The following is a 72,089-nucleotide window of genomic DNA, read 5'->3' as shown; positions in this document are numbered from 1 at the left end:
CTGTTCTTCTTTCAGTTGATCCACAGCTTCTTGCAACTTGGTGACTGATGCTTCTAGGCGCTCCCAGTATTCAATTTGAGGGATTTCTGGGAGGAACTCCTGTGCTCTCCTCTTGATGGGGTCGTCCTGCACTTGTTGTCCTTCTATAGACTTTTTGGTAATTGGTTGCTCAACTGAGATATACTCATCTACTCCCATTTTTACCCCAGCATCTTTACATAACAGAGAGACCAAGCTTGGATAAGCCAATATGGCATCTTTAGAGTTCTTGTTTGCAATTTTGTAGATTTCACAAGCAATCAGCTGATGAACTTCCACTTCTTTTTCCAGCATAATGCAATGAATCATCACTGCTCTTCTGATGGTGACCTCAGAGCGGTTGCTAGTGGGCAGTATAGAGCGCCCAATGAAGTCCAGCCAGCCTCTGGCGACTGGTTTGAGATCTCCTATTTTGAGTTGGTTTGGGGAACCCTTTGTGTTGGTTGTCCATTTGGCTCCAGGGAGGCATATGTCCTCTAGGATTTTGTCCAAGCTCAGGTTTGATCTCATCATTCTCCTATTAAAGGAGTTTGGGTCATCTTGCAGTTGAGGCAGCTTGAAGATCTCCCTTATTTTGTCAGGGTGGGAGTGAACAATCTTCCCTCTGACCAGAGTTCTATAGTCATAGAATGCGGTTCTAGCTATTCTTTGCCTGTCCGTCTGCCACAGATTTGCATAGAATTCCCGAACCATGTTTCTTCCCACCTTTGTTTCAGGATTAGCTAGGACTTCCCAGCTCCTGTTTCGAATTTGCTCTTGGATTTTTGGATATTCGTCTTTTTTTAGATCGAATTTAACTTCCGGGATCACTGACCTTAGACCCATTATTTTGTAGTAATGGTCTGAATGTTCTTTGGTTAAGAACTTCCCTTCATTCCAAAGTGGTTTTAGAATATTCTCTTTCTTGCCTCTTGAGTTGGTTTGTTTTCCCTTAGGAGCCATGATCTTAGTGGATATTGGCTTACTGATCACGGATAGACACACCAAACTTAGAGGTTTGCTTGTCCTCAAGCAAAAGAAAGGAAAGAAGTGGGATATGAGGAGAGCCAAGTCCGAATTGTGAAGGTAGGGGGAGGCCGAACTAGGATTTAAAGGGAAGGGGGTGGGTTTTGGAAAATTTTGAAGAAGATATGATAAAAGATATGATTTGTAAAAGATAAGTATGATAGGAAAAGGATGCACTTTAAAATTTAAAAGATATGAATAATATGAAAGATAATTGAAAAAGATAGCTTTGTTTTGAAAAAGATATTTTGAAGATTTGAAGAAGATATTGATGAGTTGAAAAGATTTTAGAAGGAAAAGAGATAGATTTGTTTTGAAAAAGATTTGAAAAGAAGTTGAAGAGGATTAAAAAAGTTTATGTTTAGAATTAAGATACATTTGATATCTTTTTGAAAAAGGATTTGAAAAATTAGGATTTGTAACATGTTTATGCAAGAAATCATGAATTCAAACATGAAAAATGGAAAAAATTTGAATTGAAAACGAAATTACCTACTCCCCACAATCCTGGCATTAAACGCCCAACTGCTGCATGTTTTGGGCGTTTAACGCCCAACTGGTGCTTGGTCTGGGCGTTTAACGCCCAGCTGTTGCTTCTAGCTGGCGTTAAACGCCAGAAACTCCTTTGTCACTGGGCATTTTTCTGAACACCCAGGATGCTGTAAATCTGGCGTTTAACGCCCAGATGGCTATCTCTACTGGCGTTAAACGCCTAGTAAATACTCCTTTTGGGCGTTTAACGTCCAAAACAGCTCTTACTGGCTTTTTCGCACCAGTGAGCTTCTTTTTGCTGTTTTGTGCTCTGAATCCTTCTGTAACCCTGTGAACTTATGCAATTGATTCTTTACCTTGAAGATTATTAATATTGAACTTACATAATTTAAAAATAAATAAAATAAAAAATAGAATAAAATAAAATAAAATAACAGAAAGAGTTTTGCTAATGGCTGGGTTGCCTCCCAGCAAGCGCTTCTTTATTGTCTTTAGCTGGACCTTGCTGAGCTTTTAATCTAGCTTCAGCCTTGAGCACTCTTGCTCAACATTGCCTTCAAGATAATGCTTGATTCGCTGTCCATTAATAATGAACTTCTTATTAGAATCAATGTCTTGAAGCTCCACATAGCCATATGGTGACACACTTGTAATCACATATGGTCCCCTCCACCGGGATTTCAGTTTCCCGGGGAATAGCCGGAGTCTAGAGTTAAACAGAAGGACCTTCTATCCTGGTTCAAAGACCCTTGATGACAGCTTTCTGTCATGCCACCTTTTTGCTTTCTCTTTGTAAAACTTGGCATTTTCAAAAGCAGTGAGTCTAAATTCCTCTAGCTCATTCAGCTGGAGCAATCTTTTTTCTCCAGCTAATTTGCCATCAAAGTTCAGGAATCTGGTTGCCCAGTAGGCTTTGTGCTCCAGTTCCACGGGCAGATGACAGGCCTTACCATACATAAGCTGGTATGGAGAGGTCCCTATAGGAGTCTTGAATGCTGTTCTGTAAGCCTACAGAGCATCATCCAAGCTTCTTGCCCAATCCTTTCTACGGGTACTTACAGTCCGTTCCAAGATTCTTTTTAGTTCTCTGTTAGAGACTTCAGCTTGTCCATTTGTCTGTGGATGATATAGAGTTGCCACCTTGTGGCTAATTCCATACCGGACCATGGCAGAGTAAAGTTGTTTGTTGCAGAAGTGGGTGCCCCCATCACTGATTAGTACTCTAGGGACACCAAACCTGCTGAAGATATGTTTCTGGAGGAACTTCAGCACTGTCTTAGTATCATTAGTGGGTGTGGCATTGGCCTCTACCCATTTGGATACATAGTCCACTGCAACCAGAATATAAGTGTTTGAGTATGATGGTGGAAAAGGCCCCATGAAGTCAATACCCCATACATCAAACAACTCAATCTCCAAGATTCCTTGTTGAGGCATGGCGTAACCATGAGGCAGATTACCAGCTCTCTGACAACTATCACAGTTATGTACAAACTCTCGGGACTCTCTATAAAGGGTAGGCCAGTAGAAGCCATATTGGAGGACCTTGGTGGCTGTTCGCTCACCTCCGAAGTGGCCTCCATATTGTGACCCATGGCAATGCCATAAGATCTTCTGTGCTTCTTCTCTAGGCACACACCTTCGGATTATTCCGTCTGCACATCTCTTAAAGAGATAGGGTTCATCCCACAAGTAGTACTTTGCATCAGTAATTAATTTTTTTTTTTTGGTTGCCTGCTGTACTCCTTGGCTATGAACCTTGCAGCTTTATAGTTTGCAATGTCTGCAAACCATGGTGTTTCCTGAATGGCGAACAAATGCTCATCCGGAAAGGTTTCAGAGATCTCAATAGAGGGAAAGGACACCCCTTCCACTGGCTCTATCCGGGACAGATGATCAGCCACTTGGTTTTTCGTCCCTTTTCTGTCTCTTATTTCTATATCAAACTCTTGCAGAAGCAATACCCATCTTATGAGCCTGTGTTTTGAATCCTGCTTTGTAAGTAGATATTTAAGAGCAGCATGGTCAGTGTACACAATCACTTTTGATCCTACCAAGTATGATCTAAACTTGTCAATGGCATAAACCACTGCAAGTAATTTTTTCTCTGTGGTTGTGTAATTTTTCTGGGCATCATTTAAAACACGGCTAGCATAATAAATGACATGCAGAAGCTTGTCATGCCTCTGCCCCAATACTGCACCAATGGCATGGTCACTGGCATTACACATTAGTTCGAATGGTAATGTCCAGTCTGGTGTAGAAATGACTGGTGCTGTGACCAGCTTAGCTTTCAGAGTTTCAAACGCCTGTAGACATTCTGTGTCAAAGACAAATGGCGTGTCAGCAGCTAGCAGGTTGCTTAGAGGTTTTGTAATTTTTGAAAAATCCTTTATAAACCTCCTATAGAATTCTGCATGCCCCAGAAAGCTTCTAATTGCCTTAACATTAGCAGGTGGAGGTAATTTTTCAATTACCTCTACCTTAGCTTGATCCACCTCTATTCCCTAGTTCGAAATCTTGTGCCCAAGGACAATCCCTTCAGTCACCATAAAGTGACATTTTTCCCAGTTTAAAACCAGGTTAGTCTCTTGGCATCTTTTCAGAACCAGTGTTAGGTGATCAAGGCAGGAGCTGAATGAGTCCCCATATACTGAGAAGTCATCCATGAAGACTTCCAGAAATTTTTCCACCATATCAGAGAAAATAGAGAGCATGCATCTTTGAAAGGTTGTAGGTGCATTGCACAGCCCAAATGGCATCCTTCTGTAGGCAAATACTCCAGATGGACATGTGAATGCTGTTTTCTCTTGATCCTGGAGATCTACTGCAATTTGGTTATAGCCTGAATAGTCATCCAAAAAGCAGTAATAATCATGACCTGCTAGTCTTTCTAGCATCTGGTCTATGAATGGTAAAGGAAAATGATCCTTTCTGGTGGCTGTATTGAGCCTTCTATAGTCAATACACGTGCGCCACCCTGTAACTGTTCTTGTAGGAACCAGTTTATTTTTTTCATTATGAACCACTGTCATGCCTCCCTTTTTAGGGACAACTTGGACAGGACTCACCCAAGGGCTATCAGAAATAGGATAAATAATCCCAGCCTCCAGTAATTTGGTGACCTCTTTCTGCACCACTTCCTTCATGACTGGATTTAACCACCTCTGTGGTTGAACCACTGGCTTAGCATCATCCTCCAATAGGATCTTGTGCATGCATCTAGCTGGGCTTATGCCCTTAAGGTCACTTATGGACCACCCAAGAGCTGTCTTGTGTGTCCTAAGCACTTGAAGTAGTGCTTCCTCTTCCTGTGAATTTAAAGTAGAGCTTATGATCACTGGAAAAGTGTCACCTTCTCCCAGAAATGCATATTTCAGGGATGGTGGTAATGGTTTGAGCTCGGGTTTAGAAGGTTTTTCCTCTTCCTGAGAATTTCCAGAGGCTCTTTCAATTCCTCTGAATCCTCCAGATCAGGCTGAACATCTTTAAAGATGTCTTCCAACTCTGATTTGAGACTCTCAGCCATGTTGATCTCCTCTACCAAAGAGTCAATAAGATCAACTTTCATGCAGTCTTTTGGTGTGTCTGGATGCTGCATGGCTTTGACAGCATTCAACTTAAACTCATCCTCATTGACTCTCAGGGTTACTTCCCCCTTTTGGACATCAATGAGAGTTCGTCCAGTTGCTAGGAAAGGTCTTCCTAGAATGAGAGTAGCACTCTTGTGCTCCTCTATTTCCAACACTACAAAGTCAGTGGGAAAGGCAAATGGCCCAACCCTGACAATCATGTCTTCAATCACGTCTGATGGGTATTTAATGGAGCCATCAGCAAGTTGGAGACATATCCGGGTTGGTTTGACTTCTTCAGTTAAACCAAGCTTCCTGATAGTGGATGCAGGTATTAGGTTGATGCTTTCCCCAAGATCACATAAAGCTGTCTTGGTGCAATCACCCTCTAATATGCATGGTATCATAAAGCTCCCGGGATCTTTAAGCTTTTCTGGGAAGCTTTTCAGAATGACTGCACTGCATTCCTCAGTGAGGAGAACTCTTTCAGTTTCTCTCCAATCCTTCTTATGACTCAAGATCTCTTTCATGAACTTGGCATAAGAGGGTATTTGCTCAAGTGCCTCTGCAAACAGAATCTTTATTTCAAGAGTCCTGAGGTAGTCTGCAAAGCGAGCAAATTGCTTATCCTGCTCCGCTTGGCAGAGTTTTTAAGGATAAGGCATCTTGGCTTTGTATTCCTCAACCTTGGTTGCTGCAGGTTTATTTCCTACAGAAGTGGTTGGAGAAGTCTTTTTAGAGGGGTTGCTATCAGCACTTGTGTGTGCCTGATCCCTCATTGGCGTTTGAATGCTAGGGTTGGAAGTTTGATTGGCGTTGGACGCCAACTTCCTACCTGTTTCTGGCGTTTGAACGCCAGAACTGAGCTTCCATTGGGCGTTTGACGCCAGCTCCTTGCCTGTTCCTGGCGTTTGAAGGCCAGAACTGTGCGTGGGTTGGGCGTTTAACGCCAACCTTGCATCCTTTTCTGGTATTTGAACGCCAGAGTTGTTCCTCTCTGGGCCCTTACTGTCCTCAGAGGGATTTTGGATAATTTTTTGCTCATCCTCTGTCAGTTATTCTTTTCTTGGCTTTCTGCTGCTCTGAAGTGAGGTATTTAATGTTTTCCCACTTCTTAATTGAACTGCCTGGCACTCCTCTGTTATCTGCTTTGATAATTGTTGTTTTGTCTGATTCAATTGTGCCTCCATATTTTTATTAGCATTTTTAGTGTCTTGTAGCATCTCCTTGAATTCTGCTAGCTGTTTTGTTAGAAAACACAATTGTTGATTGAGTTCAGCAACTTGTTCTGGAGGACCAAGTTCAGTAGACACTGCTTTGGCTTCTTCTTTTATGGAGGATTCACTGCTTATGTACAGATGCTGATTTCTGGCAACTATATCAATAAGCTCTTGAGCCTCTTCAATAGTTTTTCTCATGTGTATAGATCCACCAGCTGAGTGGTCTAAGGACATCTGAGCTCCTTCTGTAAGCCCATAGTAAAAGATGTCTAATTGCATCCACTCTGAAAATATTTCAGAGGGGCATTTCCTTAGCATCCCTCTGTACCTCTCCCAGGCATTATAAAGGGATTCGTCATCCTCTTGTTTAAAGCCTTGGATGTCCAGCCTTATCTGTGTCATCCTTTTTGGAGGGAAATATTGATTCAAGAATTTGTCTGATAACTGTTTCCATGTCCTTATGCTTGCTGTGGGTTGGTTATTTAACCACCTTTTAGCTTGATCTTTTACAGCAAACGGAAACAGTAACAGTCTATATACATCCTGATCTAGCTCCTTGTCATGTACTGTGTCAGCAATTTGCAAGAATTGTGCCAGAAACTCAGTAGGTTCTTCCTGTGGAAGACCGGAATACTGGCAGTTTTGCTGCACCATGACAATGAGCTGAGGATTTAGCTCAAAACTGCCTGCCTTGATGGGGGTATACAGATACTACTCCCATATGCAGCAGTAGTGGGATTAGCATATGATCCCAGAGTCCTTTTGGACTGTTCATTTCCACTTAGATCCAAGATGGATAAAATGAAATTGATGTGAATTGCAAAGAAGATATATTTTTGTTTTTATTTTATTGAAGTAGAACAAACCAAATTATTAAGATAATAAAAATAATAAGATAAAATAAAATAAAATAATTAGAAAATTAAAATGTAAATTTCGAAAACCAAGGGGAAAATAAATTTGAAAATAAGAATAATTGCTTAATTGAGAAGATTTGAAAAACTCTGTATATGATTTTTGAAAAAGGTTTTGAATTTTGAAAGGATTTGGTTTTAAAATAAAAATCTGAATTTTTAAAAATAATTTTTGAAAATTAAATTTAAAATAAAGAGAAAAGATATTTTTGAATTTAATAAGGAAAGAGAAAAACAATAAAATGACACAAGACTTAAAATTCTTAGATCTAATGCTCCTTATTTTCGAAAATTTGAAAGAGAAACACCAAGGAATACCAAACTTAAAAATTTTAAGATCAAAACACAAGAAAAACTCAAGAACACCTTGAAGATTCACAAGAACACGAAGAACAAAAAGTCAAAGACTCAAAGGACTCAAGAACATAAAAAAAAAAAGAACACCAAACTTAAAATTTTTAGAAAACCAAAAATTAATTTTCGAAAACTAAAGAAAAGTTAACAAGAGAACACCAAACTTAAAGTTTGGCACAAGATTTATTCAAAGAAAAATTATTTCTGAAAAAGTTTTAAAAAGAAGATAGCCAATTACCAAGAACATAAGCACAACGCTCTAGCCAATTGAGCTATAGATTTAACGTGTTTTAATAAGGTATTTAATAAATAAATTTTTTTTATTTTTTTTGGATACTAATAATTCGAAAATGCACAAGAAAAACAAGAAAAATCACAAAACAAGAAAAACTAAAGATCAAACAAGGAAAATAAACAAGAACAACTTGAAGATTAAGAAAGAACAATGAACACAAATTCAAAAATTTAAAAGAAAATAAAAACATGCAATTGACACCAAACTTAAAATATGAAACTAAACTCAAACAGAAAAACTCAATTATCAGTTTATAAAATTTTCAAAAAATTTAAAAAAAGAAAATAAGGATTTTAAAAAAAATTCAATCAAAAACAATAATAGAAGACTCTAAACCAAAAAGAAAAATTTTTCCTAATCTAAGCAACAAAATAAACCGTCAGTTGTCCAAACTCGAAAAATCCCCGGCAACTGCACCAAAAACTTGGTGCACAAAATTGTAAATCACACCTTGTACCACTAACCAGCAAGTGCACTGGGTCGTCCAAGTAATACCTTACGTGAGTAAGGGTCGATCCCACGGAGATTGTCGGCTTGAAGCAAGCTATGGTTATTTTGTAATTCTTAGTCAGGAAATCAATGATAAGAGTGATTATATTTATGAAGAGTAAAAAGCATAAATTAAATAGTACTTGTTATGCAGTAATGGAGAATATGTTGGAGTTTTGGAGATGCTTTGTCTTCTGAATCTCTGCTTTCCCCCTGTCTTCTTCTTCACGCACGCAAGGTTCCTCCTATGGCAAGCTGTGTGTTGGTGGATCACCGTCGTCAATGGCTACCATCCGTCCTCTCAGTGAAAATGGTCCAGGTGCGCTGTCATCGCACGGCTAATCATCTGTCGGTTCTCACTCATGCTGGAATAGGATCCAGTGATCCTTTTGCGTCTGTCACTACGCCCAACCCTTGTGAGTTTGAAGCTCGTCACAGTCATTCAATCCCTGAATCCTACTCGGAATACCACAGACAAGGTTTAGACTTTCCGGATTCTCAAGAATGCTGCCAATGGATTCTAGCTTATACCACAAAGATTCTAATTAAGGAATCCAAGAGATACTCATTCAATCGAAGGTAGAACGGAAGTGGTTGTCAGGCACGCGTTCATAGGTTGAGAATGGTGATGAGTGTCACGGATCATCACATCCATCATATTGAAGTGCGAATGAACATCTTAGATAGAAACAAGCGTGTTTGAATAGAAAACAGAAATAATTGCATTAATTCATCGAGACACAGCAGAGCTCCTCACCCCCAAAAATGGAGTTTAGAGACTCATGCCGTCAAAGAGTACAAAGTTCAGATCTAAAAATGTCATGAGATACAAAATAAATCTCTAAAAGTTGTTTAAATACTAAACTAGTAACCTAGGTTTACAGAAAATGAATAAGCTATGATAGATAGTGCAGAAATCCACTTCTGGGGCCCACTTGGTGTGTGCTGGGGCTGAGACTTGAGCTTTACACGTGCCTAGGCTGTTTCTGGAGTTAAACACCAGGTTGTAACCTGTTTTGGGCGTTTAACTCCAACTTGTAACCTGTTTCTGGCGTTTAACGCCAGAATGCAACATGAAACTGGCGTTGAACGCCAGTTTATGTCATTTATTTTTTAGAAAAGTATGGACTATTATATATTTCTCGAAAGCCCTGGATGTCTAATTTCCAACGTAATTGAGAGCACGCCATTTGGACTCCTGTAGCTCCAAAAAATTCAGTTCGAGTGCAGGGAGGTCAGAATCCAACAGCATCTGCAGTCCTTTTTTAGCCTGAATCACATTTTTGCTCAGCTCCCTCAATTTCAGCCAGAAAATATCTGAAATCACAGAAAAACACACAAACTCATAGTAAAGTCCAGAAATATGAATTTTGCCTAGAAACTAATAAAAATATACTAAAAACTAACTAAAACATACTAAAAACTACATGAAATTAACCCCAAAAAGCGTATAAAATATCCACTCATCATGCAGCTCCCAGGGAAGCGTTCAGTTAACTAAACCAACTGAGCGCTCAAGGTCTTGGCCAGATTTGCTTTGTGTATGGCTCCAGGGTAGCGTTCAGTTATATTACTTAATTGAGCGCTACACATGCTTCCTTGGCCTTCCAATGTTGCGTGACAAAGCCCATTCTTCCTTGTAGCATTGGCCTTGCATAGCGCTAAGTTAACAAAGTTAACTGAGCACCCCATTTGCTTGCCTAAGGCTCCAACTTCGAGCCTTCTAAGGCCACCTTGGCTCCTTAATTGATGAAACTAGCGCTCAGTTGAAGGAGTTAACTCAGCGCCTCATGCCTTGAGGACAAGCTCCTAATTCGAACCCTGGCTGATGCAATTAGGTGCCAATTTTCCTTGGCAAAGTGGTAGCGCTTCCTCATAGCTTCCTGGGTGCTTGGTTCGAGCCTTGAAGGTTGCATTTTGGCAATTTTCTTTGTGAAGAGTGGCGCTTCCCTTATGCCTCATGTGCAAGGTTCGATCCTTGGCTCCCCCATTTCGCTTGCTTGTGCTTTGATTTCTTTCATGGGGGGGGGGGCACGAAAAAAGTGGAAAAGTTAACTGAGCACTAGTGCTTTCTTCAATTCTCTTGGGCGTTCAGTTATGTGTTTCAACTTGGCGCTAGTGCTTCCTTGGCCTTGTTTGGTTTGATGTTGGGCTATGGCCTTGCTTCCTTGGTCATGCTTCCACTGGCTCTCAGTTAGGTAATTGAACTGAGCGCCCTTGCCCCCTTTGGTGCGCCACACTTTTGTACCTTGGGTCACGCTTTCCAAAGCATGGCCAAAGGTCCAAAGCGTGCTTTAACTTCAAAAGCGTGCTAAAAATTCCTTTTTTCACCATTTCTTCACCTACAGGTAATCAAAACAACTAATCAAAGTATCACCAGATTCACAAGGTTTATAATTCATTCAAAATTTAATTAATTCTAGCTTAAACCTTATGATTTAGTTTCAAATAAAGGATGGTTGATTGATTTAACAAAACCATGCAAAACCACTCCAAATTACTTACTTCTAATGCAAGAAAGTGCATAAAAACTAATGAAACAAGTGAAAATGCTTGAAAAGCTAGCATAAGATGACTTATCATCAATGGGATTTCCAGTTCTTATACCTTGCAATAGTTTTCATGATAATTAATTTACTTTATTGCTAATTTATTTTCCTGTTCCCTATTTTAAAAACCTAAAATTATACCTTTTCCATAACCAATAATAAATCATACTTCCCTGCAATTTCTTGAGAGACGACCCGAGGTTTGAATACTTCGGTTATAAATTTTATTGGGTTTTGTTACTTGTGACAACCAAATTTTTGTACAAAAGGATTCTCTGTTGGTTTAGAAACTATACTTACAACGCGATTATTTTTATAAAATTCTTTACTAGAAAGAATCCAGTTCATCATCCATAAATAGGCAACTGTCATAAGGGAATGCTAAATCTAATATCATATCTTTCATGCTTCTCAACTCTCTCTAACTCTCCAACGAATCAGAGTCAGAGTCATAAACAAGACCATCACCAGTTATTCTGTCTCAGCAATTCTATATCAATACATCATATCCTCACCTGGAGCAAGTGAATTCCATTCACTGCGTCTACCCAGGGAGCTCAAATTATCTCATTCAATAATCATCATCAATTCATCTTATCAAGAACAGCCCTCAGCGTCCACCGACACCAGCATGAGGGACCTCTCAATTGTACAAACACAAGCAATACAGGCAAGTAATACACAATTAAAGTACAAGTAGAACAAGTAGCACATAATCAGGTAACATAGCATATATGATATAGCAATCCAAAACAAATAGGCAAACCCAAACAATTCAAACATATGCAAATGATGAATGCCTGCCCTATGGCTGATGATATCATCTGTCGGTTATCAAGACAACCCGACGTGTCCGGTAGCTAACCCGGGCACAGTCTCTCTGTTGCGTATTAATATCATTAGAGGGAATATGTGCCCTGTCACCATTAGAGGGTATCTGCGTCCTGTCGCCATTAAAGGGTATATGCGCCCTGTCGCCATTAGAGGGTATCTGCGTCCTGTCGCCATTAGAGGGTATATGCACCCTGTCGCCATTAGAGGGTATCTGCGCCCTGTCGCCATTACAACCAGAGAGAAAACACAAGCATACTCACATTCAACATTTTCCATCATTATTAATTTACCACATTCATTCATAATCACTGTTCATTATTACCAATTCTCAAACAATGACCCGGAGCAAGCGGGACAAACCACGACTCTTGCTACTACCCAGGAATTACAATTTCTGACTCGGAGCAAGTGGGACGGACCACAACGCTTGTGTCCACCCGGGGAGCCTCTATACTAACCAACCTGGAGCAAGTGGGGCGCAACCACAACCCTTGCATCTACCCAGGAGGTACGTTCTCTTATGCCCAGGAGGAACCAAGGAGGCGATTCTAACCTCCCACCATCTCGCTGGGGGCGATTTTACAATACCAGGAGGAACAAGGAAGGGGATCCTCACCTTCCCTCATCTCTCTGGGGTCGCACTTTCGAGAAAGAGAGATCAAGATAAAATAATCATTCAAAGTCATATTTTCATTTTCAGCCATGAATCAATATTTATCATAGCCATCCGGCTCATAACATAACCCGTAACCAGCCAATAATCATTATTAAATACAGCCCTTCGGCTCACGGCATACACCGCACTCCCATCATCACCATAAACAACTCATACATTCATCATTACTCATTATTCATCATTGATTCCCACTTTAATTCATCCACAAGTTACCACATGTCCTAGTTTCTTTTCATTATTAGGCATACTATAAGTATTTAGGACAAAAAGGGTGAGAATGGAGCCTTAGAAGTCTGAAATTTGGCTTTAAAAACTCAAAATCAGCTTTGGGGTGAAAACTGGGTCATGCGTGTGTGTCATCCACGCGCACGCGTGGGAGGCAGCAACATACAGCGACGCGTACGCATCCACCACGCCAACGCGTGGGTGGGGAAAAACTAAGAGACGCCTGCGCGTCAGCCACGCGTACGCGTGGGTGCGTTTTGTTCCCCAGGCACAGAACCAGCACAACTCAGGCACAACTCTCGTGAATTTTGGCTGGACAACTGATTTAGCTCATCGACGTGTACGCGTCGGCCAGGCGCACGCGTGGATAGCGAATTTTTAGAAACGACGCATGCGCGTCGGCCACGCATACGTGTGGGTGAGCGTTCTGCCAAAAATTTTACTAAGTTAAAAAGCTGCAGAATTTCATTTTTAAACATCATCTTCCACCACACATAACTTCTTCTACAAAATTCCTTTTTCAACCATTTTTGAACTGTTGGAAAGATCTTTGAATAAGCTTTCATAAAAATCCATTTTTAAAGAATTCCGAACTCCGTGGACCGAGTTACGGACTGCCAAAATTGGTCAAAAATTAGTTTTTACCCCAAAACTAGAAATCACCAATTTTTCTAATGTTCACAAGCCAAATTCATTTTCACTCATCCAAATGACCACAACCCAACTAAATTCACATAATTATACTCAACCAAACCAAACCTACCTCCTCTACACAATTTCATCTAAAACTATTAAACTCCACACCTCAATTCCTCAAACCTTATTATTCAATAACCAAACCAATTATTCACACATTCAATATCTAAATCCATCCAATATCTTATATCATCACATAATATACATATCAACTTATCTTCCTTAACTCTTTCCAGCCTCCTGCCCAAAATTCATGGCCTCCGGCCCAAATTCACAATTTAAATGCATAGTCCACAAACCAATATTCATTATTCAATTTATCAAATTCTCAACACACCATACATACAATTCACACAATTCTCAACCCAATCATTAATTTACATTACATATCAACTATGCATATTAATACCAACCATTCACACAATCCAAACTTAATCCTAGGGGCATCTAGCCTAGGAATTCTCATCACATCACACGGTACTTAAATGAAACTTAAACCGTACCTATTGTAGCCAAAATAATTGAGCTTTTTCTTGAGAGTCTCCACCAACCCTTAGCTCCAAGCCTCACTAAGGCTCCACAAGCAACACCAACCTCCCAATTGTGCACCAAAATCACCAAATACACTAACATAACCAATTTCACATACATACATCAACCTAGGGTTCATAAAATTGATAAATCATAAGGGATTGAGTACTTATTACCTCAGCCCATATGAAATAGGGATAGAACTCACTTAGAATCCTTGTTAGAGTATCCCTAAACAACCAAAATTACAAGATTTTAACACTAACTACCAAAAAATATATAATAGTGGGAAATTTTGAAAACTAGGCAGAGATAAATGGAATACTCACCACAAAACTTAGATAGAATTGTAAAGGATGAGAAGAATGACGCGTGGCCACAAACAGCTCGTCAATCGGAGCTTCGTAGCTCAAGTTATGGTGATTTGAAGTTTGGAAGGGTAGGTTTCCTTCCTCTCTTCTCTCTATCCACCCCACACCCCTTCTTTTAAGATAAATGAGCTGAAATGCTCATAACTAATGTTTATATATGTTGGGTCTTGGGCCCACTTGGGCCCGATTCACTTATTTTTGTTCGTTGGCCCAATTTTGGGCAAAAACCTTTAAGATTAGGGTTTTAAATCGCATTTTAAATATTTCTACCTTTCCTAATTATAAATCCTAATTTCTTAACCTTATTTACTTATAATCACTTTTCTCAGCTGCAGTACTAGACAGATCTTAGCCAGTACTACTGGTCAAATTTCCAGTGCACGTTTTTACGCAGAAAGCTATGTTTTCCGACTCAAAAAAATTTACTGAGTCCAAATATCATATTTAAATTATCAAATTCCGATTGCTAAGTTTTTTAACCATATTCGCTCCTATTTAATTATTTATTTAATTAATTACGGTTTGACCGAGTTTTACAACTTGAGTTATTAATGTTCAAATTGATTGATAATTTAGAAATATTAATTAATCTTGTTTTATTAACCCTAATCTTTTACTAATTTAATTAGTAAGTTAATTAGAACTTGTAGATTAAGATTAATTAAGCCTAATTGATTTTTTTTAATTTGTAGAGATTGACTAATTAGATTTGCTCTTTGTAATTAGTAAGTTCATTGCCTTAATTGTTCTTAGTCTAATTTCTCTTGCCATTTAAATATCACTCGCTCTTAATTTTTTACTATTTAATTCTCATTAATTACAATCAGAACTCCCAATTTTTTCATAGACAATGCTTGAACACTACATTATGATTCTTAAGGAAAATGACCTGGAATTAAAATTTCGATTATTGTTTTAAATTATGATATTTTTAGCTAAATTTTGATAATATTAATTGTCAATTTAAAGCTAAAACAAATCTTGAGCTTTTAACTTGTGAATTTTTGTAAATTAGTACATAGCACTCATCATAACACCAACAGCCTCAGCATGACTCAAATAGCCTTTGCCTCACCAACCTAAACACCTTTAATTTATATAACTTCTTTCTTCCATAATTGTATATTACTTTCATTGTTCAAAAGTCATCAAAACATACCTTTGCATTTCAGAAAATATGATACATATTTAAGAGGGCATTTTTGTCATGTAAAGATAAGGGGTAAAATGGTACTCTTGTCATGTTTAAAGATCTAAATTCTAGAAGAATTATACAATGCTGGTCTTGAATATCAAGGAGATCAAGATTTCGTCTCAAAAATAGTGGTGCTAAAATGGCAACAACACATAAGGTGTATTGGACTAAGTGAGGACAGTAAGAAGCCCAAGAATGGCTTTCAAGTTCATTAGGAAGACATAAATTCAAATTTAATTTGTTAGAATTAAATTTGAATTTTTGTTAGGGTTATCAAAAGATTTGATTTGGTTTTGTTTTATTTAGTAGTAATTTTAGATATTTTAAATTTAAATCAAATCTGATCTAATTCAATAAGATTACATATGATTTAAATTGGTTATCCTACTTTTAAAATTTTAAATTTAAATCTAATCTAATCTAACAAGATCAAATTTGATTTAAATTAGTTATATTATTTTTAAGAGATTTAAATTAAATTATCTTATCTTATCTTTTAAGCTAATCTGTTAGGGGTCTATTTAAATATTTTTGTGAGATAATTTACTCAATTTTTGATGAATAAATTTGGTGGATGATAATATGCACGTTTTTTCATTATGTAATTAAATGAGGTGAGTGATTTGCTTCACTTGTTACTTGAAGAAATTTTAAAGATTCAACCTAAGGTAATTCTTTAGTGTTAAGAACAGGTTATTTGAAGGTCTAGTAGGAAAAACCCTTCCAGTGACCTAGGTTGCTAAGAACAGGTTTCTTAGAGGTTTAGTAGAAAAACTGTTATCTATCTTTTTATGTTTTCGCTGCATCTTTTCTTATCCCTTTTGTATTTTGTCCGTGTCTTTTCTTATCCTTTCGTTCTTTGTTCTAATTTTATTATCAACTGATATCAGTTATAGGTCGTAGGTGAATTCTTATCTACAATTCTTATTTAGTCTGTTTATTTTTTTTCTTCAATTTCTACAAATTTAGTTTAGAGTCCAGAAAAAAAAACTCAAAAATTTTTATTTAATTTTTATTTCTGCAATTACTATATCTTAAAGTTAGAGTTTGCAAAAAAAAAAAGAGTCGCAAAAAAATTGCAAAAAAAAATTATTATACAATTTTCAATATTCTTTTTCAAGGTTTTTTAATAAAGAAAAACATAGATTTTCTTAGCTTTGCTTTAGATTTCCAGAATTACTTTGGATTCTAATTAGGATTCAAATTTTTCTAGTTTTTGTCACCTTAGTATCACTCATTATTTTCTTTCTTTTGTCACATACTTTGGTTATCTTTTTGTCAAATTGAAAGTCTATATCATTCAGATTATCTTAATTTGGTGTCTCTATTCTTTGTTTTCTAAAATGCAACTTGTTAAAGTAATCCAAGAATAAAAAAAGGTAAGAGTAGTGAGCTCAAAAGAGGGTAAAAACCACAAATTAAGTGTAAACACAAGTATCCTAATCCGAGTGATACACGTGAGAAGAGCGTTGTGAAATCTTTTTTTTAATCATTTTTTCATGTTTCTATATCAGAAACAATGAGGATTGAGGATTGTAACAGTAATGATAAAAGAATATCACATGCAAGAAAGTTTTTAAGTTACAAATTCCTACATTTAAAGGGAGGAATGATCTTGAAGCTTATTTCGAATGGAAAAGGAAGGTAAAGTCAATTTTTGCACATTACATTCTTTCAGAGGAAAAGAAGGTCCGACTGGTAGAAGACAAATTTTTTGACGATGCTCGTATATGGTGGAATGAGTTTGGATGATCTAGAAAAAGGTACAGAAAAAGGCCAATATGCAGTTGGGAGGAGATCAAGAAAATTATGAGGAACCGGTTTGTGCCATCATCATACCACAATAAATTTTTGAAAAATTTTGTATGTTTAAACAAGGTTCACAATCAGTAAAAGAGTATCACAAGGAGTTTCTATATTTGATGGATAAGGCTAATATTATAAGGAGTCCTGAGGTTCTTATGGGATGATTTTTTATTGGATTAAATAAAAAAATTACAGATAAGATCGAACTTCACCATTATCCAATAATGGAGGATTTAGTCTATTTGGCCATTGAAGTGGAGAAGCATCATCAATTTATGGCAACTTGATTTTCTTTGGACTCCAATTCTATATGGGGATCTATAGGAGAAAAGTTTGAAGATAAGACAAAATCCAAAGTTCCTAATTTCAAAAAGAATCTTATAAATCGACATAAGAAGAAAAGTTCTTCTAAGCTTATATTTAATTCTTCTTTAAAGCCAATGATAAAAGAATTTGTTGAGTATGTTGTATAAAGAGATATGTACTTAGAGGATCCAAAGGTGCATAATTTCTCAAATGGGTCCTTAGATTGTGAGAAATTTGAAAAATAAGCGAGCAAAAAAACTAAAAAAGAGAGTAAGTATTTGAGTGAAACGAATCAATGTTTGATTAAAAGCGAGAGTTTTGAGAGAAAAGAAGAGAATAGTAAGAGAGAAGAGTCAATGAGAGAAAAAGAAACTAAGAACAATAAACACACTTATAAGAGAAATCTAAAAAGTTTTAGCTTAGACAATAGTGCATTAGTATCATTGAATTCCAAAGAGTATTTAATTTCTCATATATCTAACCATGAAATTTTTAGTATTTTCAACTTGTCAAGGTTTTGCATATTTACTGGTCAATTATGGAGGCATTAATATGGATAAAAAGGAAGAAAGACAACTAATTCCAAACTTTAAATAAGGTAATGAGAATGTGATTGCTAATAAATTATCCATAAGGTATGATTTAATCACAATTCTTACTCCTAAATTCTTAGTATTTGATTATATGAAGTGTTTTCATATAACTAAATCTGATTTTTTGTTCTATATCTATTGCTTGTGGGAATATTGATTTAAAGTGCCATTGTGGAATAAAAAGAATCACTAATATGTTATTTATATATTTTTGTTGGCCTCACAGATGTAGGAGTGTTAATGGAATTTATTCTGATTTTTATTGCATGTAAGAAAGTTGAATCTTGTAAAACCCGGTTAATTAATATATAATTAACCCATAAATTAGAATTTATTCTAGAAAATTATAAAATGAAATTTTATAGTTTCATGTGATAGAGAAAATTAAAACAAAAATTTTGACACTAATTTTAAAGAATTTGGCCCAAGATTGGGCCGAACCGAGCCAACCGGACCCATATTGGGCCCTTGGCTCAACCCAAACTCATTAAACACAAAGAGCTCAGATCCGCAACGGATTAGTCCTTAACCTATCGGGTTGGGGGATACTGTTTGGGTAAACCAAGAAAAAAAAAAAAGAGCTCAGCTCTTCTTCCCCCTTCCCATATGCAAAACACACTGGGAAACATTGAAGGGTGGAGGAAGGAGAGAGCAAACCCTTAGTCAACATTCAAATCATCATAACTTTTGATCCGAAGCTCCGATTGATGAGCCATTTGTGGCCACGCGTCGGGCTTGTCAAGCTCTTCAATTATATTCAAACAAAACTGTAAGTAACTTGTGTTTGCCTAACTCTATTTCTGCTGGTATGCTAAATTCGGGTTTAGGATTTGAGGAACTTAATTCCTTGATGATTTTCATATTTTAGGGGTTCACTAGCCTTGATTCCTTGTGGGTGTTGCTCAAGGATCTGTAGTTTGAGGTAAGGAATCACTAACCCTTGTGATTTACTAGATTACATAAGCCCTAGATTGATGCATGTATGATATTGGTTATGCTAGAGTTGTTGGGTGAGATTTTGGTACTCTTGGAAGCTTGACATTGGTTTGTGAAACTCTTGGTGAAGCTCGGAGCTAGTGCTTGGTAGATAATTTGCAAGGAAGGACCAAATTATTGTGAATACAAGAGGTACGATTTAGGTTTCATTTAAGTACCGTGTGATATGATATGAATTCCTAGGTTAGGTGCCCCTAGGATTAAGCTTGAATGGTATGATTGATTGGTATGGTATGTGAAATGAATAATATTGATATAGGATAAGGATTGTGGAATTTTGCACAGTTGTTGTGTGGTTTGAAATTGATATTAAATAGTGAATTATGTGGTTATGAGTTTATTTGATGAAATATTGGGCCAGAGGCTGTGAATTTGGGCCGGAGGCCGAAAAGAGGTAAGAACGGTAAGTGATGGTTGATGATGCATGTGATTTGTATATGATGATATTGATTTATATCTATGGTAGTGGATGAAATGGAGTATTGTTGGAACTTGAGATATGGAATGATGTTTGACATGGTATGTTGCTTGAAGTTGAATTATAGTATTTCAGATTCATGAAAGTGGGGAAATTGGTGGATTGTGGATTGAATAAGAAATTTGAAAAAATATGAGTTGAGAAGGCTTGATGTTGAATTTGGTAAGTTTTGGGTTGGTTTTAAATGGATTTGGAATTGAAACGTTTTGAAAGTTGAGGTTTGGCAAAATTCTGCATAATTTGATTTTCTGGCAACAGTTTCGGACGTTTTTTGGAAACGATCTAACCATCACAATTGAATGGAATTAAAGTTTCTTGAATCTCTGTGATGTGTAGATAAATCTTGAAAAATTTGGTTAAATTTTAACGGTTGGATTAGGAGATATAAATTTTTGAAGTTTGTTACTTTAAAACTGATTTTCTGCTGCTACATAATCAAACCAGTAACTTTCCAAGCTTATATCTCCCAATCCTGACCATAATTTTGAGTGGGACCAAAACGACATTGAGACTTGGACTATTTTCTTGTTTGTGTACAAATTTTAGACTATTATAAATTTTTTAGAAGGAGTTGTGCTTGTTTTAAAAATAGAGCTCTTAACTATTTTGACAGCAAAACTAGTTTTTGAAAGCAAACTTGTAATCAGTATAACTCTCTCCCGAAAAATGCTTTTTCTATGAGACTTTGACTGATTTAAATATCTATAATTATAGTTTATTTCTGGAAAATTTCAGATACATCAAGTGAAAATATGATTTTTGGTGGATTTTCTAAGAACAGGGTAGCTTGTTGTCTTGGTGCAGAGCTTTCAAACTTGAAATCAGTTTTTGCAAGAGAAAATGCTTTTCTTTTTTATTTTATTCAACTAAAATATTTCAAATGGGTTCGAATCTATAGGATACTTCCATTTTGAGTCTAGAGATGTAGAATTAGGCTTGTAATCTTCTGTGGACAGATTTTTGGATAAAATAAAGTGTGCGAAAATGATGATGAAGTTATGAATGATGACAAAATTGATAATCAATGATTGATGGAGAATGAATGAATGAATGAATGTAGTAAATGAATCATGAATGGAAAATGTTCGATATGAGTATGCTTGTATTTTCTCTTTGGTTGTAAGGGTGACAGGGCACCGATACCCTCTAATGGTGACAGGGCATGGATGCCCTCTAATAGTAACAGGGCACGGATACCCTCTAATGGTGATAGGGCACACATACCCTCTAATGGTGACAGGGCACAGATTCCCTATAATGGTGACAGGCACAGATACCCTCTAATGGTGACAGGGCACATATACCCTCTAATGGTGATAGGGCACGTATTTCTTCTAATGATATTAATGCGCAACAGAGAGACTGTGTCCGGGTTAGCTACTGGACATGTCAGGTTGGCTTGATAACCGACAGATGAGACTCATCAGCCATACGATAGACATACATCATCTGCATATGTTTGAATTGTTTGGGTTTGTTTAATTGCTTTGGTTTGCCTAATTGTACATGTTTCATGATTATTTGCTAATTGACTTACTTGCCTTACTTGTGTATTACTTGTTTGTATTGTTTGTGTTTGATTCGGTTCTTGGGTTAGTCAGATTGGGAAATGATGAAGTATAAAGGGAATTGGATTAGAATAAAATCTCCTATGATAGTTGCCAATTTATGGATTAGTGAGAATTTAGGATGGATATGGCGAGATAAGAAGATTAAGATGCTTAGTGAATTTATATTATAGTGCATTGTATTTATTTGGCACTTTTACCGTACTGGGAACCCATGAGTCGGGGGTTCTCATTCCGTATATATATTCTATTTTTCAGATGCACGTCCTGGTGCTCAGTAGTGAGTTGGATTCATCTGGATGACGGCGAAGTCTATCCTATTCTATTTTGTGCTTTTAGATCTCTTCCCTTATTTTTGTAAAACCAATCATGATGTATGTATGCATTCTTTTAAAACTTGCCTATAAAGGCTTTGATGTATTTTTGGAGAGATAACAATTTTCTGTTATCAACTATTTTAACTCTGTAACCCTAGTCAACCTAAACTTCGCGGTTCGCGACTAGTGGCTAGTATACTTATATTTATGTCTATTCTATTTCTTCCTTATATGCCTTAGCTATTTCATCCGTTAGCCGAACGCATTGAATTTTCTTATGCTTCGATACATGAGTGTTACGACTTCGCGATTTTATTTTACTCCTTTTTCAGGCTTCTCATTTAATATTTTCTTTCAACGTGTATATATATATATATAAAATTACGTATTATAATCCACCTTGAGAGTCGTACCATCTTAATATCATTGACTTATAACTCGAGCATAAAGATCTGAATATTAGGGTGTTACAAATCTCAAGCTTTTTTGAATATGTTGTGCATTCCTTTGCTTATTCCTACTCATAGATGGATTGATATTACTATGAATTTTTTACTTGGTTTTCCTATGGTTAGAAAATGTACGTATATCATTAGTTTTTCAATGGATAGATTTAATATGATGATATTTCTAGTTGCAAGTCAAAATATTAAAGATTCCACACACATTACTAGGTTGTTTCTCAGAGAGTTTGTTTATGTGCTAATTTATGGTAGTTGTTTGGATGAGCATATCTTGCATGTTAAGCCTATTTTGAATAACTCTGTGTGAGACACTGAGCATCCACATAATTCTTATATTTATAACTTTGTTGGGTGTTATCTTTGTAAATCTCTAAATGTTTTTAAGTCTTTGATTATTTTGAAATTATTATTTTTACCATTGAGTAATGGTGTTACTTTAGATGGTGAAAGTATTGTTAAAAAGATTGAACCTACATACATGAGGGACATAGCCACAATTTAGTGGGTAGAGAAGAGCCATCAAACCATGGTATTTGAACCTGAAGATTGGGTTTGGATTCCTTGAAGGGAAGAAGAGCTTCTCATTCAGAGAAAAATAACACTTGTTGTTAGAGAAGATAGTCCATTCCAAGTGTTGAGATTATCAAGGATAATTCCAATAAGAATAATTTTTTTGGTAGGTATTATAGTCCAATTGTGTTTCGTATCTCTGATTTTTTTTTTCTTTTGATATATATGCATATTTGGAACAATGAAACTCTCTCTTAGGAAAATCAACACTTTGGGGCAACCATGGCATTGCAAATTTTAAATGCTTTGATGCAAAAGTTGCATGAAGAATTATATTTTGGAACATGGTTTTGAGTTAAGAACACAAGCTTGTGAGATTTGAGCCTAATAGTGTGGTTACATCTTATAACCACTTATTTTTCCTTCTTGTGTGCAGTATTCTCTCTCTATGATTGTGGCCTTTGATTTGTTTGATTCTTTATGTCCATTATTTGGTGCATTCGTGCATTTATATGATTGAGGCCATCATTTCATTAGCTCACTTACCCAAACGGCCATACCTTCTATCCTCCGTTGTTAGCCAAATTTGAGCCTACGATTAACCCACTTTGTTCTTAATTTAGCACATTACAAGCCTTAAAGCGGAAAACAATGAAAGTCCTTATTTGGATCTTTGATTAGCTTAGGCTAGTGTGTGTGAGTATCATTCAAGTGTGGGGACCTTGGGGCATTAGGTGAATAGAAGGGTATTTTGTATTATTATTGGAATATTGGGAATTGGGTACATACTCATGAATTGATCAAATGTAAAACCTCGTGCATTGACGCTCTTGTATATAAAAATTTGAGAAAAACAAAAGAACAAAAGAAAAAGAAGAACAATATGGAAAAGAAAAAAAAAAGGAAAAAAAATAGAAAAAAAAGAAGAAAAAAAAAAGATAAAGAGAAAAAGAATATATATAATGAATAAGGGACAACATGCCCCAAAGTGAAGCTCAAGAGGAATCAATGCATAAGTATTGTGAAACGAAAAGAAAAATGCATGAGTATGTGGAAAAGTGAGGAATGGGTAGCTAGGGTAGTACCTAATTGTATAGGTCATTATATAGGTTAGGTGGGAAAGTTTAAGTTAATCAAAGATTCAAATCCTAAGTCCACTAGCCATATATGACCCTACCTTGACCCTAACCCCATTACAACCTAAGGAAAGACCCCATGATAAGTGTATGCATGCATTGAATAATTGTTGATTGTTAGATGAAAAACAAATCTTGGAAAGCATGATTAGGGGAGAATTGAGAGAATAAACCCCAAACACCGAGTGATTAGAGTGAAAACACCTCCGGTGAGGGTTCGAAGCTCAATCCTTTGATTCCCGGCTCTCGCGAGCATTCCTCATGCAAGGTTGCGCATATTGCATTTGATGCTTAGAAAGTGGCAAGTCCCATGCTTTGACCACCATCATGCCCCATATGCTCGCATATGTCCTAAGAAGGCTAATTTGTTCCCAACCAAGTGGATAGTAGCACTAGTCATAGTTGCATGCATATAAGTAGGTTGCACTTCATGAGTCCTATACTTTTGTGATCCCTCGGTCTTCCGTGCTTCTTTGCATTTCTCTAAGCATGAGGACATGCTAGAATCTAAGTGTGGGGAGGTTGACAAACCCCAATTCGAGGATCGATCTTGTGATGATTTCAGGGGTTTTATCAATGATTCCACACACTTTCCATATGAAAATACAAGATTTTGCATTCCTTCCCAAGTTTTGCCTCATGAATGAAAACATGCTTGCTTTGCACTAAAATAGATACATTTCTAATCTTCTCTTGATGCCATTCGATGCCGTGACTTGTGTGTTAAGTGGTTCCAGGATATAGAGCAGGAATGGACCGAAAGAGAGAAAGAAGACGGGTACGAAGAAAGGAAGCATGAGGATTAAGCCTTGGGAATTTTCGCATAGGCGCGTGCGCGTAAGTGGTTCCAGGATATAGAGCAGAAATGGACCGAAAGAGAGAAAGAAGACGGGTACGAAGAAAGGAAGCATGAGGATTAAGCCTTGGGAATTTTCGCATAGGCGCGTGCGCGCACCTGGCGCGCCCGCGCGGATACGGCTACGTGGAGCCGAAGCCAAGAGCCGGCTTGAGAAGCGGCTAAGCCAGGATCTTCATGGGCGCGCACGCGTACATCACGCCTCCGCGCACATTGCAAGACGTCTCAACGGCGCGTGCGCGTGCCTTGCGCGTGCGCGCCGATTTGCGAACATGATTTTTTAAAGAAGTCACGTGACTTAGGCGTGGAGGCAGTTGAGGATTCCACTCTTAGAGAAGCACCTTGGCGGGAAAAGCTTAAGAAGACAAAAGGAACAAGGGTTAAGGACACTTTTAGTTCATTTCTTCTAGATCTAGATTTTTTTTCCCTTTTTTTGGAGAGAAGAGAGAGTTAGTTACACTTTTTGGGAGAAGAAGAGGGAGATTCCAAGCTTCACTAGGGTTCATCCTCTTCTAATTTCTGAATTTTCAATGACTTGTTGGTGAGATCTACTACAATTCTCATTCCATTTTGTTCATGACATAGATTTTCTTCTCCAATTTCAAGTAGTAGATGCAATTGATCAATTCTCATAGATCTAGAATTCAACTTTGTAATTTTGGATTTCATCTCTATTTTGGATTTTCATTGCTACTCCTTGAGATATGTTGTTAGATCTTTGTGTTGCAATACTTTCAATTTGACTTTTCTTCTCATTTTACTATGCCTTTCCTTCTTGCTCATCACATGTTCGATAAAATGACAACACTAGCTATGGAGTAGAATTCTCACACTTGGCATAGGGTTTGGTCTTTGGAAGAAGTTGAATAGTGTATCAATAGTTGGTTTGGAATTAGGGATTGCTAGTTGGCTTGGAGTGCACTAAAGCTAGATTCCCATAAGGTGAAGCTAGGACTTGTGACTCAAGTTAATTACTTTCATTTGACCTTCCTCTATACCTAGGGGATAACTAAATGGAGCAAGGCCTAATTGTTGTCAACATTGAATGGACTATAAGGATAGGATTTCCGATAGGATTTCCGACGCCAACCCTAAGCCAAGTCTTTTGATAATTGATTGTTTGTTTCTCATTGCTTTGCTAAAACCTTCAAAGAATTCCAACAAAGATTACCTCCTTTATCAAATAATGATTTAGTAAGCTTTGTTGGAATTCTTTGAAGGTTTTAGCAAAGCAATGAGAAACAAACAATCAATTATCAAAAGACTTGGCTTAGGGTTGGCGTCGGAAATCCTATCCTTATAGTCCATTCAATGTTGACAACAATTAGGCCTTGCTCCATTTAGTTATCCCCTAGGTATAGAGGAAGGTCAAATGAAAGTAATTAACTTGAGTCACAAGTCCTAGCTTCACCTTATGGGAATCTAGCTTTAGTGCACTCCAAGCCAACTAGCAATCCCTAATTCCAAACCAACTATTGATACACTATTCAACTTCTTCCAAAGACCAAACCCTATGCCAAGTGTGAGAATTCTACTCCATAGCTAGTGTTGTCATTTTATCGAACATGTGATGAGCAAGAAGGAAAGGCATAGTAAAATGAGAAGAAAAGTCAAATTGAAAGTATTGCAACACAAAGATCTAACAACATATCTCAAGGAGTAGCAATGAAAATCCAAAATAGAGATGAAATCCAAAATTACAAAGTTGAATTCTAGATCTATGAGAATTGATCAATTGCATCTACTACTTGAAATTGGAGAAGAAAATCTATGTCATGAACAAAATGGAATGAGAATTGTAGTAGATCTCACCAAAAAGTCATTGAAAATTCAGAAATTAGAAGAGGATGAACCCTAGTGAAGCTTGGAATCTCCCTCTTCTTCTCCCAAAAAGTGTAACTAACTCTCTCTTCTCTCCAAAAAAAGGGAAAAAAATCTAGATCTAGAAGAAATGAACTAAAAGTGTCCTTAACCCTTGTTCCTTTTGTCTTCTTAAGCTTTTCCCGCCAAGGTGCTTCTCTAAGAGTGGAATCCTCAACTGCCTCCACGCCTAAGTCACGTGACTTCTTTAAAAAATCATGTTCGCAAATCGGCGCGCACGCGCAAGGCACGCGCACGCGCCGTTGAGACGTCTTGCAATGTGCGCGGAGGCGTGATGTACGCGTGCGCGCCCATGAAGATCCTGGCTTAGCCGCTTCTCAAGCCGGCTCTTGGCTTCGGCTCCACGTAGCCGTATCCGCGCGGGCGCGCCAGGTGCGCGCACGCGCCTATGCGAAAATTCCCAAGGCTTAATCCTCATGCTTCCTTTCTTCGTACCCGTCTTCTTTCTCTCTTTCGGTCCATTCCTGCTCTATATCCTGGAACCACTTAACACATAAGTCACGGCATCGAATGGCATCAAGAGAAGATTAGAAATGTATCTATTTTAGTGCAAAGCAAGCATGTTTTCATTCATGAGGCAAAACTTGGGAAGGAATGCAAAATCTTGTATTTTCATATGGAAAGTGTGTGGAATCATTGATAAAACCCCTGAAATCATCACAAGATCGATCCTCGAATTGGGGTTTGTCAATATTCAAGGGCGAATCTTTTTGAAAAGGAAGAGAATGATACGTGTTCAGAGGACATTTTTATTATTTTAGAGATAAGGGGCTGAATGATAATCTTATCATGTTCAGAATTTGAATTTTAGAAGAATTATATAATGCCGGGATTGGATATCAAGGAGATCAAGAGTTTATCTCAAAAATAATGGTGCAAAAGTGGCAGCAACACATAAGACCTATTAGGCTAAGCAAAGACAGCAAGAAACCCAAGAACAGCCTTCAAATTCATTGGAAAGACATAAATTCGAATTTAGTTTGTTAGAATTAAATTTGAATTGTTGTTTGGGTTATCAAAAGATTTGATTTGGTTTTATTTTATTTAATACTATTTTTAGGTTTTTTAAATTTAAATTAAATTTGATTTAATCCAATAAGATCACATATGATTTAAATTGGTTATCATGTCTTTAAGATTTTACATTTAAATCAAATCTGATCTAATCTAATCCAACAAGATCAAATCTTATTTAAATTAGTTATCTTATATTTAGGAGATTTAAATTAAGTTATCTTATCTTATATTTTAGGGTAATCTATTAGAAGTCTATTTAAATACTTTTTGTGAGATAATTTACACAATTTTTAATAAATAAATTTTATGAATGCTAATATACATGCTATTTTATTCTGTGATTGAGTGAGTGAGTAATTTGTTTTGCTTGTTGTATGAAAAAATTTGAAGAATCCAACTTATAGTAATTTTTTAGTGTTAGTTCTTTTAATTTTCATTCCTCTTATTTAGGTTGTCAAGGTTAGGTTATTTGAAGATCTAGTAAAAAAAAATTCTTCCAATAACCTAAGTTGCTAAGAACATGTTTCTTAAAAGTCTAATAAAAAATTTTTTATCTATCTTTTTATATTTTTATTGCATCTTTTTTTATCTCTTTTGTATTCTATCGTGCGGTGTCTTTTCTTATTCTTTTGTTCTTCCTCTATGTTTTCTTGTGAAATAACTTCATCCACGCCGTAATAAGCACCATCACATGCAGATATGTTAGATTCAATAGAATTTACTTTTTTTTTTCTTTTGTACCGAGAATTTTTATCATTGGCTTAATCATGTCAAAGAAAAAAAAGATAAAAATAAAATAAAATCATAGCAATTAGACCAAACAGAATGCTAAAAAAATAGGCTTTTTTATTTAAATAAATTATTTGGCCTACTATAGTACCTGATTCCCCTAAATGATTTTTTTGAACGTGAATCCCCTAAACTATGTAATATATAAATTGTCCTAGACTCGTGTATTTTAATCAATATATAAATCAATGTACCCTGGGACGATTTATGCATGAATTGCATAGTTGAATAAGGCATAAATCGTCCCAGCCCACTGTGTATTAGAAATAACATGTAAATCGTCCTAGGCTGATATGATTTATGCGTTTCAAGCTAAAACCCTCTACCCTGGCACGATTTACGTGCTTCTTCCTAATCCTCTACCCCTAGCACGATTTACATGCAAATTCCAACCCCACAATACCCTGTCACGATTTATGTGCAAACCTAACCCCCACCAACCCAGCACGATTTACGTGCATATATACACCCCTCAACAGCCTAGAACGATTCATGTGTTAACCCCCAACCTTACTTACCTTTCCACGAGTAATGTCTCATTCGTGAGACCCCATTACCGGTGAGGAGGTTAGTGGAGGGGAGGAGAGCTATGGCCAAAAATTGAAGGAAGGGTGTAGTCGGCGGCGGTGGAGGGTTGGTTAGGCGGTGGAGGGTTGGTTAGGCGGCGAAGGGGTGGGCTCCGGTGGACGGCATTGACGGTGGCCCACGGCGGAGGATTGAGGTGCTAAGGGCGGCGGTTGAAGGTTAGGTTGGTGGCGGTTGAAGGCTGGTTTGGTGGCGTTGGGGGGCGGTGCAAGATGGCGAGGAACGAAGGTGACATGTACCGATTGAACGGCATCACGCACGTGGCAGGTTTTATCGACGAAGAGGTTAGTGGTTAATTTGGTTTACAACTGATATAGTCAATGACGTTGATGTGTTTAGTTATAAGAATGTGATTCTTTTGAAAAAAAATGCTTGTTGTGTTAGAAATTTGTGAAACGTTAAGGTTAACATGCTTAGGATAGGTTAGGTTCATGTTTGGTTTAGGGGTGAGGTTGATTTTTGATACATGTTTTTAGTTGTTGTGCGATGTTGAGTTGTGATTGTGCTTGTTATTCTGTTATCAGCCAACCCGGTGTGTACGGACTATCCGTAGGCAACAAAAGATGATATTGCATGACCGTATTATGCCTTACCTAGATAGCGCTGGGTTGCTGCATGTTGCTAGGCTGAATGATTATTGGTTTAAGCTGGATGAGCCACCGATTAGTGCCTTTGTTGAGCAATGGCATCCAGAGACTCACACTTTCCACATGCCATTTGGGGAGTGCACTGTTACTTTACAGGATATGGCATATCAATTCGGCCTCCCTATTGATGGATTTCCAGTTAGTGGTTGTCTCAGTGACTTTGAGCAATTGATGGAGGATGGAAAGCCTGTGTGGCAGTGGTTTGAAGAGTTGTTCGGTGAACTTCCTCCTGTGGACTGTATCGATGAGTTCACCGTGTCGTATGGCTGGTTCCAAAACAGGTTCAGAGTCATGCCGACTGATGCTACGGAGCCCACGGTACAGGTCTATGCTCGTGGTTACATCATGATGTTGTTGTCCATGATGCTTTTTGGTGACAAGTCTGGGGCCAGAGTTCACTTACGCTGGCTCCCGTATGTTGCGGATCTCGATGAACTCGGAAAGTATAGCTGGGGTTCGGCCACGTTATGTTGGTTATATAGGTGTCTCTGCAGAGTTGCCAATCGGAATGTAAAAAACTTAGCTGGGACACTAGCATTGCTGCAGTCCTGGATATTCTGGAGGTTCCCCACATTTAGGCCGAGAGGGTTTGATGTCATTCTCTGGCCGCTTGCATCAAGGTGAGTATAATGCTTATTATTTAGGTTGATATACTTTAACTCCAAACATAATGTTTATTATTAATGCTTGAATCACTTTTACCGTATGTTTAATGGTGCCGACGTTGAATCTTGCAGGTGGGGTAGATATATGCCGTCATCAGATGAGAAGAGTCCTCGGGTCATTGCTACCCGACACAGATTGGACAGGTTGAGAGTAGATGAAGTAAGTATAACCTCCCATTACTTTTGTTCATGTTTCACGTTTTATATGGTTAAGTGTATTCATCACGTACTGTCTTTTGACATAACGATCCTACATGTTACAGTTTATTTGGATGCCTACTCGGCACTAGAGGTTATTCAAGTTGTCCATCCTGATATCCTTAGACCTGAGCACACGCATTTATGGAAGTCGACAACTGCATTGATTTACTTTTCCTCCATCGAGTGGCACCATGTTGACCGAGTCCTTTCCCAGCTTGGAGGAGTTCAACACGTATCTAAACCAGCCATCAACATTGATTTTTTGTTATCGAAGGATGGTCAAGGACCTACCCACTGGTTTCCTGAGGTCTTTGCCACATGGCATGAGTGTTGGGATCAGAGGCATCAGAGCGTGCTGACGTTTCAGTTGGTACCAGATCCACGACCCTCGGTTGAGTATCTTGATTGGTGGTATAGGGTAGCCTGTAGATTTCTGTCGCATGATCGGGATTTAGTTGACCCTCGCCAGGCTGGGATCCCTGCAGATGCTCCAGTTCGGGGTCATATCGTTGTGCCCGCTAGACAGCAGGGACCAAACTTCGCGTGAGCGGGTTGGCACGCGATATAGCCAGCCTAGGGGCCAGCGAGGCAACGATGCCTTGGAGTTGGATGAGACACAGGGTGGCGATGAAGACCATGGGGGGAGTCAGAATCATCAAGCTGGCTGGGGACACGGCGGGGGGGATCCGGCTGGGGTTGGGGTGGTGGTGGTGGATGGTCTGGTCGAGGGGGTGGTGCATGTGGATCTGGTTGGGGGAGTCATTCTGGAGGCTCTGGTCGGGGTGGTAGAGCGGGGTCTGGTTGCGGGGGTGGTGCTGGAGGGTCTGGCCGGGGAGGTGGTGCAGCTGGATCTGGCTGGGGGAGTTGGGCAGCTGGAGGGTCTAGTCGGGGGGGTGGTGTAGGTGGGTCTGGATGGGGTTGTGGTTCGCTACCTAGTGGGTTTGGAGGTGGGGGTTTCAGAGGGGGTTGAGACCTCAATACTGTTCTCTGACTTCTGCAGTCCGAACCAGATGGAGCAGGTATTTGGTGCGGGGAGTGATTTTTTTGCTGAAATACGGGAGTTTGCTAGCACAGATGGTGATTATAGGCCTCAGTTTGAGGGAGGGGTAGTGGATCTTAACGTTGATCTGAATGAATCGCCGACTACTTATCAGGGAGGTCCGTTTGCCATGGGTGGTACTCTGGCATCTGCCGTCCAGGGACAGACACACACAGCTGCCTGACCAGCCCGATCGTGCTTCTGGGATGAAGGTTCAGCCACCAGAGACATATGTACCGGTCACTTAAAGGAGGAAGCACATCATCAGGCCAGCCAAGTGTAGCACCGGGTCACATATGTGTTAGATAGTGGGGTATTGCTATGTTATTGTTATGGTATTCATCTAGTACTTTTGACTTTTGTTGATGTTATGTTGTTATTTAGTACTGTTGTCGTTTCATTATTGTTATGTTGTTATTTAGCGCTGTTGCCGTTTCGTTATTGTTATGTTATTATCTAGTACTATTGTAATATTAATGGACTATTTTGAAAGATTGGTAGCTATTTTGTTATCATGTTATTCGCATGAGTAGTGTCTGATGTTATTATACGTGTTGCCCAAAATGTGAGGCCATTGAAGTAGATGCATCAAAGTAAACAAAAGTGAAATTTAAACCGACTTAAACGAGGTCATTAACAACAAATGAAGTGAACAATAAAGAACAACATTAAATGCAAATTGTAAAGTATGACATCAAGCAACAAACTAACTATCATAAGGCAAATAACATAACATAAACTATAATGGTACTTGAGGGTCTATGCATTGCTCCCTTCATGAGGACCGGATGCACCTGCGCGAAGGGGACACTGTCTCCTAGTATGACCTGGAACCCTACACATACCACATCTCTTCACAAGTGACCCCACCGGTAAGTTCCGTGTACCCTTCAGGACGGTATTGATATACTCAGATATGTTGGTTGTCATGTGACCGTACCGGCGCCCACCATCCCGATCTTGGGTCCACAGCGCTAACCCAATCCGGTTACACCACTCAACCATAGCCGGGTCTTCGGACCTCAAGATCTCCATGTAATATTCATGCTCCTGTTCAGACTTTGCATAGGCTACATTCACCATAATCTTCCGTGCATCCTTGGATTTAAAGTTAAGCACAAAATTAGCAGCTATGTGCCTAGCACAATATGCACGATAGGCGGCCGGTGGGAGCCACCCACCGTCTTCTGCAACTAACGTGGCCTTGATTGCATTGTGGCAGTCAGATATAACTAGAATGCCCGGCTGCGGCACATGTTGGCAAAGGTGAGTAAGGAAGAACTTCCATGAATCCGTGTTCTCACCCTCGACTAGTCCAAACGCAACTGGGAGTATGTTCGAGTTTCCATCTTGTGCAATCGCCATGAGTAACGTACCGCCATACTTGCCATACAGATGGGTACCATCAATGGATATCAGTGGCTTGCAATACTTGAATGCATCAATGCATGGCGGAAATGTCCAAAACAATCGATGAAAAAACACCCTCGACTCATCAACCGTATTACCAGACCTTACAGGTGAAGTACGCCATACTGCAATACTGCCCGGTATGTACATCTAAACCCCGATTATCCACCTCGGAATTATGTTGTAAGATTCCTCCCAATCACCATAAATATGTGCAATCGCCTTCTGCTTAGCCATCCACACCTTCCGGTAGCTGGGTTTGAAACCATATGTCGTTGAGACCACATTCTGCAGTACTTTCACCGAGATTGTTGCATCCACCCTGACCAATGATAGAATTAATGCACAGATCACATGATAATCAAGCTACCTATGGTCGGTGGACAACTCGGTTGCAAGACATGCGTGAGGCCCATTGTACTTCCGGACTTCCCAGTATCCCTTCCAATGCCATATAGTCACGCGTATCAGCCAATTACACCCATTCTCAAATTGGACGCACTTCTCGTGATACTTCAACTGGTCCGACTTAAACACCATATACTGAACACCACGGCGGATATTATAATTCTTCACCATCGACACTGCCTCCTCCTTACTCTGGAACCGCTGCCCGACCTCAAACTCCTCTGTCCCATGCATATCGTGCTCGTCTCTGTGAATAGTTGACATTTGTCGACCTAAAAATGCTGGTTGATTCATCGCCTCAAGATCCAATGTAGAGAAGTGTGGAGGGTACTGTTGTGTCTGAGAACTTGTTTGGCCTTGCGATCTCCCAACTGGTCTTGTGTCATCCTCACCGTCAGATTCATCACCAATAATGGGTGGTTCCGAATCTGAATCATCATCGCCAATGGCCTCAGCAAGTGGATCCCTATCTCTGATCTCCATGAACATAGTTGCACCATCCAATACCGGTCCCTCTCTGATTGCCGCTGCAAGCTCCCTGAAGGTTCGCACATCACCCAAGCAATCTCCATCTTCAGCATGAACAGCCAGATCGGCTGCAAATGAAGGAGATGAAACGTGGGCGGTGATGTCGTGACAGATTGGAATGGCACTTGAAGCACCATCTACCCCGACGGTGGGCAGATTTGGAGCAGATCCACCGGAGCTACCCTCCACATCAGCCATTTTCGCGAACAACTCCATAGCCCCCAAATCTGGAAATCTCGATTGACTGTGAAATATAACATGAATGTCGTTATAGCCTAGCATCTCATATTTTCCAAACTTCACATAACCTTGCCTGAGTGAGATATGGATCCTAAAGAACATCTGCTTCACAAGCTTTTTACTGCACTTCCCTAACTTCTGTAATATGCTATTTCGTAAATCATCTAAACTCGTTGATGGATTTATGAACACTCCAACCTGTTTCTTGCTACTGAACGTTACACCCTCACTTGTGTTTTCATCAATCTTTCCCCGATGATGAACTAACAAGAACACACTCTCAGCCATCTTTTCGCAACCCTCAGCTGAAATATGGCTCGACACAGATGCTCCTCCTGTATTTATAGGCTCTTCCAACACATAAATCATTTCATGGTATCGGGTATTGTATTTATGCATGTAAATCGTTCCACACTAACGTGTCTTATCATAGTAACACATAACTCGTCCTAAGGTATTGAGGGATAAAATTTTGCACATAAATTGTGATAGGGTATTGCGGGATTGGGATTTGCACGTAAATCGTGCTAGGGGGTAGAAGGTTAGGAAGCAGCACGTAAATCGTGCCAGGGTAGAGGGTTTTAGGTTGAAACGCATAAATCATATCAGCCTAGGACAATTTACATATTATTTCTAATACATAGTGGGTTGGGACGATTTATGCCTTATTCAACTATGAAATTCATGCATAAATTGTCCCAGGATACAATGATTTATATATTGATTAAAACACACGAGCCTAGGATGATTTATATATTATATGGTTTAGGGAATTCACGTTCAAGAAAACCATTTAGGGGAATCAGGTAATATAGTAGGCCAAATAATTTATTTAAATAAAAAAGCCTAAAAAATAAACAATTTATACTTTTAAATAAGCATATTAGAGACCAATTAAGTTAAATCAATTTATGCTTAGAAAAACGAACACATTAGCACTAATAACAAATCAAACCGAATGAAATGGATAAGAGCAAACAGAAAATAATCCCCATAAACAAGAAAGAGCCTTGCTTAATCAGCTTCAGTCCTCCACTAATTCTTTCTTATGCAAACTGTGTTGGATGAACTGTCACATTATCCTTTGAAAGCACCATCTCAGCATCGTCTCGCTCATGAGGCGAGATCTACTTAGCACTAACACATTGCAGCATAACTCTAGTAGAACCCTAATCAAATTATATATATTAAAAAATTTATCAAAACTCAGTTAAATTTGTGATTAGAATGATACAAATAAAAAATCAATTTGATAGTGAAGCATTCAATTGAATTGTACAAACCCAATTGAAATACAATCGAATTGAAATCGAAAAAATTATGAAGTGAAGCGGTGTAATCGGCATGTCGGATAAATCATGAAGCTTTGATTCTAGCATCATGAAGATGAAAATAGGAAGTGAACTAACATATGAAATAAACACAATCAACTAAAATAAAATCCAATCTGATTCTCAAAAAATATACGCCTACAACTAACAAGCATTTAGGTCATAGGTACAAGCCAAGTTGAGTTTGGAAGATCGAAATATGATAAACAATTATTAAGAATTAGTAGCAACACATACCGCAAAAAAAAAAAAGAAGAAGACAAGATGGATCTCCAAAGACGAAGATTGGAATCGAAAAAGAAGTAGCTCACCTTTCGCCAGAGATGGAAGAGAAGAAATGAAGAAATCGGAAGAAAAAGAGTAATCGAGTAAAAAATCAAAAGTTTCAAAAAACCTAAAATATGCCAGCGAATGGTTCACGTTTACTAGAAAGCGGCGACGGCGAGCAACAAGCAAGTGGCAACGGCGAGCGACAAGCAAGCAGCGACAAGATTGAAGACAACAGAGAGAGTGTGTGACTATGTTTATGAAAAAGCTACAGGGTGGTGTATGTGATACTGGTTCTAGAAACAATGGAGTTTAGGGTAGAAACAGAGACTTTGGGAGAAGAAGAGGAAGAAATAGCGACCGATTTAACGACCGATTAATTTATAATATTATGATTTAATGATCAATTAAGTTTGTCCAAATATTTTGTTCGTCATTAAATCGGTCACTAATCAATAAAAATAGCAACCGATTTAGTAACTAACTACTTTAAACCTGGATTTTATAGTTGATTGCTAAATCGGTCGCTATATTAATTCTTAGCAACTAATTTTGCGATCAATTTCCTAGCGACCAGTTTAGTGACCGACTATTTTTTAGACTATTTTCATGTTGGTAGCAAAACCGATCACTAAATTAAAATATCAACCAACGGCCCCAATGCCTAAGTATTTTGTTTTGGTTGCTATGTAAAAAAGTAGCGACCGATTTTAGCAACCAACTAGGACGACTTTGTTATCGGTTGCTAAATCGGTCACTAATTTTTTTTTAGCGACTGATTTAGTGACCAATAATGGGTGGTCGTTGAATTTCATTTAGCGACCAATTTTTTTTGTCCTAAAAAATTTTGATTGGTTATAAAATTGGTTACTAATAGTAATCAATTTTGTAGATCACTAAAATAAGTCACTATTTTAAAACTTTCTTGAAGTATACCAAAAGTATGTTAAGATATATAAAAGTTGGAAGCTTGGAGTATGGAGGCAACTATGACTGTGTAAGGTACTAGAGAGACGAAGATGCTTAAAGCAAGAAAAGGGTGAGTCCGTTAGAGAAGATGAAGTGTAGAAATACAAAAAGTGTAAGGAAAGTGGATGCTTGGGCTTTTATAAGCGTAACTTAGAAGATGGAACATGAGAGATAGAGGGAGCACAAAGAGATTGATTAGACATGGGGAACGTGCACGCATTTAATAGGGTAGTGATAATAATGATAGTTATTTACTCAAGGAGTGAGAGAAATATAAATTTATTTCGCCTACGTCAAAGGATCGATCATACTTCTTTGAGAAAAATCTCAACAATAACAATGATCTTAGGGGGTGGGGGGCAATTTTTCGGTCAACATTAATTGTGTCGAGGACAGAGAATCGATTAAGGGAGTTCAATGGTTAGCATCGACAAGAAGTAAGTCGATCGAAAAGGTTGAGAACGAAGCTTGCAAAATGGTTATTAAGTTTGTGATCGGTAGGAACAGTTACTATCCAGAGTATATGAAGGTCGACACATGATAAGATTTGATTGGTTGAAGATGTCTATAAATATAGTGACAAATGATGGACAAAAAGTTGAAAATTTCACTCAAAAACCACACTTATTATTGTCTCACATATCTCAGTAACTTTCTGCAATTTTATCTAATCTAGTTTTCTGTGTAGGTTTCCTTCCACATGTTCTTTATATTCATTATAATTATGTGTTCTTTATTTTCTGCAAAGTCATCTTTTTTAGTTTTGTTTTATCAAATTCTTCTTTGTTGTAACTTGTAATCTTTATTCTGAATTTTTGTAGAATTTTTCTGTATTTGTAAATACTTTGAAATTTTGTAAAGTGTTTTTAACTTTATTTTATTAAGTAAAATTCGTTTATTCTCTTATGCATATTTTTTATTTTACAAAACTTCTTTTTCATTGACAAAATAAAGATTTAATACACGTAAAACTGATACTTATAAAAGGAGTAGATTTTGTTCTTATAATATAAATTTCAAACCATCTTAAATATTTGTAATGATCAAATGTGTCTTATAAATTTCGATTACTAAATATCTGGATAACATATATATATATGAATGAACTATTATTTTTACTTATGAATGTTTAAAACAATAATAAATTTATCCAAGAAAAAAAAGAAATTAACTTTATTGACATATGTAAAAATGCACAAATAATTAAATCTAATGACGGTAATTCATTAGCAAAAAATAAGTTTCCAAAGAAAAGAAAAAGACATCATATTTTCATCCAAAAATTTTTAAAGAATAATGTTAAAAAGTTAGTATATTTTGTGATTTGTAATTATTAATTAATTATTATTAATATTTTTAAAATTATATTTAATAATATAAAATTACATATTTTTTTAATAATTAAATATTAGACTAAATTTTATTAAAAATGTTGGCTGTCAGACATTCTCTTATTCAAATGTAAGGCATAAGTCACCAAAAAAAAAATGTAAGGCATCATAATCTCTCTCTTTCTTGCATCGATCTTTCTCTCTCATTCGTGTCTGTCCATTGTGCTCTTCATCCTGAAATCAAAGACTTTTAAATCTCACACAATTAAACACGAGAAACACACCTTTAATTTCTCGCCTCCGTAGCTCTCTCTCCCGTGTCCAACGCCAAACTGCACGTCGTAAACGCAACTTAGACACACGATAACAAAACAGAGAAAAAAGGAAAAAATTAAAAGGAAAAAGACAAAAAAAAAAAAAGAAAAGAAGAAGAAAGAAAGACGCATTAATAAATAAACAAAACGAAACATTGTTTGCGCTTTCGTTGCTTCGCTTCATTTGCTACGATTTTTGGATTTTTTTAATTATTTATTTGTGGAGAATTATGGGTCTTGGGATGAAATATGACGAAGAAAGCAAGGTGGTTGACGATGGAGGAGAGGGTGGCGGTGGTGGAGCTAATTCGTTTGATTCTGTCTCATGTTCAATTTGCCTTGACGCTGTTATCGATAATGGGGATCGATCGTTGGCTAAGCTTAAATGTGGCCATCAATTTCATCTTGGTGAGTTAATTCATTTCTAAATGTATGCATATGGTTTCAATTCACCATTTGGAATGATATATATATATATATATATATATATATATATATATATATATATATATATATATATATATATTGCATTAGAATAATGGAGCTTGTATTTCATTTCCTCATGGCATGGTTTTGAATTTGAAGGGATTTTTTGGAGTTTTAGCTAGAAAAATTGAGATCTAAAATTATAGATATAATGCAATTTTGATGTAGAAGAAGAAATATCAACTATGCCTATGCATGACTTTGATTATTAATGATACGCTCGTAGGAGCTAGTCGCTATCCTTTTAAAACTCAGGTGTAATTCTTATATACACATTAAGGAACGGAGTAATGCTGCCTCTATATTAATTTATTACTAAAATATAGTTAAAGAAAAAAAAAAGATATAATTTGAAAAAAAAAATGATAAAAAGTAAAATTACTGGTTGTCAAAAAATTAAAATAAAAAGTAAATAATGTGTACTTTAGAAGGATTAAAATCTCTCTGAAGTGAGATGATTTTTTAGGTTGTAGGACCCTCTTACCTTTTGCTGTGGATGTGTTTTGATTATATGATCATGGCTAGGCTAAACAACACAACTTTTCTATAAATGTCTTTCTCTTTCGAAGCATTAAATACAATTGGATATTTTCGTTCAGATTTGTTAGACTTAATGTTTAATGGGATGAATTCTTGCATGTGTGTTGTCACTAGGCTGGTTTGTTTTTAAGAATAGAATAAGACAAAATATTGAGAATAAGATAAAAAGAGCAGAAATATAAAATTTTGTGTTCTTGTATTCTGTTTAGTGATAAACAAAAATAAATTATAAAAATTTAATTTATTTTTATTTTTTCATCAAAAAAATTTGAGAAAAAAATATAATAATAAAAGATATAATTATGAAAAATTAACAAGAATAATAAAAGAAAAAATAAAAAATAAGTTGTGTCATTTGTTAGTGTCTTTGTGTCTTTTCTGTCAAGATGGACACAAAATACACTAATTCAGTGTCTTTGGATATAATATATCTATATCTCATCTGTCAAACACGATTTTATATCTTTGTGTTCCTGTCTCTATGTCCCGTCCCCGTAAACAAACGCAGCCTATAAATACATGCAGATTGTGTTGTTTATCGTTTTTCGGCAAGGAACTTAGGAAGTACATTATTAGGGTCAGTAATGTCATAAAGACAAGAACAAGATACAAAAAAGAGGGTATAATTATGATTATGATAGGGACAATAAGTTTCAAATTGAGCAAGAACTTTTTTTTTGTTTCTCAGTAAAGCAACTACAGTTGTAGAGCTAAAACCTCAAACGAGGTTATGGTCCAACGATAGTTTAAAAAAGAGTTAAGTATGATTTTGGTCCTTAAAATTTAGGCTAAAAATTTTATTCGTCCTCAATATCTTTTTTGTATTAGAATTCGTCCCTAACATCCATTTTGATTTTAAAATTGTCCTTTGGACAATTATACCCTCACCCCACCTATCACAATCTCCTCAAAACGATGTCATCCCACCTTCGCCTCACTCTATCACTATCTCACTCCCCTGACTTTTTTCCCTCTCCCTCTCGCCCCCACTCTGCTTCTCCTATTCCTTCACGCGCTCCCTATGAGCTCCGATCGAGATGGGACAACGATAAAAACCTGCTGCTGAGCTTCCAGTGAACCAACCAGTGGTAACGGTGGTGGATTCCCTCCCCGCCATTGCCCAACTCTCCCTTTCTCCTCTTTCTTCCTCTATCTCTGCCTAATTTTTCTTTCTTTGTTTGTTTCAAAAAAGAAAATATGAATGTTGTATTCTTGTTGTTGCTATTGAGGGTTAACCAAACCTATAAAAAGATCCATTAAGCGGTGATAGGTGATAATGGAGGGAATGAAGTCGTAATTAGCTTGGATCAAAGAAAGGGCACAAGCCCAAGTTCGGTACGGGGTTCAAGAAGGAAAGAGGCGGGAGAGGAGAACGTTGAAAGTGCAGTGGTAAGGGAGGAAGCCGGGGGAAATGAAGAGGAAGAAGGTGTTGTAGGCTTCATCAAAACGGTGGGCATCGCAGAGAAAGTGGATGATAGTGGCAAGGTTGCAATTGTGGAAGGTTGCTGGAGGGTGAAAGGCGAAGGCGGAGAGGCGTGGGACAGAGGAGAGGCGGGAGGTTAGATTGGTGAGGAGGGAGACGGAGGTGCGACCGGGGAGGTCAGACGAGGCTGGGGAGAAGAGGAGGGAGGTGAATTGGAAGAAGTTAGGAAAGGGGGAGAGGGGCAGTAAATTTGAGAACTGATGATGGTGAGTGTAAATAAGTAGGAGGGTATTTTTGCCCAAAAATTAGAGATATGACGATTTTAAAATTAAGTTAGACCTTAGGAACAAATTCGATTGCAAAAAAAGTTGGGACAAATAAAATTTTTGGCCTAAATCTTAGGGACCAAAATTATACTTAACCCTTCAAGAAATTACAACAACATAAAAAACACAAGTTAGTATTTAAATTCGTACCAAAAGTTGCATTTGCATCTTGATCTGGTCCTCAAATTTCCAATCTATTCAATTTATCCCCGCAACTTTGCATCCGCTACTCACGTTAATTTCTAATCTTGTTTTTGTCACAGAATTGTTAACGACATGCTAAGATGGACTAATGACAGCCATGTTAAACTATCTAAGAGCTATCTGATGTGACAATTGAAATTTTTTATCTCAATTTGTTTCCTAAGAAGTCCTTAAGTGAAGTTATGGTTATAGTTTCAAAGATTTCATTAGGAAAAAATTAAGATAAAAAAATTTTAATTGACACATCAAATAATTATTACTCATTAGAAAGTTCAGCGTGGTAATCGTCAGTTCATTTCAGCATGACATTAACAGTTTTATGACAAAAATAAAGTTAGGGACTAACATGAGTTACGAATACTAAGTCCAAATTGAATATTCAACTCAAACATAAAACAGAGGCTCATAAAGCTTATGACACATAGATTCGATTGCTCCCTCCACTTCAACTTAGACAACATCATTCCATACTCATGATAACGTGACTGACCATTCAACACCACCAGTCCACCACAGCATCGACACCTCATTTTTCTCTTTCATTCGACCTTTGAATTTCATATTATCAATATGCACTTTTAAGGTATACTATACCACGCTCAAGCCAACCTTCGGCATGCCAGCCGAGGAAGTCCTCACTACCTCAAACAAAAACACTAAGTGGGTGAGGAAATAGGTCAAATAATGCCATTGAATCATATAATGTATTATGTTTATAGTAAGAAAGTTTATATATAAATCTTTTTTATCATTTTGTGTATAGTCTTTTTGGATTTCTATCTTTCACCATTTGTTTACATGTTCAAATTATCTTTAGGTGAAATTCTACCGTCTTTTTAATAATATGCGCTACACTAACTTTTTTTTTATATCTTTATTTCTTATTTTGTTCATACACATTTGGCCGCACTAAACTTATGCCTATGCTCATTTTTTATCGTCTAATATTTTATTTTATATAACATAGTTGGTCTAATAATAATACAGTTTAACTATTCTCTCACTTTAAGCAACTCATTTAAATTCTATCTTTTACATCTTCATTGTCTCAAATATTTCCGACATTATTACAAACCTAAAATAGTCACTAATCATCAGTCTCTCCCTTTCCTTAATTATAATTCATAAATTTTGAATCTCACAAATGGTAATTTAACTTTACTTCTAGTCAAACATTTATTAGAGCATACCTTTTTGTTATTGAAAATGACCCCATTTCTTGTAATCCATAGCGCCCACAACGCGCATAAAAACTATGTTCCATTTCTTTTCGCTATCTTCCTTTGCAACACTGGCACAAAAGAGGTAATAACAAAAATTTTAAATTTATCATATTTTCATATCAATGTATTCTCACTCCCACTTCCTAGATTCTTAGATAATAAAACACAATGCAATTCATTAAACTTGTGGCCACTTATGGCTTTCATGTCTGGATGGATACTTGTTTGAGGCCTTGATATGTGAATAGTGTTGTTTAATTGTATACATAGGTTGCGCAATGAGACAATGTTCGCTACCATCGATGATGTCAATCACATGTTCTATGAACTCCTTTTGCATGATTGTTGTTGGATTACGAAAAAGATCACATAAGTGATCGAGGGTTGTATTTCCTACCGATTCAAACAACATGAAAATTCACGTGCAGTTATTTTTTTTAAAATTGATAATTAAAAATTATTAGATGATAATTTAATTAAATTTATCAAATTATCTAATAATTTTTAACTATTAACTTTATATAAAAACAAATTGAATTTGAATCTTCACTTCCAAACAATCGCACTAATATAATTATTTTTTGGATTAATAATATAATTTTTATTTTTATCCAAACCTAAGTGCAAGTGCGCATCTTGGGTTTACAACCCATGGCCTTAACTGCTTTTTTTCGTATTACTGAACATAGGAGGTCCGAAAGGCCGAAAAGAAAACAAACAAAACTAAACTAGTGACCGAAAGCTCCATAAATATCAAGAAAGTACTTCCATGAGACATGATAGCGGCAAAATTAGTGAAATTTAACGGGGTATTTTTTAAGACAATTATAAAGAATAAATAGTTAAATTTGTCTACGAAAGATTATCTATTTTTTAAATTGATTTTCGAAAAAATTTTTTAATTAAATTTATCCTTCAAAATTTTTAAATTGGTCTATTAGTCTTTTTATCACTTTCATTACTCATGGCGTTAGAATTTGCTACATACACTTGATAGTAATAATTGACTACTAAATATAATAAGTTTATCAAATTAGATTAAATCATCTTTAAATTGATGAATTTTAATGCTTCAAAGTCCTCTTCAATATGGAATTGATTTAATCTAATTGTATAAATTTATTATATTAACAACCAATTAAGACTATTAGGTGATATAATGATCAATGTGTCACTTAATGTCTTACATCAATAAATTTTGACGCCATCAGCAACAAAAACAACAAAAGAACTAGTGATTAACTTAAAATGTTTAAAAAAAAAATTGATTAAAAAAATTTTTCGTAAATTAATTTAAAGATTGAGTCAAGAACGAAATTTGATAATTCACTCTAATTACAAGTGTTAGAAGGACAAAAAATATAGTTTTTAACGTTTAAGTATATATATCAAGTAGTCATCATTACAACTTGGACCTATATGACCTTTAAAAATTCTCCATTTACCGAAGCTATATATGTTAACGAAGCTATTCAATGTTGGGAATATGTGACGGGAAAATGTAAAATTTGGAGTATATACTAGTTTTGTAACCTATAGGATTAATATCATGTATGTTTAATGTCAATACTTCTTGTTTTAATTTTCTTATGTAAAAGCTAATAGCTCTATTGGCATGGCATCTTATCTTACGCTTATGGATACTATCTTTTTATCATTCAGATTGCATTGGTTCAGCATTCAATATGAAAGGAACAATGCAATGCCCTAATTGTCGAAAGATTGAGAAAGGTCAATGGCTTTATGCTAATGGTGGCCGGTCATATCATGATTACAGTATGGATGATTGGACCCATGATGAGGACCTTTATGACCTTAGCTACTCTGAAATGGTAATTGTTTTGTTTGATTCAATGTTTTTTTCCATTTATGAGTTTATCACTTGAGAAAGGGAAAAAAAAAATTATAGACAAGGTGAAAAGAAAACTTACACGTAGAAGCAGGATTTTTATTTTTGATATGCCAATTAAGTTTGTGTAATGCGAAAAAATGAGACTTTGGCTGTGTAATTCATAAATATGGGATTTACAATGGTGTTTATAAAAATTAGTAAAATCGATTTGAAAGAAATGGTTAATAACGATTTCGGAAAAGAGAGAAGGTGAAAAAAAAATCAGGAACAGTTAGATTATTGATCAATGACTAGGATCAATGTCTAAATCTAGGACTATCAATTTTATGGTGTCAGATATTTCAAAAAAAAATTTGGCCTATTTAAAATCGTTAGTCACATTTTTTGTCCCTTTCTAAAATCGTCAATCACGATTTTTTGTGACAATGACAACTTCCATATAAGTGCATTACATCAAATTAGTGTAATATCATCATATTACAGTCCTCCTTTTATAATATCCAAAAAAAATTGCCCAAAAAACAATGTTATATAATTGATAAAATTTATTATTTTTTATCATTATTTAACCCACTCTAAATACGAAAGATTAAATTTTAAATTCTAATTCTTAAATCTTAAATTTAAATAGTATAAAAATAATGTTAATTACTGTTAATAAAATGTATCGGTCCTTGAAAGTTTGTCTCTTTCAAAAACCTACATTAATATCTTTCGGTGTATAATATTTAGTTAGAAATTCAACGCTAGCATTACTTCATTATATGGATGGAAGTTCAGGTAATCATTTTACTACATTTTCTTTCTGGGTGATTCTAATATCTTTGCAGTCCTTTGGAGTTCATTGGTGCCCATTTGGCAACTTGGCGAGACTTCCATCATCTTTCGAGTAAGCCTAACATAATAAGATATACCTACAAACTATTCTTTATTCAAATTACTAAATGTTCTGTTTTTTTTTTTTTTTTTTTTTTTGGTCTTCCAGGGACGGAGAATTTTCATCAAGTGCATGTAATATCCCTTTTCCAGTTTTCTTTATTTTAGAACACCTCTAGATTTGACACTGAATATGCCATGTTTAACGGAATAATAATGAGATGCAGATCATGATATACTGGGAGGACAACATGCTGTATATGCTGAGCATCATAACACAGTTGTAAATTCTGTTAATCATCCTTGCCCATATATTGCATATTTTGGAGCAATACATCCATCTTCCTCCAACTCAGGTGGAAATGTTTCAGAGATTTCCACCTTCAGTCATTGGAATGGTTCATCTGTGCATAGCGACATGCCCACTTCCTACACATATCCTACATTGGATCTTCATTATCATAGTTGGGAACAACATTCCCCTCCTTTCTCTACATACACTAGTCGTCTAGTTGCCGGTGATCGCCGGTCGATATCTCCACGGACTCAAAGGCCATCCAGGGGTGGCTCAGATGTACCAAGATCAAGTTCTTATATGCATCCTCCTGGGGGTCACAGGTAACTACTTTAGATTTGGCGTCTATGTATTCCTAGTCTTTTTCTCAGTTGAATACTTGAATTTATGAAATAGTTTAAAGTTGGTTTAGTATATTGGGAGGAGCAAAATAGAAATAAACAGTTTTATACGAAAACAATTTCACGTGAAATTATGAATGTACTCCTCTTTAGTCTTTAGTATTAGATTTATTTATTTAATTTTTAAATTTTTTTACGATAGTATCTAAATAGTTATTTTTATCAAATAAGATCACAAAAACTCTTGAAATTTATTCAAATATATAGCATAATTAATAAGTAGTTACTTTAACGAAGATTTCATTATTGTTATATTGTTATCATGTGAAGATATTTCATTTTAACTATTGGATAATAAATTGTAGAATTTGATTTTTATATGTTATAAAAATGTTATTTTTATTTAAAATATAGCTAAACAAATAAGTCATCATAAAAAGATGTTTTTGGTATTTTCATTGGAGTAGTTGCCATTACATTCTCAACTGAAACTTTACTAGAGCCAAACTATATTCTTATATTCATGATATTAAACAAATTTTAGTTATATACAATAAATAATGATTCTTATTATATTTTGCTGCTTTTTTTCTGCAGTTCTTCTGGTTCTGTGAGCTCAGTTACTTCCTCAATGCTACCTCCTTATCCTGGTAGCAACGCTCGATCCCGTGATAGAGTTCAAGCGCTTCAAGCTTACTATCAATCACCAAATTCAACTACAACGCGAACACACGTTCCTTCTGGATCCCGAAGATCTGGTAATCATAGTGGATCACCTCAAATTGCACCGGACCAAAGCGGTTTCTTTTTTGTCCCATCAAGTTCTTCAGGTCGTAGTAGTTTTCCAGAAGATGCATGTCTCCCAAGTCGCTACCATGCTTGGGAACGAGAGCACATATCTTCTTTAAGCATTGTTGATAGAGATTCAGCCTGGAGACAATACCGCCAAACTGTTGGTAGGTCAGAACGCTCTAGCAACTATCGATTAAGGCATGGATCCGAAAGAATGCATTCCCATAATCGATGATATATTCCTCTTCACTGTGAACCAAGCATCCATTAGATAGTTTTCCTGGTTACTACGTGGCAGCGTGATGGAAATAAGATAGTCAGAAAAATCAGGTGTTATTTGGAGGAAATAGTGAGTAGAAAGAACATTATCAGTTGGCAAGGGATAAATGAAGTTTGATGGAAGTAGCTACAGGCCTACCGTTGTATCTGTAAGACTGTAATGGTCGACTATGTTATGTTTCTCATGGGATGTTTTATTTTTGAGAATTTGAGTAATTTTATATCTGCTGCGTGGCAGTGATCAAATTGTTGTGCAGTGCTAATGACTGAACCAGGGTAACCTTGAAGTTCACAGGAGGGTTTAGGAAATGTTTGATTTTTTTTTTTTTAGTGCTATATGTGTTACAAAACACACCAATTATCATCACAGACAATTATTTCTATTCTATTTTTACTTCTGCCACATATATCTGCATTCATAATTTTTTAATGATAAAATGGTTGCTTAATTAGGGTTCAAAATCAAATTCCTTTTAGCATGAACTAAAGCCAAAGTAAAATTTGAAAAGTTAATGTCAAAGACATTGTTTAGGGTCGGAATTCCAAAGATGTTTAAAAATTTTTTTAACTATAAGAGATACAAGGGATGATTGTCATATGTTATAAATTTGATTTGCATGCACTTCTAGCTAGCGGACTCTAGCTAGCGGACTCTATTATGTTGTCAAGTCAACTAATAATAAGAATTAACAAAAAAATAAATTGTTTAAAATCTACTCGACGATTAATCCTAGATATACTTAATTGACTATAATTTTGTACAGTATACTAATTAAACTACTCCGCAGTTTAATTATGGATTTTTAAAACACAAACATCTATGAATGTGAGGGATAACATGACTGTCTGCAAGAAACCAATTGGGTGGAAAACAGGCAAGAGAGTTAAAACCCTTTATAAAACCAAGAACAATAAAAATAATTTAATTTTAATATATTGTCAGTGTTAAAATAATTTTACACGTGTATTCAATTACCACACCAGTAAAAATAATTATCTTTCATCTGTAAATGATCATTTAAAAAATTGGATATGATTGCACGACGATGTAAAATACTTTACTCTCAGTGCATCAAAATTAAACTCAAATAAAAATACGGTAAACATTATTGTTGATAAAATTTAGTGTTTCCTGCCAAAGATTTATACTAAGATAAATTTTGTTGAGCCAAACATCTACTGAAAATACAAAAAAAAAAAAGAGCAGCAGCATATATTCTAAATAAAATTTAATAGTCAAATATAAATACAATTCTGCAAACAATTTACGTGAAGAGCAGACTCGTTAGAACTGATGAGAGAAAATCAAGCACGAACACCATCAATAGGCAATAACTAACCACATCCAATATCGGTGTCGCTGGACAGAATGTAACATACATGCCCCATCCATAGTTTAATATTTCATATCAATTTGCTATAATCTACCAAATATAAACTCCTCATGACAACTTTAAAATTCAAGTACATAATAAGATAGAGCTACAATGGTATGTATCCTAGGTCTCACTTGTCAAATTAAAATTGTAGTATAGAAAATACAGAGTCAATGGCAAGTCTCCAAAGCAAACTCAACAGAATGGCTGCATTCATCAGATCTCACCTATCAATGGGATCTATTGTCAGAAATCAATAATATTAAGAAAGAGTTCCAGATATGTACATATAACACTTTCTTAAACAAGCCACATCAAATGATTACAAGTTGGAGGCAATAAACTTACTGGGGTCGGGTGAGACTATTACATGCTCCTTGGACTTTGGCTACGACTGTAAGGTCGAGGCTGCATAATACATAAAACCATGGCATCAAATTAATATTGCAGAATGAGTTCATCTTTACATAAAGTTTCCAGCACATTCAATTCCTAACAGCCTTGTTTACTTCTTTGTTATTGCTTGAAAAAAAAATTAAAAATAACATCATCATCAACAAAGGCTTATCCCAATAGGTGGGATTGATCGAACGACACCATTACTGCATTACATCCTACCATGTATCATATTTCTAATGAGGTCGTTCACACATAGATTTCTTTTGATCACATCACATATGGTCCTTTTTAGCTCTTCCTCTCCCTCTTGGCATTTGTCTACCTTCCATTTCACCCACCTTTTTTGTCTTTTTTTCAAGCTTTATTGTGACATAGATCAAATACGATATTGCTTGCAGCCATGCAAATCTAAAGAAAACATAAAAATAACCTAGACTCTGCTCTGCTTTTCTAAATAAAAGAGTAATACTGGCTAGATAGCACTTACAGATGAATAAGGAGATCTGGATCTTGAGACAGATCTGCAAAATTTTAGAATGAACAAAACTCAAATCAGTATGCAGAATGATCCACAGAAGGAGTTCCATCCACGAGAGCAATATTCCACATCAAGGTTACCAAACCACAAGGAAGAAATCAATCTACCACAAATCTTGCACGGGATCCAAGTGAATAAGAACCCAATTCATCGCACGTCTATAGTCTCAACAATTGCCAAACAATCTATTGTCAGCAGCACGACACCTTCAACCAATTATACCCAACATTTTAACCAAAACAAACCCAACACAGGACAATAAAAGGAATCCTAGCAGACGAATATGGCTGACCCCAGAACTTAAACCAGAGACTATGTTGTAATTTTCGAATTGTAACTCTGCTGGTTTGAAATGGTCGGTAACAATAGCACTTAGTTCATGGTAATCCACCTTTTAGATTGCAACTCATCCATCTATAGGCATCCAGCCAACAATTGCAGACTGTGCCTTAAATCAATATACCATTACTGTTACCGTTAGTCGCAGCATTAAGGTGTTCCACAGGTGCTCATCAATTAAACAATATTACCTTGGACCAAAAGTTGCAGGCGTTTTGAGCACCACATACCCTCAGGTCCTAACACGAAGTTCCCAGGTCACCAGAAAAGGCCACATCTAGAAAACAAGAGCCAAGCCTAATGAACATTGAGTAAATTATTGGCAAAAGCTGACAATCCACTTTACCAATGCCCCATCCACCTTTCCACGTATGAGGAATTATGCTTAATTGCTGATACTTCTAGGGCACAGCAATTCGCTATATGATAACAACAAAGTAAACACAAAATTTGGCTTTGTGAGAACAGCAAAGTAGACAGCATACCAAAAAGTTGTCTTTGAAAACACAAGAAAACTTTAAGGAAAGAAGACACTCCCTTCAAGTTGCAAAAATAGGGAAACAGAAAACATGCATTCAGTTTGACTTTTGAGAAACAAATAGGAATTTCTAGAAACGCAACATAAACATGCAAACCATCCATGAAATAAAATGAATGACATCTCTCAAGGTCATTGAAAATTGGTGGTCTTAATTAAACATGAAATAAAGGGATGATGTCATTTCCATATAACAGCAGAGGCTTAAAAGACTTTCCATCTCCACCTAGAATTCTAGACACAACGCATTTGAAAAGTCAAATAGCACAAAAATTCCACATAATCAAGAACCTTGTCTAATGAATCAAACTATTACACCAAAATCATCTATATAAAGCGGTGTAAGAAGCGACGAGAAACTCCTAAAAATTGCAGAGTACATTTTGGGCTAAGAAATAACTAATGAGGTAAACAAACCCGACTTGAAATCAGCCAACGGTTATCATTGTCACTAAATTGACTAACAACAATAATTTCTCTATTATCTGGGCCTCAAAATAGGTTGGTATTACCAAATCACCACACAAGCTGCTCCAAGTAAACTGATTACTTGATAATTATAATCCACTATCTCTACTACTCCAAACACAGTAATCTAAGTGAGAACTTGAAGACAATATGACATAAAACTCTTTGCTTGTATCAACAAGGCTTTCACATCTACTAACAGACAATAGAGATAATGTGCAGTTTGTGCACCTAATCTAAAAGCTTGACTGGGGTTTCGCTTGTCCAACATAGTAGAGATTGCTAGCATTACTGGCTTTGGCAAAAAGTTGGCACTAGTTCACTTATTTTACATGAATAAAGATGTATTTAAACATGAATCAACAATAACATACAAAATTTTAGGGGAAAACAATCTTGGATGAAAAGCATTAATAAATATCACATAATTAACCAGAAGCAATTTTACATTCCTGATAGTGCATGATATCTGGAGTATGCAGAATATGGTGTCTGCCACTCCACCTGTCTTATTATTTGGATATCTCCCAACAGATTCACCAGCAGTGACAGATCAGAGAATTTAGTCAACGGGAACAAAAGTAAGAGATTTTGATCCTCTAAAATGATAATAAATATAAAATGAGAAGTGAAGAAGCTCACTGAAACTATCTAAGCGTGTCTAGTCACTATATTTTAATTTTAACTCCTCAATTCACTTATTTTACTACAAAATAAATATAAGTATAATGAGAAGGCTCACATAATATACGTACTAAATTTCAAAAATGAGTTTCTTATTTTCATATGCTGCTTTCTATTATTAACACAATTATCAAATGTCTTCTCCCTCAAGGGTATATTAACAAAAAATTATTCAATCATTCAATTCCTAAAATTATTCAATCATTCAATTCCTATTTGATTATAGAACAAGCTCCTAAGAATTTCCATAGCATAAAAAGTTCTGGGTGTTCATTTGCTAATAAAAGGGTGCTCTACTGCTCTTGCTGGTGTAATTTGATACACTTCAAAATTAAAAGAATTTTAAGATCTCAAATCATATATTACTTAAGAATCATATAAATTGAACTATATAATTAGAGTGTAAGACTCTTTTATACTGTTGGTTTTTATTTTGTTCTTAAAGAGGATCTAATTTAGTAAAATCTTTTATCTTAGTGAAGAATCAAACTCAACAAAATAGTTTTGTCTCGAGATAAAATAAAATCAGTATGAGTGGCTTTGAGGGCAGGTTTTCTACGATTTTGGTGGTGTAGCCCAACATTGATGTATGTCGGGTCATTTCATCCCTGATCCCCAAATAAAATATAGAGTAAAGTGACAAATAAACCCCTGAAGATGTACATTTCAAACAGATTAGTTCCTAAAAAAAAAGTACCAAAAAAATCCTCTAGGATAACAAGCGTGGAAAAGTTAGTTCAAATTAAGACCTTCTACTCTAATCATAGGGGCTAATTTGAAGGTAGTGTGTCCACATCTGCTATTCTGGAAGACTTTATTGGTACTTTTTTTTTTTCCTTTAAAGACTAATATGTCCGAAATGTAAATCCTCAAGAGTTTATTTGTCACTTTACTCTAAAATATAAGCCAGATGGAGAAGGCAAAAAGATTTTCACCATTGAATTTTATACATCATCTAGAATTTCGAATCACCATAGATATAGAACACGTTCTACAGTCTCGGTTCCCAGATGATAACAATAATTTTAAGTGACATTCAACATTTATTTTTCTTTTACCAAGTTTATCCTTTATACATATTATTGTATTATTTATAGAATTTTTATTACTTCTTTTTATATGAGTTCTTTTTTTTATTATTTATTATTTATACTTTTTATTAATTTTTTGTTTGACATTATATATTTTTATAATAGTAATTTTTGTATATTATATTTATTATTATCTTTTTATAATATAATTTACTGATCCCATTAGATAAAATAAATTAAACAAAAAAATTAACTATAAATAATAATAATAGTAAAAAATCATGGCATACTAAAAAAGAGTACTAAGAGTACTAAAAATATACTATATAAAAACATATAAGAAAAAATATTAAAAAAATTAAACATGTATAAAAAAAATAACATTATAATTTAATGTCATGTCCTTTTTAGTAATTATTTATCTAAAAGTGATTTTAACTAATATTATCCAAACTATTTATTTTATCAAAATCAAGTTTGGTATAGAGTTGTCAAACATAAATCATATTGACACAAACATATTTCTACCCAAAAATCAATTATATAAAATCACTTCCATTCAAATTCCAGTTTGACCAACCACAGTCCAAACACACACTTAGTCATTCTAATGATGACACACATAAACTAACAAGGAGATTTTAACTTATCCTAGACAGATGCATACATATCTCACAAAATCATACCAGAAAGCACTAAACTGCACACAGAATAAGGCTAGGTAGAAACTGACCTTGAGCGAGATAACGAACGCCGAGAATGCTTTGGTTTTGGAGACCAACTGCAAATATGAACAATTTGTCAATTCTTTGAATTACCAAAATTATACTTATTATTCTTCACCAATGCAACCAACGTGAACCTTCTGCTCCTGTCACTATAGCTAGGGCTTTGACTATAGCTTCGACTTCGCGACACATATGGACTGCGGCTGAGGCTTCTCGAATAGCTCCTCCTTGAATCACGACTGGGGCTTCTAGAATAACTCCGGCGATCATATTCTCTGACCTGGAACAAATAGCAATTTGCTTTATATCATATAACAAGAAGTCTTTTTTTTCCCTCTTTGAGCATGTGTAGAATAACTAAATAACAGGTATTTTCTCGTTCATAATCACAAATGCATTCAAATAAATCATTGTTATCCAGGATTCATAGAAATCCGAACTGACCAGACTGTGACTGTATCAAAAGAAACTACAAAATATACCAAAAAATAAATAAATAAGTAAATTCCAAAATCATAAATAGTATGCAGGATGTAACACATAATATCCACCCACCCGTATGTATGACCGAGAAAAGGCATTTCTGAATTCCGAGTCATCAAGCTTCCTTATCTGTAAGAAAGTACCAGTAATAGTTAAAAATATTAATATCATGAAAAATCCAGCTCATGAAAAATATTACATGACAAGGGTTTACAACACTTACAGCATATTTCATGTCATCATAATTTGTATAATCCACTATCCCAGTCATACCTACAAGTATACCAACATTAATGAATCATGTGAAAATTGGAACAAAAAGACTAGCTCAAAAAAGCCTAGGAAGTTAATCTGAGAGTTGCAATGAAGAGACAATTGGCAATTTTTCCTAGACTGACTTCCCCCTAAAATAAGTTATTCACCCAGCCACCTACATCAGTATCACCATTTGAAATTACTAGAAAACATAACCAACTCAAATAGCCAATATCATTGGGCTAGCTTATTCTGTTCAAATAAAGATTGATATGATGCTTGGCGAAATCTCAGATGACAGATTATTGTTGTATACAAACCAATATGAAGTTATAAAGTATATACGTGCTTGCCTAGCCTGATTCAATATTATTATGTTGACTATTTAGCCCTTACAAGCCCATCCAACTAACAATCCCAACAACTTCTTGAATAACCCGAATACTAGTTTTACCAAAGACAACTTTATATCTCACCCCTCAATGCCTAAGATCTAAATCTTCTTGTATCATTACCCTTCCTCATTAATTTTGCAAGGAAAAAAAATGCAGGGCATAAAGGAATTTCCTCATTCTACTTGAACTTAACATCTAGGCAGTGGATATGTGTGTGCTGTGCACTGAGCACCCTTCAGCAATCAGCATTAACCATTTTGAAATCAAATGATATGAAACTTAAGCCAATTTCTATTTTAATAAGCTTACCACCACGCTCACGGAAGACTTGAGAAAAACACACATCACCAGCTCTTCGCATATGATCCTAACCATGTAAAACGACAATCAGCAAACATTAAAAATACCATCAATCCCCTGCATGCTAAAACTCTAGCATATCTCAAGTGTTTGTAGTGAAGAATCGGTCCATACTTTCAGGTCTTGCCATGAAGCAGAAGGGGGTAATCCTGTTACAAGAACTACACAAACACAAAATAAAAAACAACGAAAAAAGGAAGAAAAAGAGAAAAAGTCAACAAAAGAAGAGTTTCTTTCCATGGAAAATAAGAAAATAAAGAAAGAAAAAACTAAGAATAAACTAGTATAGAGAGATACATAGCTATAAAAAATTCAATGAAGAAATAATGCATACCACGATAATCGGAACGCCTGGAAACTCCACGGCTACTGCTACTACCACTATAGCTACTATAGCGGTCTACTGATGATGTATGACCCCGTCCACCGTGTGCAAGTTCAACCTACAGTAACAAATAAAGGTCAAAAGTTCATAATAATTGAAGATATTGTTCCAAGTAACTCCAAAGGACAAGAAAAGTAAGAAAAAATGCACTGACCCGTAACCGAAAACCATCAAAGTTGTAACCATCTCTATAGTAAATGGCATCTTCAGCATCACGGATATCCTCAAACTGCAAAATATAATGTTCAATACACAATGTAAAAAAGTGATCTAGACCCTGAGGAAAATACTGCCTCATATCCTTACAACATGAAATTCAGACACACCTCCACAAAGGCATAACCTGGTGGTCTCGGAGGAATCTTCAGATCAATGTCAACAATAGGACCAAACTGCAATTAGAGGACAAACAAAACAATTAAGGATCATCAGCAACAAATTCCAGATGTACTTGTCCACAATGACATTCCAAAACAAACTTTGTGTTCCCCATTACCATGGCTGGAAGAAAAAAAAAAATTGGAATGAGACTTCAAAGCTCAACTGAAAATTTCAATTGACCAAGTCAAATATAGATCTTCACTATTGATTAGATTCTCTTGTAAGTTTTATATAAGGATCAATCTTGCCATCAATGGTGAAAACCAAGACTTGATATAGTCAAGTGGAATCTCCAATTGAGATGATCCATTCCACGAAACAATGCATAATAATTGATAGAATTAAGGATTCTTCACTGCTTAATTCAGCCTTTTTTATCCCCTAAAATATACTCCGGAAATGAAACCATATCTCGTCCAAATGCTAAACTAAACAAAAAGTGACGATCAATGTTTAAAGACTTCCAAAATTATTTAACATAACCGTGAAGATAACCTGAATTTATATATGTTTTTGGACATATAATAAAAACAATAATAGATAACAACAAATAAATAAAAGTACCTTGTAGAAAAGATCCTCTACTTCCCTCAAGCGAACATCGCCAGGAAGATTGCCAACATAAATTGTGCGACTAGACCGTCTAGCCATTTTTCTTCGCCCGAAGCACTGTTTAACTCACTTAGTCATTTTTCGTCATAAATCTCCAAACAAACTAATAATTAACACTAATCATCATCATAATAATAACAATCATAAGTTGATAAAGTACTGATCAGGGAAATTGAAATGAAATCAAGCGTGGTTAAAATAACAATTAAGACCTTTTCACTCCGAGCCTTCCCAGACGATAATCCATTTAACGTAGTTTAAACCTTAACATATGGTTTCCAAAAAAAAAAATGCAATACTAGAATGAAATCCTGTGTGTATTAGGAATTTTAAAGAAGAAGAATTTGACACTGATGAAGGAAATGGCAATGAACAGTGTTGAGGATTCGAGAGAGAAGACAAAGAAGCGTACCTGAAATGAGAAGAAGCTGAGAGAAGCTTATGGAAGGTGAAGGTTAAAGTGAGAGAGAAACAGAGACAGATAGAGAAAATATATTTATTGAGCAAAATCAGAGCACGGAGAACTGGACAAGTGTTGAGGCGACACGTGCATGGCCTTACATGGTGCTCAAGAACTCAACCATGAAATCTACGCCGTTCAAGGCCAATGAATTTTCATACGTGTCTTCAGCAGATGACACTGACCGGTAGTTTTCCAATATAGAAGCTAGACTAATTATCCAAATAGGTCTCAAAAATTTTAAAAGTGAATATTTTATTTTAATTTTTAAATAAATTAATATATAGGTTAATTTTAAAATTTTATTTTGGTAGATAAATCGATCTTTAATTTATTTTTTGATAGAATAATTATCTAAATCAATTTCTAAAAATTTTAAAAATAAATATTTAAATTCCCAAAAAGTTAATATAGAGACCAATCTCAATATTTTTCTCCGTCAAAATTATTTATAAAAGATGAGTTATATTCAAATATTATATATTTATCTTTGTTTATAAACTTTTGTCAAGTGGTAAGCTAAAATATTGATCTGTATTTAAAGAATTTTTTATTTGTCTACAAAAAGTACAAAGAAAAAAATAATTATGTATTTTTTTTGAATTTATAGATTTAACTGTAAAAAAATATTTAAATAGATCTAAAGTAATTTTTAAATTTGTACCGAGTAAAAATTTTTTACAATTTCTCGTATATTACCTTATCAATAAATTCTTGAGCCTCCAAAAACTATAAAATTTAGAAACTAATAAATATACTATATGCCAATATCAATTTTATTAAATTTGAATGACGATTTAAGAGAGAAAAAGAATAAAGCCTGTAAAATTGAAATGTTTTTGTTTCGCATTGGATTTCTTACACATGTTTAACAAAAGAAGTCATTAATCCCTCTCTATATCTTCAAATCTATTTCTAACTAATATAACCTCTTTTTGTGTGATATCTATTATTTATTCTAATTTTACAACTAAAATATGCTACATGTCACTTTTTTATTGTAATTGGAATCAAATTTTTTTCTCCAAAATTAAAGAATTTTTCTCTCCTTCTTACTAATTTTACAACTAAAATGTGTCATATATTACTCTCTCGTTGTAATTTAAATAAAATTTTTCCTTTCAAAATTAAAGAATTCTTCTCTTCTCTATACTAATTTTATAACCAAAATGTGCTACATGTCACTCCCTCATTGCAATTGAAATCAAATCTTTCCCTCCAAAATTAAAGAGTTCTCCCCTCCTCCATCTTTCTTTCTCTATCTCTCTCATTTGTTCAACCACTCTATCTATTTTATATATCATTATTAATATTAATATCAATGACTAATTACTAATTTGACAATCAAAATGTACAACATGACATTCTTTAATTGCTTTAAAATTAAAATTGAAATATTAAAATTGAAATTGAAATATATCTATATTATGTATCATAATCATATATTATTATCTAATTTAATAATCAAATGTGTCACATGATACTCTCTTATTAAAATTGAGCGAAAATATTATTTTTCAAAATTAATAAATTCCCTTCCTAAATTCTCTCATCTACCTCTCTCCATTTTTTTTATTTCTCTCTACCATTTTTACTCTATATATAATTTATATTTTATATTAGTAATTTGACAAATCAAAATATGTCATCCGATATTTTTTTGTTATAATTAAAATAAAATTTTTTCTTCCAAAGTTAACAAACTCTCACTCTCATTTTTTCATCTTTATCTTTCTTTTTTTTTTTCTCTCGTTCTCTATTTTTTCTACCTTTTTATTCTACAGAAAATAAAATAATATAATTCAAATAAAAAATATTATTATTATTATTAGAGTAAAGTATCATTTTTATCCCCAACGTTTGGGGTAAATCCTATATGTGTCTCTAACGTTTAAATCGTCCTATTTGTATCCCTAACGTTTGTAAAAGTGATTCAATGTTATCCTACCGTCAATTACACATCATGAGCGGTTTAGTTTAAGTTTTAAAAATCTCTTCTTGAAGTTAGAATACAAATATCTGTGATAGAATCGATGATCTACTCTGAAAAATAGCTCATCAAATGTTGAAACTAATTCCTACAACATTTACATAATTCACTTTTCTAGGGACATAATTGAATCTAAACACAAATAATGGGTATAATATTAAAATCGAACACATCCAAGTGAGAATAATTTAAAAATATAATCTGATTTGTTAGTATAATTGATAGTAGGATAATATTGAATCACTTTTATAAACGTTAAGGATACAAATAGGACGATTTAAACGTTAGGGACACAAATAGAACTTACCACAAACGTTGGGGACAAAAACGATACTTTACTCTTATTATTATATACATATTTTTTTAGTTTTTTATTTAATTTTAAATTTTTACCGCTTATCTTTTTAATCTATATACTTTCATTTCTCTTCTTTCAAATATTTATTACATATAATTTGGAGAGAATACTAATGTTATAATTAAAAGTTGGAATCAAGATTCAATTGTTTTAAAAAAATTAGTTTTAATTAATTTTATAAATATCCATATAATTTTTTTATACTAATATCTAATTATATTTATATATATAGAGAGAAAAAATATTATTTTTAAATAACAAATTAATTATTTCTATTTGTGCAACAGACTTAACACCTAATTAAATGTAAAAGTATACACGTTAAATTGTTTCAAATTTTAGATAACGAATGTTAAAATTAATTATTAATAAAAAATGAGACTTTTTCATATAAAAATAATAACTAAAAATTTTATTATTTGATTTTTTATCTATAGATACATTGGTCTTCTTAGTCAGAGACTTTTGTCAACCTACGACTTTTTTTTGTAAAAGTAGTTTGATTTTATAAATCTTTTGTGTCATGCATAATCTGTACTGTCAAAATAAAATGAACCGTAATCTTAAAAAATATATATTCCCATAATATTATTATGAATAAAAATATTAATTTTAATCTAATAATAGGTACGTATAATGTTATTTTTTACTAACATGAGTTAGTTTCGCTCTTATAAGTTTGTTGCTGAAAAAGAAAAAAAAAATTAATTTACTATCTATCACTAGTATAAAATTGTTTTTCATAACTTAATTCGATATGCGTTACATAATTTCCGTTGCTATATCTCAAGATCAATCTATTAATCTTTCAGGTCAAAATTTTTTTCTTTATATAATAAAGAGAAAAGGACAAATAGATTCCTGACATTTTGTCCTACGGATATTTTTGTCTCTGACCATTGAAAAATATTTTTAAGTTCCTGACCTTCACAAAACTTAGACGGATCAGTCCCTCCATCTAAATGCTTCCGTCAGGGACTGATCCGTCCAAATGTCTCCGTCAAGGACTGATCCGTCCAAGTTTTGTGAAGGTCAGGGACTTAAAAGTATTTTTTAATGGTCAGAGACGAAAATATCCACGGAACAAAAGGTCAGAGACCTATTTATCTTTTTCTCTATAATAAAAGATAGAAGGAGATAGATAATAAGTATATATTTATAACATTTAATTACAATAATTACATTATCTTTTATTTTTTGGATTAGTATTTTTTTAATCATCTTTCGAAAACTAAATCTTGTTTGCTTTAACTATACCTTCTCAACTAATAAAATAAATTTTAAGAGGATAAACCTATTAAAAAATATATGATTATTAATATAGAAACAGAAATATGTATATTTAATGCAATTTTCGTATTAATTAATAAAAAATTAGTTATTTTATTGTGTATTGGTTCCATTAATTACATTAATGGCTCATCTTTTCATATATTCTAGAAGTTTTAAAATTCTTCACCCTATAATTGATATTTATTAATATATTTCTAGTATAGTACAGTTAACCTTAATTAATAAATATCTCTTGAATAAAACAAATATTCAAGTTTTTTTGTCTTTATTTCCTAACATATATTGATGAGATCCTTTGAAAGTAATTTGTCTATTAAAAAAAAAGTAAATCATTAATTATCAATAAATTAAAGTTTGTATAAAAAAATTTCTATATCAATATAAATATTATAAAGATTAAATTATATAAAAACTGAATTATACCAAAAAATAATTACACATATATATTAAGAACATAAATTACATATGATAAAGGTAACAAACTTGTTTTTAAAATCATGTTTTTTTGTGATTTTTAAACTTTTTTTCATCTATTTTTTTTATTTGACTAAAATTTTTATAATTGGGTGAGAAACACTTCAAGATAAAGTAACATATAATTGGCTATAATCAAAAACATGTTTAGGGAGATAGATCCCTATTTTAAAAATAGTTTGTCATTATAATTTATTTATTGTTATTCAAAATTCAACCTTATAAGAAATTGCTTTCTGATAAGTATAAAGAGCAGTTTTGAATTTTCAGTTGTTTTATGTTTTTTATCTATGGCAAAAATGCTCTTTCTCCACAATGATGGCCGATTAAAACTTCTACATCCAACATGTTTTGAAAAGTTTCACAACATAATAACCTTGTACATCGCATGAGCCAACCTTAGTTTCTATGTTTCTCAGTAACATAAAAAATGCACATTTTTTTTTTACCTTCAATACATGAGGTGGCAACTCACTTGTGAAAATTGAGTTAAGATATTTTTGTTGATACAAATTATTAATATATCCTTCTACCTCATCAAATGATACTAAATTTTCTTCTTCTCCTGAAAATTGATTGATAATTATATCATTAAACTGTTACAAATCATAATTTTTAGGTGTCAATATTACTCTTTCTACCATGTAAGAAGTATCTCACCTATGAGATTGTAAGTTTGGAAATATTTCTTCTATTAACTTGTGTAATGATGTTTTACCTTTTCATGGAATTGTTATATTTTCTTATATACGTACCAAGTCTTCATGTATGGTAAACTCAATTTCATCACTAATGTGCATAAGATACTTAATAAAATCATGATCATTAAGGGATCGCATATTTTATCGCAAGCGGAGAATTTGAGTGAAAGCCACAAATGAGACTTAACTATAGAAGTTGAAATTATTTGTGACTTACTACCTTTCGGTATGACAGACAGTACTTAGCATGAATTTTCTCCCATCACCATCACTTTATCTCTAAATGGCATATCATTTGCTAATATGTCTTTCAAAGTATGGTCTAATGATTTTAAAGATTCTTTATTTGCCATCGGTGCTTCATCCTAAATTATTGTTGTTGTTTATCTAATCAGCTTTGCAATATTAGATTGTTTGTTTAGCTTATGTTGCAAATGGAAGATGGCTTTGCATTAATTAGGATCTTAAATCTAGATGAACTGTTTGACCCCCAAGCAATAATGTTGCAGTTGTAACGACCCACTTTTGGTATGTCATGATCATACTAGAAGTCGAGCGCTACCAATTTAATTTCCTTAAATTTAGCTATTATTTATTATATGAGATTGATTCGTTGTTAAAACGTAGTTATTTTGCGGGATATATATATTTTTTTGAAAACATTTGGTTTAACAATAAGAACATACACAGATAAAATCATAAATAATAATATAGATAATGCAGTTATAAGCAATCACACACACACATATATACATCTCGTATCAGTTAACAGTACTTAGTCATCCAGCCCTTAGCAGCATATAGATCTCAATTAAGACACCCCTAGAAGTAGTTAGATAATAACTATATACATATATATATATATATATATATATATATATATATATATATATATATATATATATATATATATATATATATATACATATATATATATATATATATATATATATATACATGCAACATCCCAAGTCCTAACTTGTCCAGGAAGTCTCTAAGGTGGCACCCAAGCTAACTTAGACTCTGTCCACCTAATCCTTTTAGACTACAAAAGCGAGCAAACATACGTTCTAGGTCTTCAAAACTCGAGTCAGATTGAATGTTATCAAAAGTCAAATTATCATCCGTTACTCCTTTTGCATGGTCATACGTCATTATTAGGCAGTCCACTGGCGTTCCATCATGTAGTCATGTTAGAATGAACATGTATAGATGACCCAAATTAAAGTCCAAGATAAACGGAATGTAGACGGTAGCTAGTCACATAACATGTACAAATAGAAACGAGGATCGCCCTAGATTCAGAAGAATACCCAGAATGGAATCCTCGTGTGAAACGATCGCTAGCAGGCCATGGACAAAAACTCCCGTCTCCATCTGTGGAAAAAAGATTGGAGTAAGAACTTAGGGGTTCTTAATAAGGTGGAGTTGTTTGTTAAGTTTCTTAATTCTTTGTTATTACTAGACAACAGTATAAAGCAAAGAATACAAGACAATAACACACAGAAAATATAGAGAATAGAATACAAAAAAGAAAGCATACATTCATACAACAAGCATAATAAAAAATATGCGCAACCAAGTACGATGCATGTCTGTCCTATACAGGACACGAGTTCACGTGTCAGTTTATACCATACAACTTGACATTACCTAAGAATTAGTCCTATATATGGTTTTCCAATTGCATCAATGCGTGCATACGTGTCGATGTGGTTAAGATACTATTCTTCATGACAACAGGCAATCGTCACAAAGATTGATGCCATAATATACGTATAATGGGAAACAGTGATCTTCAATCTGTGGGAGTCCCCGAGATCATTAATTAATCAATTCGTAGGATTTTCCAAAATCAATAATCATTCAGTTTGTGGGTACTCCCCGCATTTAACCAATCAACAGTCCGTAGATTTTTCCAAGATCAATGATCATTCAATCCGTGAGTACTCTCTGCATTTAGCATTTAATCAATCCACACCCTGAGCAAGCGGGACAGAACTCTCATCCTTGCCAATTGACTACTTAATCATTCAGTTTTCCGTTGTCATAAGATATTTTATTCTTTCTTTAATTCTTTTAACATCTTACTAAATCATAGTACTCTTCTCATACCTCTCCATATGTGTTTTATACAGAAGATTATGAGATTCTGAGCTTTAAAATTATCTTTCTAAAACTTTTAGAAAAAATTATCATTTTGTTCCTAATCTTTAAGTAAAACTTTTATTTTGCCCTTCTATTATTATATTAATATTAATCTTATACTATTATTAATAAAATAATAATATCTTAATATTTTATTATTAAAACTCATTTAATAATATTTTATCTTTAAATTTTTAGAAAATTACAAATTGGCCCAAAACTTTTAACTATTTATATTTTGACCTTAAAATTTTTAATAATTATATTTTTGTCCCAACATTCTTACATAATTATCAAAATATCCTTACATATTTTTATAATGACTAAAATACCTCCACACTTTTTATAAAATTTTCATTTTGTCCCTGATTTTTCATTAATATCCAAAATATCCCTAAACTTGTAAAATTACCTTTTTATCCTTAATCTTTTAACTAATTACTATCATATCCTCCAAGTGACTCAACTGCTGGTGTCTTGAACACCAAGAAACCAAACAACCTTCATGATTTCTTCATGATTTTTTATTTGATCTTTAGCAAGTTTTTCAAATTTTTCGATAACCAATTTTTCTTAACTTTCAATATCATTTTCTAGCCACCAAACCACCTCAAATTCATCAAGATTCAAGCTTGGAGTTGGAATAGTTCAGTTTTCATGCTCTTCCATGAAACCAAATTGTCAAGCATATAAATCATCAAAGTTTCATAAAAAATCAAACATATAAACATCCAATTTCAAGTATCAAACATCAGTTCAACATTCACACATCAAGAACACAATTAACCGTTTATAATTTAGCCAAACCTTATCTCTTGTTGTAGCCCTAAAAAACAATTACACTTGGGAGGTTTCTAGCTCACTTTTTCACCTAGTTTTCAATCAAAACAAACTTTAAAACCATGATGCACACAAAAACTAAACCTACTTCAGAATATTAGAAAGGATTCCCTCATCTCTCTCTTGCTGAAATTGAAGATTACTTGGTTCATAAGGCACCTAGACAAGAGATGTAAAGAGAAAATATCAAAAACAACAAGTTAAACATGGCTCTTCATGGATGAAACTTTCATGAGGAAAGAACAACCACTATACCTTGATTTACTCCATGAAAATTGGTATGGGTGTGTAGAGAAAAAAAAGAGAAAAACACTTTAATCGGTTTAGATTTTTTGTGGGAGTTTTAGATTTCAAGAAAACTGAGTTTGAAGGCTAAGTGTTCATGAAAGTTTTCATAATTTTCTTTCATGAGTTTTGGCCAAGGAGGAAGAAGAAGGAAGCTGGTGGTGTTAAATGAAGATGAGGCCGTGGCATTATGGTGCTTAGTCACCTAGTTTGTTAGTTAAAATATCTTTTAGGAGATCATTACTAAAGCTAGATGTATTAGAACAAAGTAATAGTACATCTTGAGATAAACATATGAATTACTAGTATAAATGACACTAATAATATGATAATCATGAGGATAGAAGATTTATGATGAAGCATTATCATATCTAAGTTCATTAGAGAGTGCCGGTAGATTTTAGACCCGGTTATTATATTATTATTTATTTTTTTCTGCATATTTAAAATTAGCTCGTTAAGCGGAGTCTAACCGTATACTCAGATTTTTGAAATTTCTAATTGAAGTGGCTTGAAAATGCAATTTTTCGCTAGTTTAGTAGCTAATGACATGACGAGGTGCTTGATGATACAGTGCATGTGCAGTAGAAGTGCCTGCTTCACTGAACGTTCCAGAAAATTTCGTTTCACTGAAAACTATGTCATTACATTCTACTCTCCTTAACAAAAAATTTTGCCCTCAAAATTTAACGTACACAAAAGAAGTTGTAGTAACATCTATCACAAATAAATTTATAGTGTAGTACTCACCTCGAGTGAAAGAACTGGGTCTATTGGTATTTCCAGTAGTCATGGTAAACACTCTTCCTTGGTGTTGGGAACCAGAAGACTCATCTGCCATCTTCTTTCGGCAGTCTCTTACCAGATGCCTTTCCTTTTGCAGTAATAACATGATTTTGTACCGTATCGATAGGGACTACTACCATGGTCTTTTCTACACCTTGAGCATACCGAAATGCCCCGAGTTTGCTGAGGTCGGCCTCTTTCTTATCCCGGATTATAGTTATTATTGTTGCTATTGTTACAAGTGAGAAAGTCACCATCCCGTTGATTTTTATTTTGGCATTGAAACTGACCAATGGCTTTAAAGTTGTCACCTTGAGGGGGTAAATCCTAAATAAAGTCTATTCTTAAGGCCTCCCTACGTTTTTCTCGAGCTATCGCCAGTTTCTTCGAACATTCTTTCACCAGTTGACTTTTATTCACTAATTCAGCAAAGTTCCTTATCTCTAGCGGAACAACAGAATTTATCAGTTTTTCTCGGTGTCTCCCTTCAAGCTTCAGATACTTTCATTCCTCAAAGTTCGCTGGGTTCCCTTGACAAATCTTGGAGAAACAACACAAGTCATCAAATTTCTGAGTATATTCAATAACCGACACACTTTCCTCCCTCAACTGCATTAGTTCCATCTCTTTGGCATCACACACTGTCTTAGGGAAATATTTCTTATAGAATTCTTCCTTAAAAAATTTCCAAGGAATCTCACCTTCATCCTGTTGCAGCAGTCGCTGTATCTCTTGCCACTAGTACTCAGCCTTTCTTTCTAGCATGTAAGTTGCAAACTTCACATGCTGTTCTTCTGAAACATGTTGTGCCCGCAATGATCGCTCAGTGCCTCGGAACTAGTTGTCAGCTTTAATTGCAACAATAGTCCCCTTGAACTTTGATGGATTCACTTTCAAAAAAGTAGCAAGGGGCATAGGTCTATCAGGATGCACCAACTCATCATCCCATTCACGTTATTCTCTCCATTCCTGTTACCATTCCTCGCTCCGTGATGATCAACTGCACTAGCAGCAACAATCGCTGCCTCACGCACAGCTTCAGCCATAGTGTTCATTATGTCCATAAAGGTTTCTCTTCCATCGTCTGGTCGCCACTGGGAGTTGCTCCCCGAGCGCTCTGCCTCCGTGAACTCATCGTGGTCCTGTTCACACAAAACAAATATTATTAAGGTGATCAATTTTAATACTTTAAGTTAAGTGTGAACATTCTCAAAATGAATAAACAAAGACGATCATGCAACACATATCACAGGGATATCCTATCAGCATAAGACACACAATAGAGCATCCAGGGAAGCATAATTCAGTCCACTCCTGATGAGCAAAAATTTAAACTCACAGATACTGTCAAGTGCACCGGATCACTCAAGTAATCCCACGATGAGTGGATATCATTTTCACGAGGATTAAAGGCTTGAGCAAGCAAATATCATATTAAATACCTAATTAGATTAAAAGAACTTGGATTGAAGAGGGTAAGATTGAGTCTTGCTGAGACCTTTAGAATTTGAATGCTTGCGGACAGAGAACTTGAGTGTTGATTTGAGAAAAGACAGTGATGGTGAGAGCCAAGGGTTTCGGAGATGTTTATGCACTTAGAGAAATCAAATCTTGTGGTACTTATCTTGACGTATGCAATGATCTTTCATGATAAATCTTTAGTAACTGATTTCCAATTCTTTGGTTCTTCAGTTTCTCAATAAATCAATTAGTTGCCAGTTAATTAATTAAAGAGATTAAGCATAAAAACCAAGATTGTGAGAACCGGACCGGCCAATAAATCGGTAAGGCTACTAATTTACTGGTTCATTGGTTCGATCGGAGTTCAACTGGTTTAATTAAATATTAAATAAAATTATTAAAAAACCTATATATAATTTCAAATATATAAATTCAACCTATAATCTTTCATCAATAGAGCTGAGATGCTTTGAGTTTCATACTTTTCTAAGACCAAAAGAAATAACTTGATAATTAATTACTTATTAATTCCAAGAACTCCTCCAATGACTCCCAATAGTATTGCTACTAGTATGTCGCCGGCACTGTATGTTACCTTGGAAGAACCAACATCATACATTATCAGACCACCTTCTCCGAATAAGCCGCATTTCCTGGTGGCGCAAAGCTGAATTGCAGCTGTTAAAACAATAGCAACTACTGTTGTGGTGAAAAATGTCCTTCACCAAAGAGCACTCCTCCACCTAAAGAAAAAGAAAGAAAATGATGAGTTTTCAGGCTATGCTATGTAACATCTTTGTTTGCTACTCTTTTTACACATTGATGATCAAAGCAACGTAAACTCTTGCATCTAGTTAACATCTTATTGAGAATGTTAGAAAAATTGGATTGGTAAGTAAGTTTTTCTTTCACTCAATATCAAATTTACAAGCTATAGATAGTATGAGATTGAGAGAGTAAGAATGAATAGTCTAAGCAGAAATAGATAGATACCATGAAGTTGCCTCTTCAAGGGCAAAGAGGACACCACCTACCGATGCGCAAAAGGCAGCAGCAGCACCATCAGCCACACCACAGATCATAATCAACAAATTATTCCAAAATCATAATAATAAAAAGGTTTAATTACTCTGTTGGTCTCTATAGTTTCACAAAATTTTCAATTAGGTCCCTGCACCAAATTTTTTTTCAATTAGGTCCCTCTTAGTAGTAATTGGCTTCATTATATAGGGACCCAACTAAAAAAAAAATTGGTGCAGGGAGTCAAATAAAAGGAAAAAAAGTGTAGGGACTCAATTGAAAAACAAATTTGGTGTAGGGACCTAATTAAAAGGAAAAAAAAGTATAAGGACCTAATTGAAATTTTCGCAAAATTATAGGAACCAATAGAGTAATTAAACCTAATAAAAAAATAACAACTCAGAATTATTATAATCAACAAAAACAAAATAAAAAAAACAAAAACAGCAACTCACAATCGTTACAATTAACAAAATAAAAAAAGAATGCAATAGCAACAAAAGTTCTGTCCTGGCAATCCTATAACATTCCTTGAAAATAAGGTTATGCTCATAGTGGAGTTCCTACGTGGCGTTTTTCATATTGCTCTGGCTTTGTCCGCCACAGTCTAGTGATATTTTGAATTTTGAATTCAAAATAAATTTGGAGAAAAAAAATCATTCCCATTATTTACGTTCTCTCTCCATTAGGTATCTCCCCTTTTCTCTCTTCATACTCTTCTTTGATCTTTTTTCTTCTTCTTCATCTTTAGTTCCTCCTCTTTTTTCACTTCATCTTCTCCGTTCACTTTAGTTCCTCTTCTTATTCTTCTTATTGTTCTAATCTAAGTTGGAAGTGGATATTATAGAGTTTGTGATAGAGCGGATGTGGAGGATTTGACGCTGTTCGTGATGGCTCCAAGCTTCAGGGGATTTGTCGTTGTTGAGGCAACCCAATCCGGGGTGGTTGATTTATGGTAGTGGTTGCGGTGGTTGCTATTTTGGTGGTGGATGATGGTATGGTTTTGGTGGTGGTCGCAGCCAATGCAAGGGATGTCGTCTTTGTCGCTGATGCTGTGGTGATGGATACAGAGGACAAAGCAGCGGGAGAATGCTGGTCAGTAAATAAAGTTCTCTGTGGCTGGGATATCGGGAATCCAACACTCTAACATTGAAAGGAAGATCATGAAACTGATTTTAAAAAGGTATTTTATTGTCTTAGTGAATTCTTAATTCTTTTGGTATTTTTGTCAATTATTACAAAAGACTGAATGTTTCACCTTTCACTCATTTAAACTATAAAGCAGTCTAACATTGTTACACCTTGCACCCTCGAAGAGATAAATTCAATTTCTCAAAAATTTTAGTGGAAGAATAGAACCATCAAGATAATAAATTGATCCTCTTTTATTTTCAGTTACAGTTGATATGTATATTGAGGATAATTTATCCTTAAAATTTTAACAGTAATTTTTATTTATGAAAATTGAAATCTGAATTCCTACACATTCATTTTTCTTTTATGAAAATATCATGATGGCCCTACTGCTAGGTTCTAAAGATATTGGGAAAACTATGTTGCTTTCTAATATTTGCAGAAAAAGTTGACTGTGATTTGTTTTGAATTTTTCTCCTATATAATTAGTTATTATCTCTAACGTGTGTAAATATTAGTTTGTTCGAATTGGTAGCTATTTTGAGAGGTAGAAAATATTTTTATTGAGTTATCTGTGATTTTATGAGCAGTGTTTATTGTATTCATGAACTAAATGAATTTATTGCTGGAGAGAATCGTTTGATTTTGTAATGAGGGAGCAACAATCTATTTTAATTTTGTAACTATGTTACTAACAATTTATATATACATATTTGTTGGTTTATTTGTTCTTGATTTATTGATAAAACTTATATATTTGCAATATGAATACAAGTTATTTTTGTCACCGTTTCTTTTCACATGATTATATTATGCATTCTATCATAGTTTTTTCTTGATGTACATGTATATTTAAATACCCAACTTTTCGTTAATATTTTAATAATTGTCAACAATTTTGTTTTGTTCAATTTTGGTAAGCAAATAGCATAATCAACATTGTTTCTCATTTTTTAAGCATGCTATATTTCAGTGAAACAACCTCAAAATTAACAGTTGGGATATGGTAATCCAACACTCTAACATTGAAATGAAGATCTTAAAACTGATTTTAAAAAGATATTTTATTATCTATGTGAATTTTTAATGCTTTTTTTTCTTTTTTTTTTTTGTCAATTATTGCAAAAGACTGAATGTTTCACCTTTCACTCATTTAAACTATAAAGCATTTTGAGATAGTTACACCTTGCACCCTCCAAGAGATAAATTCAAATTCTGAAAAAATTACAGTGGAATAATTGAACCATCAAGGTAATAAATTGATCCTCTTTTATTTTCAGTTACATTTGATGTGTATAATGATGACCATTTATCCTTTAATATTTTAACAGTAATCTTGATTTATGAAAATTGAAATCTGAATCACTACACATTCATTTTTCTTTTATGAAAATATCAGGATGGCCCTCCTACTAAGTTCTAAAGATATTGGAAAAATTATATTGCTTTCTAATATTTGCAGAGAAACTTGACTATGATTTTTTTTTTATTTTTTCTCCTATATAATTAGTTATTACCTCTAACGTGTGTAAATATTAGTTTGTCCGAATTGGTAGCTATTTTGAGAGGTAGAAAATATTTTTATTGAGTTATCTATGATATTATGAGCAGTGTTTATTGTACTCATGAACTAAATGAATTTATTGCTGGAGAGAATCCTTTGATTTTGTAATGATGGAGCAACAATCTGTTGTAATTTTGTAACTATATGACGGGCAAAAAATTGCCGATTAAGAAATTTATAATAAGAACAGCGTTGCAAGTACAGTTCTTAACCGATGAAAACTCCGCTTATCAATTTAAAAAGAGTTGTCACAATTTAAGAATAAAATACTGGGAGTAGAATTCCCAGGTTGTCTCCCAACGAGTTGACAAAAGAGTGCTATTTTATTGGTTGGGAATTTTCTGAGAAATTTTAGAGTTGGAGAACAGAAAATAAATGATTATAAATTAAAGCAATAAAAATTAACAAGATGTTTTCTGTAATTGAAATAAAGAAGCCTTGACCAGGAAAAGATCAATCGGAAGTTCTATCCTTGTTGAATTTTTCCAAGTGTAATAATAAGAGGTTGTTGTTTTTACTTAGTTAACCTTTACCGAATAAAGGAAAGTCAACTAATTAAGCCAACTCTAATTCACAAGTCCTAATCCTCTCTTATGGAAGGATTAGCGTTAGTGATTAGAGAGTTAGCCAACAACTTCCAATTGCAATTTAACACTTGAGTATTCCAATTCAAGGGTCTCCTACTAATCAACCCCAAGGTCAAGTTAAGAGCCTACTCCATTGACATGGATGCCAATTTTGTAGACATGTAAAGGGAAAAGAGAAGAGACATGGTAACTAAAATTAAATTAATAAAAGCTAATTTTGAAATAATAAATTAAGGAAAGATGATGCTCAAGCCAACAATGAAATTAAATGTAAAAATACTTCTTGCATTAATAAATTCCAAAATCAAAGATATCCATATGTAACTCTGAACAGGGTAAATGGGTGATAAAAGAGTAAGGAAATAAGGAAACAAACTAGAATGATAGAAACTTCAACGGAGGTAGTGACTCTTCTCAACATCCAAATCAAAAGCACAAAACTAGAAATCTATGAATATGAAGAACCCTAGAGGAAGTAGTATTTTTCTCTCAGATTCAAAACTAAAAACTAAAAACTGTGTAAAAGTGAATGTGTGTTGAGTCTCTGCTTGTCACCTGGCTCTAGTATGTGTTTCTGAGCTGAAAACTGGGTCCAAACTCAGCCCAAAATTGCCCCCAGCGTCTTCTACGATTTCTGCACGTGGCGCACGTCAAGCGTACGCGTCGATGGTCCTCTTCGCGTGTCACCCGTATGCGTCGCCATGCAATTTCGCTTGTCACGCGTACGCGTCAGGTACGCGTACGCGTCGCTGTGAAAAGCTTCAAGTCACGTGCACGCGTGAGTCATGCGTGCGCGTCGATCCTCGCTGGTTGTCTCCTTTATTTCTTGTGTTCCTTCCATTTTTTTGCAAGCTTCCTCTCCATCCTCTAAGCCATTCCTGCCCTATATAGCCTGAAAACACTTAACTCACAGATAACGGCATCGAATGGTATATAGAGGATTAAAGATACACAATTTAAAGGCTTAGGAAGCAAGTTTTCAATAATAGAACAAAATTGGGAAGGATTTGTAAAATCATGCAAATAGTATGAATAAGTATGCAAAGAATTGATAAAAACTACTCAAATTAGCACAAGATAAACCATAAAATAGTGGTTTATCACTATACTGCTAACAATTTATATATACATATTTATTGGTTCATTTATTCTTGATTTATTGATATAACTTATATATCTGCAATATAAATACAAGTTATTTATGTCCCAGTTTCTTTTCACATGATTATATTATGCATTCTATCATAGTTATCTATGTGAATTTTTAATG

At 34.8% G+C, this 72,089-nt stretch overlaps 4 protein-coding genes across 14 annotated transcripts; 1 reads left to right on the top strand and 3 right to left on the bottom strand.

Moving 5' to 3' along the window:
- Nucleotides 1-32,070: 32,070 nt before the first annotated feature.
- On the bottom strand, nucleotides 32,071-32,871 carry LOC148544362 (uncharacterized). Its single transcript, XM_088498923.1, has one exon. The coding sequence runs from the start codon at nucleotides 32,869-32,871 to the stop codon at nucleotides 32,071-32,073; it is 801 nt and encodes a 266-aa protein (XP_088355049.1).
- On the bottom strand, nucleotides 32,872-34,266 carry LOC107615383 (uncharacterized). The gene is made up of 2 exons (XM_016317447.1): nucleotides 33,092-34,266; nucleotides 32,872-33,043 (listed from the first exon to the last, which is right to left on the bottom strand). The coding sequence occupies exons 1-2, from the start codon at nucleotides 34,264-34,266 to the stop codon at nucleotides 32,872-32,874; spliced, it is 1,347 nt and encodes a 448-aa protein (XP_016172933.1).
- A 3,927-nt stretch (nucleotides 34,267-38,193) lies between these two features.
- Nucleotides 38,194-47,151, top strand: LOC107617650 (E3 ubiquitin-protein ligase IPI1). The gene is made up of 6 exons (XM_016319465.3): nucleotides 38,194-38,517; nucleotides 43,974-44,143; nucleotides 44,994-45,052; nucleotides 45,149-45,174; nucleotides 45,267-45,657; nucleotides 46,273-47,151. The coding sequence occupies exons 1-6, from the start codon at nucleotides 38,340-38,342 to the stop codon at nucleotides 46,700-46,702; spliced, it is 1,254 nt and encodes a 417-aa protein (XP_016174951.1). The 5' UTR covers nucleotides 38,194-38,339; the 3' UTR covers nucleotides 46,703-47,151.
- Nucleotides 47,152-48,071: 920 nt separating this feature from the next.
- Nucleotides 48,072-56,248, bottom strand: LOC107617652 (serine/arginine-rich splicing factor SR30). 11 transcript variants are annotated; one of them, XR_001615019.3, is made up of 15 exons: nucleotides 56,131-56,239; nucleotides 55,671-55,775; nucleotides 55,052-55,117; nucleotides 54,880-54,954; nucleotides 54,675-54,783; nucleotides 54,455-54,501; nucleotides 54,290-54,347; nucleotides 53,554-53,603; nucleotides 53,403-53,459; nucleotides 52,982-53,127; nucleotides 52,853-52,900; nucleotides 49,590-49,817; nucleotides 49,009-49,507; nucleotides 48,471-48,530; nucleotides 48,072-48,349 (listed from the first exon to the last, which is right to left on the bottom strand). XR_001615019.3 is itself a non-coding variant. In XM_016319466.3 (14 exons), exons 2-13 carry the CDS (start codon nucleotides 55,755-55,757, stop codon nucleotides 48,489-48,491), a joined length of 819 nt encoding a protein of 272 aa, XP_016174952.1. In that variant the 5' UTR covers nucleotides 55,758-55,775; nucleotides 56,131-56,239; the 3' UTR covers nucleotides 48,072-48,349; nucleotides 48,471-48,488. The 11 variants fall into 11 exon arrangements, 2 of the variants coding, with proteins under 2 accessions (XP_016174952.1, XP_016174953.1); XR_015899798.1 differs by having other exon boundaries at nucleotides 49,009-49,501; nucleotides 55,931-56,132; XR_001615021.3 differs by having other exon boundaries at nucleotides 49,009-49,675; nucleotides 56,131-56,248.
- Nucleotides 56,249-72,089: the final 15,841 nt, after the last annotated feature.

This window comes from Arachis ipaensis, chromosome B9 (assembly GCF_059453495.1).
Source record: "Arachis ipaensis isolate K30076 ecotype BB chromosome B9, ASM5945349v1, whole genome shotgun sequence".
Taxonomy (NCBI): Eukaryota; Viridiplantae; Streptophyta; class Magnoliopsida; order Fabales; family Fabaceae; genus Arachis; species Arachis ipaensis.
This window is presented reverse-complemented; position numbering and strand designations above follow the sequence as displayed.

Excerpts from the sequence above, each read along its gene's own strand:
- LOC107617650 (XM_016319465.3), top strand. The coding sequence starts at position 38,340 with ATGGGTCTTGGGATGAAATATGACGAAGAAAGCAAGGTGGTTGACGAT. Across the intron at positions 44,144-44,993 it reads ACCTTAGCTACTCTGAAATG|TCCTTTGGAGTTCATTGGTG; the intron begins GTAATTGTTTTG and ends ATATCTTTGCAG. Across the intron at positions 45,658-46,272 it reads CATCCTCCTGGGGGTCACAG|TTCTTCTGGTTCTGTGAGCT; the intron begins GTAACTACTTTA and ends TTTTTTCTGCAG.
- LOC107617652 (XM_016319466.3), bottom strand. The coding sequence starts at position 55,757 with ATGGCTAGACGGTCTAGTCGCACAATTTATGTTGGCAATCTTCCTGGC. Across the intron at positions 52,901-52,981 it reads TATAGTGACAGGAGCAGAAG|TTGGTCTCCAAAACCAAAGC; the intron begins GTTCACGTTGGT and ends TCATATTTGCAG. Across the intron at positions 49,043-52,852 it reads CGTTCGTTATCTCGCTCAAG|ATCTGTCTCAAGATCCAGAT; the intron begins GTCAGTTTCTAC and ends AAAATTTTGCAG.
- LOC107615383 (XM_016317447.1), bottom strand. The coding sequence starts at position 34,266 with ATGATTTATGTGTTGGAAGAGCCTATAAATACAGGAGGAGCATCTGTG. Across the intron at positions 33,044-33,091 it reads GAGTTGTCCACCGACCATAG|GGTGGATGCAACAATCTCGG; the intron begins GTAGCTTGATTA and ends ATCATTGGTCAG.
- LOC148544362 (XM_088498923.1), bottom strand. The coding sequence starts at position 32,871 with ATGTACATACCGGGCAGTATTGCAGTATGGCGTACTTCACCTGTAAGG.